Genomic DNA, 72,089 nt, shown 5'->3' on the forward strand with positions numbered 1-72,089 from the left:
TTTTGGAGTGCACTGATGACTATGGTTAAAAAAGAGATATCTTCAGACAAAAACTGCAAAGAAGCTTTTTGTTAAACTGTTTTGTGATATATGCATTCACCTCACTGAGTTAAACTTTTCTTTTGACTGAGTAGTTTGGAAACCCTGTTTTTGTATAATCTGCCAAGCAATGTTTGGTAGCACAAAAAGGTCTTTGGTAAACAAGGAAATATCTTCCAATAAAAACTGGGAAGATGTGTTATGAGAAACTGCCTTCTGATGTGTGCATTCATCTCACAGAGTTAAATCCTTCCTTTAATGGAACAGTTCTGAAACACTGTTGTTATAAAATATTTGAAAGGATATTTGGGAGTGCATTGAGGCCTAAGGTGGAAAAGGAAATATCTTCAGAGAAGGAATAGACAGCAGCTAGCTGAGAAACTGCTTTGTGATGTGCACACTCATCTCACAAAGTTAAACCTTTATGTTGATTGGGCACTATGGAAACACAGTTTTTGTAGAATCTGAGAAGCCATATATTGGATCGCATTGAAGCCTATGGTGAAAAAGGAATTATATTCAGTAAATACTAGAGAAAATCCTATTGAGAAACTGCTTTGTGATGTCTGCCCTCATCTCTCAGAGTTAAACCTCTCTTTTGATTGAGCCCTTTGGAAAACCTGTTTTTGAAGAATCTTCAAAGGTATATTTGGGAGCACACTGAGGACTATGGTGAAAAAGGAAATATCTTTGGACAAAAACTAGAAGAAATTTTTTGAGAAACTACTTTGTGATGGGTGAGTTTGACTCACAGAGATAAACTTTTCTTTCAACTGAGCAGTTTGGAAACACTGTGTTTGCAAAATCTGTGAAGTGATATTAGCTAGCACAAAAAAGCCTGTGGTGAAAAAGGAAATATCTTCAGATAAAAACTGGAAAGGACCATTTTGAGAAACTGCTTTCTGATGTGTGCATTCATCTCACAGAGTTAAGTATTTCTTTTGATGGAATATTTTGGAAACACTGATTCCGTATAATCTGCGAAGTGAAGTTTTGTAGCACAAAAAGGCCTTCGGTGAACAAGGCAATAACTACTGATATAGACTGGAAGGAACTGTTGTGAGAAACTGTTTTCTGATGTGTGTATTCATCTCACAGAGTTAAATCATTCTTTTGCTGGAACAGTTTGGAAACACTGTCATTATAGAATCTGTGAAGGGATATTTGGGAGTGCATTGAGACTTACGGTGGAAAGGGAATATCTTCTGAGAAGAACTAGACAGAAGCTATGTGAGAAACTGCCTTGTGATGTGTGCATTCATCTCACAGAGTTAAACCTTTTGATTGAGCATTTCAGAAACACTGTTTTTGTAGGATCTGCGATGGGATATTTCAGAGGGCATTGAAACCTATAGTGATACATTAAATGTCTTCAGATAAAAACAAGAAAGAATCTTTCTAAGAGACTGCTTCCTGATATGTGCCTTCATCTCATAGTGCTAAAACTTTATTTGACTGGGCAGCTTGGAAGCCCTGTTTTTGCAAAATCTACAAGAAGACATTAGGTAGTACAAAAACCCTATGGTGAAAAAGGAAATATCCTCAGATAAAAACTGGAAACAAGCGTTAAGAGAAACTGCTTTCCAATGTGTGCATTCATTACACAGAGTTATGTCATCCTTTTGATGGAACAGTTTGGAAACACTGTTTTGTAGAATCTGCAAAGGGATATTTGGGAGTGCATGAGGCATATGGTGAAAAAGGAAATATCTTTGGATAAAAACTGGAAGGAAGCTTTCAGAGAAACTGCTTTGTGATGTGTGCATTCATCTCACAGAGTTAAATCATTCTTTTGGCAGAACAGTTTGGAAACAGTGTTTTTATAGTATCTGCGAATGGACATTTGGGAGTGCCTTGAGGCCTATAGTTGAAAAGGAAATATCTCCAGATAAAAACTAGAAAGAAGCTTTATGAGAAACTTCTTTGTGAAGTGTGCATTAATTTACCAGAGTTAAAGCTTTCTTTTTATTGATCAGTTCAGAAACACTGGTTTTGTAGTATCTGCGAAGGGATATTCATGAGTGCATGTGGCCTATAGTGAAAAAGTAAAAGTTTTCAGATAAAAACTAGAAGGAAGATTTCTGAGAAACTGCTCTGTGATGTGGGCATTCAAATCACAGAGTTAAAGATTTCTTTCGATTTAGTAGTTTGGAAACACTGTTGTTTTAGAATCTGCAGTGGGATATTTGGAAGGTCATGGAAGCCTATGGTGATAAGCGAAATATCTTTAGATGAAAACTAGAAAGAAGTTTAAGAGAAACTCTTTGTGATGTGCACATTCATCTCACAGAATTAAACTTTCTTTTGACTGAACAGTTTGGAAACACTGTTTTTGCCAAATTTGTGAAGTGTTATAAGTTATCACAGAAAAGCCAATGGTGAACTAGGAAATATATTCAGATAAAAAATGGAAAGAAGCATGGTGAGAAACTGATTTCTGAAGTGTGCTCATCTCACAGAGTTAAGTTCTTTTTTGGAACAGTTTGGAAACACTGTTTTTGTAGAATCTGAGAAGGGATATTTGGGAATGCATTGAGGCCTATGGGGGAAAAAGAAATAAGTTCACAGAAGAACTAGACAGAATCTTTCTGAGAAACAGCTTTCTGATGTTTACATTCAGCTAACAGAGTTAAACCTTTCTTTTGATTGAGCATTTTGGAAACACTGTTTTGTACAATCTGAGAAGAGATACTTGAGAGCACATTGAAGCCTATGGAGAAAAAGCAACTGTCTTTGGATAAAAAGTAGAAAGAAAGTTTTTGAGAAACTGCTTTGTGATGTGCACATTCATCTCACAGATTTAAAATTTTCTATTGATTGATCAGTTTGAAAACACTGTTTTTGTAGAATCTGTGGAGAGATATTTGGGAGCGCACGAGGCCTATGGTGGAAAAGGAAATAACTTCTAAGAAAAACTAGAAAGAACCTTTCTGAGAAACCACTTTGTGATGTATGCATTCTTCTCACAGAGTTAAATCTTTCTTTTTCTTAGGCAGTTTGGACACTGTCTTTGCATAATCTGTGAAGCAAATTTAGATAGCAAAAAATGTCCTATAGTGAAGAAGGAAATAACTTCAGAGAAGCAATAGAGACAATGTATCTGAGAAACTGCTTTGTGATGTGTGCATTCATCTCACAGAGTTAAAACTTTCTTTGATTGAGCAGTTTGGAAAAAATATCATTGTAGAATCTTCAAAGGGATATTTGGGAGTGCATTGAAGCTTATGGTGAAAAAGAAAATATCTTTGGACAAAAACAGGGAATAACTGTTATGAGAAAGTTGTTTCTGATGTGTGTGTTCATCTCAAAGAGTTAAGTCCTTCTTTTGATCTAACAGTTTGGAAACACTGTTATTGTAGAATATGTAAAGAGATATTTGGGAGTGCATGGAGGCCTATGTTGGAAAATGAAATATCTTCAGAAAAGAAAGGGACAGATTCTTTTGAGAAAGTGCTGGGTGAAGTGTACATTTATCTCACAGAGTTAAAACTTTCTTTTGGTTGACCAGTTTGGAAACACTGTTTTATATAATCTGTGAAGGGATAATTGGGAGCACATGAGGCCTATGTTGAAAAAGGAAATGATGTCAGATAAAAACTAGAAAGAAGCTTTCTGAGAAACTGCTTTGTGATGTGTGCATTCTCCTCACAGAATTAAACCTTTCTTTTGATTGAGGAGCTTGGAAACATTGCTTTTTTTAGAATTTGCAAAAGGATATTTGGGAGCACAGTGATGTTTATGGTGAAAAAGGGAATGTCTTCAGACAAAAACTAGAAAGAAGGTTCTTGAGAAACTGCTTTATGATGTATGCATTCATCTCACAGGGTTAAACCTGTCTTTTGACTGAGCAGTTTGTAAACACTGTTTTTGTAGAATCTGCAAAAGGATATTTGGGAGCACGTTGAATCCTATGGTGAAAAAGGGAATACCTTCGGATAAAAACTAGAAAGACCCTTTTTGTGAAACTGCTTTGTGATGTGTGCATTCGTCTCACAGAGTTAAACCTTACTTTGATTGAGCAGTTTTGAAACACTGTTTTTGTAGAATCTGAAAAGGTATATTTAGGAGCTCCCAAAAGACTATGGTGAAAAAGGAAATATATTCGGGTAAAAACCATAAATAAAATTTTTGAGAAACTGTTTTGTGATGTGTGCATTCAACTCACAGAGTTAAAGTTGTTTTTTGATCGAGCTGTTTGGAAACACAGTTTTTGTAGAACCTGCAAAGGGATATTCGGGAGCACATTGACACCTATGGTTTAAAAAGAAATATCTTCACAGAAGAACTAGACAGAAGCTGGCTGAGAAACTGCTTGTGATGTGTGCATTCCTCTCACAGAGTTAAAACTTTCTTTTGATTGAGCTGTTTGGAAACACTGTTTTTGTAGAATCTGCAAAGGGATATTTGTGAGCTCTTTGAAGCCTATGATGAAAAAGGAAATAGCTTCGGATAAAAACTAGAAAGAAGCTTTTTGAGAAACTGCCTTCTAATGTGTGCATTCATCTCAAACAGTTAAATGTTACTTTTGAGTTAGCATGTTGGAAACACTGTTTTTGCAAAATCTGTGAAGGTATACTAGGTAGCATAAAAAGCCTATGTTGAAAAAGGAAATATGTTCATATAAAAACTAGAAAGAAGTGTTAGGAAGAACTGCTTTCTGATGTGTGTGCTCATCACACAGAGTTAAATCCTTCTGTTGATGGAACAATTTGGAAACAGTGTTTTTGTAGAATCAGTGAAGGGATATTTTGGAGTGCATTGTTGCCTATGGTGGAAATGGAAATATCTTCAGAGAAGGACGATACAGAATCTTTCAGAGAAATTGCTTTGTCATGTGTACATTCAACTAACAGAGTTAAAACTTTCATTTGATAGACCAGTTTGGAAACACTATTTTGTAGAATTTGCAAAGGGATATTTGGGAATGCATTGAAGCCTAGGTTGAAAAAAGAAATATCTTCAGATAAAAAGTAGAAAGAAGCTTTTTGAGAAACTGCTTTGTGATGTGTGCATTCATCTCACAGAGTTACAACACTCTTTTGATTAATGAGTTTGGAAAAACTATTTTGTAGAAACTGCGAAGTTGGGAGTATTCGAGGCCTAAGATGAAAAAGGAAATAACTTCAGATAAAACTAGAAAGAAGCATTCTGAGAAACTGCTTTGTGATGTGTGCATTCCTCTTACAGAGTTAAACTTTTTTTTTTTGATTGAGCACTTTGGACACACTGTTTTTGCACAATCTGCAAAGGCATACTTGGCAGTGCAGTGATGCCTATGGTGAAAAAGGAAATATATTCTGTTAAAAAATAGAAAGATGATTTTTGAGAAATGGCTTTGTGACGTCTGCATTCATCTCACAGAGTTAAACCTGATTTTTGACTGATCACTTTGGAAACACTGCTTTTGTGGAATCTGCAAAGGGATATTTGGGAGTGCATGAGGCCTATTGTGAAAAAGTAAATAACATCAGATAAAAACTAGAAAGAAGTTATCTGAGAAACTGCCTTGTGGTGTGTGCATTCATCTTACAGAGTTAAATCTTTTGAATGAGAAGTTTGAGAACACTGTTTTTCTAGAATCTACAAAGGTATATTTGGGAGCCACAGAGGCCTATGGTGAAAAAGAAAATATCTTCGGAAAAAATAGAGAAAAGCTTTTTATAAACTGCTTTGTGATGTGGGCCTTCAACAGATGACGTTAAACCTGTTTTTTGATTGAGCAGTTAGACACCCTTTTTCTGTAGAATCACGATGGGATATTTGGGAGTGCATTGAAGCCTATGGTGACAAAGGAAATATCTTGGGATAAAAACTAGAAAGAAGCTTTTGAGAAACTGCTTTGTGATGTGTGGATTCATCTCACAGAGTTAAACCTTTCTTTTGACTAAGCGTTTTGGAAACAATGTTTTTTTCAAAATCTGTGATGCAATATTTGGTAGCACAAAAAAGCTTATGGTGAACAAGGAAATATCTTCACATAAAAACGGGAAAGAAGCGTTATGGGAAACAGCTTTCTGATGTGTGCATTCATCTCAGAGTTAAATCACTCTTTTGATGGAACAGTTCAGAAACACTGTTTTTATAGAATCTGCAAAAGCATATTTGCGAGTGCATTGAAGTCTATTTTGGAAAAGGAAATATTGTCAGAGGATAACTAGATAGAAGCTATCTGAGAAACTGCATTATGAAGTGTGCATTCATCTCACAGAGTTAAACATTTCTCTTGATAGATCAGTATAGATACACTGTTTTTGAGAATCTGCGAAGGTATATTTGGGAGAGCATGTGGCCTAGGGTGAAAAAGGAAATAACTTCAGATAAAAAATAGAAAGAAGCTTTCTTACAAGCTGCTTTGTGATGTGTGCATTCTTCTCATGGAGATAAACGTTTCTTTTGATTGAGCAGTTTGGAAACACTGTTTTTACAGAATCTGCAATTGGCTATTTGGGAGCACACTGATGCCTATAGTGAAAAAGGAAATATCTTTATATAAAAAGTAGCATTCAGTTTTTTGAGAAACTGCTTTGATGTATGCATTCATCTCACAGAGTTAAACATTTCTTTTGACTGAGCAGTTTAGAAACACTGTTTTTGTATAATCTGCGAAGCAATGCTAGGTAGCGTGAAAAGGCCTATGGTGAACAAGGAAATATATTCGGATAAAAACTGGAAAGATGCATTATGAGAAACTACTTTATGATGTCTGCGTTCATCTCACAGAGTTAAGTCCTTCTTTTGATGGAACAGCTTGGAAACACTGTTTTTGTAGAATCTGCAAAGGGATATTTGGGAGTGCATTGAGGCCTGTGGTGGACAATGAAGTATCTTCAGAGAAGAATGAGACAGAAACTTTCTTACAAGCTGCTTTGTGATGTGTGCATTCATCTCACAGAGCTAAAAATTTCTTTTGATTGAGCAGATTGGAAACACTGTTTTGGTAGAATCTGTGAAGGCATATGTGGGAGTGCATTGCATCATAAATTGAAAAAGAAAACATCTTTGGGTAAAATCTAGAAAGACACTTTTTAAGAAACTGTTTTGTGATGTGTACATTCATCTCACAGAGTTAAACTTTCTTTTGATTGAGCAGTTTGGAAACACTGTTTTCATAGAATCTGTGAAGCATACTTCAGAGCGCATTGAAGCATACTTCAGAGCGCATTGAAGCCTATGGTGAAAAAGGAAATATCTTCAGATAAAAACTAGAAAGAAGCTTTTTGAGAAACTGTTTTGTGATGTGTGGATTCATCTGACAGAGTTAAAACTTTCTTTTGATTGATCAGTTTCAAATACACATACAAGCTGTGAAGGGATATTTGGGTTCACACGACTTCTATGCTGAATAAGAAAATAACTTCAGATAAAAATTAGAAATAATCTTTGTGAGAAACTGCTTTGTGAGTGTTCATTCATCTCACAGAGTTAAAACTTTCTTTAGATTGTGCAGTTTGGAAACACTGTTTCTGTACAATCTGCAAAGGGATATTTAGGAGCAAATGAGGACTATGGTGAAAAAGGAAATAGCTTCAGATAAAAAATTGAAAGAAGCTTTCTGAGAAACGTCTTTGTGATGTGTGCTTTCTTCTCACAGAGTTAAGTCCTTCTTTTGATGGAACAGTTTGGAAACATTTTTTTAGAATCTGTGAAGGGATATTTGAGTGTATAGATCCCTACTTTGGAAAAGGAAATATCTTCAGAGAAGAACTAGACAGAAGCTATCTGTGAAACTGCTTTGTGATGTGTGCATTCATCGCACAGAGTTAAACCTTTCTGTTGATTGAGCAGTTTTGAAACACTGTTTCTGTAGAATCTGCTATGGTATATTTGGGAGTGCACTGTGGTTTATGGTGAAAAACGAAATATCTTCAGATAAAAACAGGAAAGAAGGTTTTTGGGAAATTGTTTTTTGATATGTGCATTCAACTCAGAGAGCTAAACTTGTTTTTTGATTGAGCAGTTTGGAAACACTGCTTTGTAGAATCAATGACAGGATATTTGGGAATGCTTTGAAGTCTACAGTGATAAAGGAAATATCTTAGGATAAAAAACAGAAAGAAACTTTTTGAGAAAGTGCTGTGTGATGTGTGCATTCATCTTCCAGAGTTAAACCTTCCTTTTGATGGTGCAGTTTGGAAAAACTGTTTTTGCAAAATCTGCGAAGCAACATCAGGTAATGCAGAAAACACTATGGTGAAAAAAGAAATATCTTCAGATAAAAACTGGAAAGAAGTGTTATGATAAACTGCTTTTTTGATATGTGCATTCATCTCACAGAGCTAAGTCCCACTTTTAATGGAACAGTTTGGAAACACTGTTTTTGAGGAATCTGTGTAGGGATACTTGGGAGTGCATTGAGGCCTATGTTGTAAAACGAAATATCTTCAGAGAAAATTAGACAGAAGCTTTCTGAGAAACTGGTTTGTGCAATCTGAATACCTCTCACTGAGTTAAAGCTTTCTTTTGATTGAGCACTTTGGAAACACTGCTTTTTTAGAATCCACGAAGGCATATTTGGGAGCATATTGAAGCCTATGGTGAAAAAGGAAATATCTTTGGATAAAAAGTAGAAAGAATCTTTTTCAGAAACTACTTTGTGATATGTGCATTCATCTCACAGAGTTAATACTCTCTTTTGGTGATCATTTTGGAAACAGTATTTGTAGACTATATGAAGGGATATTTGGGAGCACAAGAAGCCTATGGAGAAAAAGGAAATATCTTTGAATAAAAACCAGAAAGAAGCGTTTTAAGAGACTGCTCTGTGATGTGTGCATTCAACTCACAGAGATAATCTTTTTTTTTTCATTGAGCAGTTTGGAGTCACTGTTTTTTTAGAATCTAGAATGGGATATTTTGGCTCACATGGAAGCCTATGATGACAAACGAATTATCTTTGGATAAAAACTACGAAGAATCTTTTTGAGAAACTGCTTTGTGTGTGTGCACTCTTCTCATACTGTTAAATCTTTTTGTGATTGAGCTGTTTGAAACAATGTTTTGGCAAAATAGGTGAAGTGATCTTATGTAGCACCTAAAAGCCTATTGTGAAAAAGGAAATATCTTCAGATAAAAACTGGAAAGAAACTTTATGAGAAACTGCTTTCTGATGTGTGCATTCATCTCACAGAGTTAAGTCCTTCTTTTGATGGAAGAGTTTGGAAACACTGTGTTTGTACAATCTGCGAAGGGATACTTTGGAGTGCATTGAGGCCTAAGGTGGAATAGGAAATATCTTCAGAGAAGAACTAGACAGAAGCTTTGTGAGAAACTCCTATTGATGTGTGCATTCATCTAGAAGAGTTGAACCTTTCTTTTGATAGACCACTTTGGAAACACTGTTTTTGTAAAATCTGTGAAGGCATATTTGGGAGCGCATTGAAGCCTAAGGTGAAAAAGGAAATAATTTCGGATTAAAAATTAGAAAGAAGATTTTTGAGAAACTGCTTTGTGATGTGTGGATTCATCTGACAGAGATAAACCATTGGTTTTGATTGATCAATTTCAAAATACTTGTAGAATTGGCGATGGGATATTTGGGAGCAAACGTGGCCTCTGGTGAAAAAGATTAACTTCCAATAAAAACAAGAAAGAAGCTTTCTGAGAAAATGCTTCATGATGTGTGCATTCATCTCACAGTATTAAGCCTTTCTTTCAATAGAGCAGATGGGTAAAACTGTTTTTGTACAAACTATGTAGGGATATTTTGGAGCACATGAGGCCTATGATGAAAAAGGTAATATCTTCAGATAAAAACTAGGAAGAAGCTTTTTGAGAAACTGCCCGGTGATGTGTGAATTCATCTCACAGAGTTAAACCTTTCTTTTGATTGATCAGTTTGGAATCACGGTTTTGGAAATTCTGCGATGGGATATTAGGGAGCATATGATACCTATAGTGAAAAAGGAAATAACTTCAGATAAAAACTAGAAAGAATCATTCTGTGAAACTGCTTTGTGATGTGTGCATTCATCTCACAGAGTTAAACCTTTCTTTTGATTGCGAAGTTTGGAAACACAGTTTTTGTACAATCTGTGAAGGGATATTTGGGAGTCCATTGAAGCCTATGGTGAAAAAGGAAATATCTTCAGATGAAAACTAGAAAGAAGCTTTTTGAGAAACTTCTTGGTGATGAGTGCATTCATCTCACAGAGTTAAACCTTTCTTTTGATTGAGCACTTTGGAAACGCAGTGTTTGTAGAATCTGCGAAGTGATATTTTTTAGCTCATGGGGAGTATCGTGAAAAACGAAATAGCTTCAGACAAAAAGTAGAAAGAAGCTTTTTGAGAAACGGCTTTATGATGTGTGCATTCATCTCACAGAGTTAAAATTTCTTTTGTCTGAGCAGTTTTTAAATACTCTTTTTGTATAATTTGCAAATTGATTTTCAGTAGTGCAAAAAGGCCTATGGTGAACAAGGAAGTATCTTCAGATTAAAACTGGAAAGAAGGGATATGAGAAACTGCTTTGTGATGTCTGCATTCATCTCATAGGGTTAAATGCTTCTTTTGATGGAACAGTATGGAAACACTGATTTATATAATCTGCAAAGGGATATTTTTGAGTGCATTGAAGCCTATGGTGGAAAAGGAAATACCTTAAGAGAAGAAATAGACAGAAACTATGTGAGATACTGCTTTGTGATGTGTGAATTCATCTGACAGAGTTCAACCTTTCTTTTGATTGAGCAGTTTGGAAACACTGTTTTTGTAGTATCTGAGAAGGGATAATTGGGAGCACATGAGGCCTATGGTGAAAAAGGGAACAACTTCAGATAAAAACAAGAAAGATGCTTTATGAGGAACTGCTTTGTGATATGTGCATTCTTCTCACAGAATTAAAAGTTTATTTTGATTGAGCAGTTTGAGAACACTGTTTTTGTAGAATCTCTGAAGGGATACTTGGGAGTGCATGAGGTCTATGGTGAAAAAGGAAACAACTTCAGAAAAAAACAAGAAAGAAGATTTATCAGAAACTGCTTTGTGATGTGTGCATTATTCTTACAGAGATAAACGTTTCTTTTGATTGAGAAGCTTGGAAACACTGTTTTTGTAGAATCTGCAAAGGGATATTTTGGAGTGCATGAGGTCTATGGTGGAAAAGGAAATATCTTTGGATTAAAAACTAGAAAGAAGCTCTTTGAGAAACTGCTGTGTGATGTATGCACTCATCTCACAGAGTTAAAATTTTCTTTTGACTGAGCAGTTTGGAAACATTGTTTCTGTATAATCTGTAAAGTGATCTTCAGTGGTGCTAAAAGGCCTATGGTGAACAAGAAATTATCTTAAGATAAATACTGGAAGTAAGCATAATGAGAAACTGCTTTCTGATGTGTTCATTCATCTCACAGAGTTACATACTTCTTTTGATGGAACAGTTGGGGAACTCTGTTTTTGTAGAATTTGGGAAGGGATATTTGGGAGTGCATAGAGGCCTATGGAAAGGAAATATCTTCAGAGAAGAACAAGATGGAAGCTTTCCAAGAATCTGCTTTGTGATGTGTGCATTCATCTCACAGTGTTCAACCTCTCTTTTGATTGAGCAGTTTGGAAACTCTGTTTTTGTAGAATCTGCAATGGGATACTTTGAGCACATTAATGCCTTTGGTGAAAAAGGAAATATCTTCACATAAAAACTAGAAAGAAGCCTTTAGAGAAACTGCTTCGGGATGTGTGTATTCATCTCACTGATTTAAAACTTTCTTTTCATTGAGAAGCGTGGAAACACTGTTTTTGTAGCATCTGAGAACGGATATTTTGGAGTGTATGTGGCCTTTGGTGAAAAAGGAAATATCTTCCGATAAAAGCTACAAAGATTTTTCAGAAACTGCTTTGTGATTTTTGCATTCAACTCACAGAGTTAAACTTGTTTTTTGATTGAGCAGTTTGGAGACACTGTTTTTGTAGAATCTGTGAAGTGATATTTGGGAGCACATTGACGCCTATGGTGATAAAAGAAATATCTTTTGATTAAAACTAGAAAGAAGGCTTTTGAAAAACTGCTTTGTGATGTCTGCATTCTTGTCACAGAGTTAAACCTTTCCTTTGACTGAGCAGTTAGGAATCACAGTTTTTGAAAAATCTGTGAAGTGATACTAGGTAGCACAAAAAAGCCTAAGGTCAAAAAGGAAATATCTTCAGATAAAAACTGGAAAGGAGCATTATGATAAACTGCTTTCTAATGTGTGCATTCATCTCACAGAATTACATCCTTCTTTCAACAGAAACAGTTTGGAAACACTGTATTTGTAGAGTCTGTGAAGGAATATTTGGGATTGAAGTGAGGCTTATGAAGGAAAAGGAAATAATTTCAGAGAATAACTAGACAGAATCTTTCTGAGAAACTGCTTTGTGACATGTGCACTCATGTCACATAGTTAAACATTTGTTTTGACTGAGCAGTTTGGAAACACGGTTTTTGCAAAATCTGTGAAGTGATATTTGGTAGTGTAAAAAAACCTAAGGTGAAAAAGAACATATCTTCATATAAAAACTAGAAAGAGACTTTTCTTCAAACCACTCTGTGATGTGTGGATTCACCTTACAGAGTTAAAACTTTCTTTTGATTGATTAGATTGGAAGCACTGTTTTTGTAGAATCTGTGAAAGGATATTTGGGAGTGCATGAAGCCTATCATGAAAAAGGAAATAACTTCAGATTAAAAACTAGAAAGAATGTTTCTGAGGAACCACCGTGTGATGAGTGCATTCTTATCACAGAATTAAACGTTTCTTTTGATTGAGCAGTTTGGAAACACTCTTTTTATAGATCTGCAAAAGGATATTTTGGAGCACACAGATTCCTATGCTGAAAAAGGAAATATCTTCAAATAAGAACTAGAAAGAAGCTTTTTGAGAAACTGATTTGTGATGTACGCATTCATATCAGAGTTAAACTTCAATTTTTACTGAACCAATTCAAAACACTGTTTTTGTATAATCTGCGAAGTGATGTTAGGTAGCACAAAAATCTTATGGTCATCAAGGAAATATCTTCAGATAAAAACAGGAAAGATGCATTATGAGAAACTGCTTTTAAAAGTGTGTGTTCATCTCACAGAGTTAAATCCTTGTTTTGATGGAAAATTTGCAAACACTGTTTTTACAGAATCTGTGAAGAGATATTTGGGAGAGCATTGAGGCCTATGATGGCAAAGGAAATATCTTTAGAGAAAAACAATGCAGAAGCTATCTGAGAAACTGCTTTGTGATGTGTGCATTCGTCTCACAGAGATAAAACTTTCTTTTGATTGAGTAGTTTGTAAACACTGTTTTTGTAGTATCTGCAAAGCTATATTTGGGAGTGCACTTAGGCCTATTCCAAAAAAAGAAACATCTTTGGATAAAAACTAGAAATAAACTTTTAAGAAACATCTTTGTGATGGGTGTGTTAAATTCAGAGTTAAACCTGTTTTTTGAATGAGGAGCTTGGAAACCCTCTTTTTGTAGAATCTGCGATGGGATATTTGGAAGCACATTGAAGCTAAAAGTGAAAAGGGAAATATCTTCAGATAAAAAATGGAAAAAAACTTTTTGAGAAACTGCATTGTGATGAGGGCATTCATCTCACAGAGTTAAATCTTTCTTTTGGTTGATTAGTTTGTAAACACTGTTTTTGTAGAATCTGTGAAGGGATATTTCAGAAAGCACTGACGCTTATGGTGAAAAAGCAAATAACTTCGTATAAAGTCTAGAAATTAGCTCTTTGAGAAACTGCTTTGACATGTATGCATTCATCTCACAGAGGTAAACTTTCCTTTATACTGAGCAGTTTGGAAACATTGTTTTTATATAGTCTGTGAAGCAATGTCAGGCAGCACAAAAAGGCCTATGGTAAACAAGGAAATATTCTCAAACACAGGAAAGAAGTGTAATGACAAACTGCTTTCTGATGAGTGCGTTTCATTACTAGGTTAAATCCTTCTTTTGATGGAACAGTTCAGAATCACTGCTTTTATAGAATCTGCAAAGTGATATTTTGGAGCACATTGAGGCCTATGGTGGAAAAGGGAATATCTTCAGAGAAGAACAACAAATACATTATTAGAGAAAATTCTTTGTGTCATGTATATTCATCTCACTGAGTTAAAGCTTTCTTTTGTTTGAGCAGTTTTGAAACACTGTTTTCGTAGTGTCTGCAATGGCATCCTTGGGAGCAAATTGAGGTATATGGTGGAAAAGGAAGTATCTTCAGATAAAAACTACAAAGAAATTTTTGAGAATCTGCTGTGTGATGTGTGTGTTTAAATCACATATTGAAATATTTCTTTTGATTGAGCAGTTTCTAAACATTGTTTTTGTAGAATCTGTGAAGGGATATTTGTGATCCAATTGAGGCCTATTTTTAAAGAAGAAATAACAACAGAGAAGAAGTAGAAAGAAGATTTCTGAGAAACTTCTTTGTGATGCTTGATTCATCTCACAGAGGTAAAGCTTTCTTTTGATTAATCAGTTTGCAAACACTGTTTTTGTAGAATTTGTGAAGGGATATTCGGGAGCACGTTGCAACCTATGGTGAAAAAGGAATTATCTCCAGATAAAAAAAAATAAGTAGCTTTCTGTGAACAGATTTGTGATGTGTGCAGTCATCTCTGAGAGTTAAAGATTTCTTATGATTGAGCAATTTGGAAACACTGTTGTTGTAGGATCTACATCACAATACTTGGGAGCGGATTGAGACCTATGGTGGAAAAGGAAATATCTTTTGATAAAAACAAGAAATAAGCTTTCTGAGAAACTGCTTTGTGATGAGTTCACTCAACTCACTGAGTGAAATCTTCCTTTTCATTGAGAAGTTTGAAAACAGTGTTTTTGTAGAATATCTGAAAATATTTTTTGGAGTTCAGGGATAATTTTGAAATCATTGAGGTCTATGTTGAAGTAGGAAATATATTCTGATAAAAAATACAGAGAGTCTTTCTGAGAAATAGCTTAGTGATGTGTGCATTCTTCTCACACAGTTAAAACTTTCATTTCATTGATCTGTTTGGAAACACCGTTTCTGAAGTATCTGCAAAGGTATTTTTGGTAGTGCATTGAGTTCTATGGTGGAAAAGGATATAAATTCAGAGAAGAACTATACAGCAGCAATATGAGAAAATGCTTTGTGATGTTTGCATTCATCTCACAGAGTTAAACCATTCGATTGTTTGAGTAGCTTGGAAACACAGTTTTTATAGACTCTGTGAAGGGATATTTGGAAGCGCACTTGGTCTATAGTGAAAAAGGGTATAACTTCAGATAAAAACTACAAAGAAGATTTCTGAGGTACCACTTTGTGGTGTGTGTATTCTTCTCACAGAGTTAAACGGGTTTTTTAATTGAGCAGTTTGTAAATACTGTTTCTGTAGAATCTACAAAGGTATATTGGGGAGCACAAGGAGGCCTATGTTGAAAAAGTAAATATCTTCGGATAAAAACTAGAAAGAAACTTTTTGAGAAACTGCTTTATGATATGTGCATTGAACTCACAGAGCAAAACCTATTTTTTGATTGAGTAGTTTGGAAACACTGTTTTTATAGAATCTGCAGTGGTATATTTGGGAGCACACTGAGGCCTCTGGTGTAAAAGGAAATAACTTCAGATAAAAACTAGAAAGAAACTTTTTGAGAAACTCCTTTGTGATGTGTGCATTCAATTCTCAGAGTTAACCCTTTGTTTTGATTGAACAGTTTGGAAATACTGTTTTTGTAGTATCTGTGAAGTGATGTTAGGAAGTGCAAAAAGGCCTATGGTGAACAAGGAAATATCTTCAGTTAAAAACTCGAAAGAAGCATTATGAAAAACTGGTTCTGATGTGTGTGTTCATCTCACAGAGTTACATCCTTCTTTTGATGGAACAGTTCCTAAACACTGTTTTATAGAACCTGCAAAGGGATATTTTGTAGCACACTGAGGCGTACGCTGAAAAAGGAAATATCTTCACATAAAAACTAGACAGAAGCTTTCTGAGAAACTTCTTTGTGATGTGTGTATTCATCTCATGGAGTTGAAACTTTCTTTTGATTGAGCAGTTTGGAAACACTGTTTTGTAGAAACTGCAATGGGATATTTGAGAGCGCAATGAATCCTATGGTGGAAAAGGAAATATCTTTGGATAAAAACTAGAAGGAAGTTTTTGAGAAACTGCTTTGTGATGAGTGCATTCACCTCACAGAATTAAACATGGCTTTTTGATTGAGCAGTTTGGAAACACTGTTTCTTTGTAATCTGCGAAGTGATGCTAGGTAGCACAAAAAGGACTGTGCTGAAAATGGAAATATCTTCAGATAGAAACTGGAAAGAAGTGTTATGAGAAACTGCTTTCTAATGTATGTGTTCATTTCACAGAGTTAAGTCCTTCTTTTGATGAAACAGTTTGGAAACACTGTTTTTATAGAATCTGTGAAGGGAAAATTGGGAGCGCATTGAGGCATACAGGGAAAAAGGAAATATATTCGGATAAAAAATACAAAAAGCTTACTGGCAACCCACTTTGTTATGTGTGCATTCTTGTCACAGATTTATACATTTCTTTTGATTGAGCAGTTTTGAAACATTTGTTTCATAGAATCTGCAATCTGATATTTGAAAGTACTGTTAGGCCTATGTTGGAAAAGGAAATATCATTGGAAAAAAACTAGAAAGTAGCTTTTTGACAAACTTCTTTGTGATGTGTGCATTCATCTCATATAGTTAAACATTTCATTTGTCTAAGCAGTTTGGAAACACTGTTTTTGTGTATTCTGTGAAGCAATATTAGGTAGCTCCAAAAGCAATGATGAAAAAGCAAATATCTTCAGACAAAAAATGGAAAGAAGTGTGATGAGATACTGCTTTCTCATGTTTGCATTCATCTCACAGAGTTAAGTCATTCTCCTAATGGAACAATTTTGAAACACTGTTTTTGTAAAATATGTGAAAGGATATTTGGCAGAGCTTTGACGCCTGTGGTGGAAAAGGAAATATCATCAGAGAAGAAGTAGAGAGAAGCTTTCTGATACACTGCTTTGTTATGTCAGCATTCATCTCACAAAGTTAAACTTTCTTTTGGTTGGGCCTTTTGGAAACACTGTTTTTGTAGAATCTGCGAAGGGATATTTGGGAGCTCTCTGAAGCCTATGGAGAAAAAGGAAATATCTTCAGATAAAAACTAGAAAGAGGTTTCTTGATAAACTGCTTTGTGATGTGTGCATTCATCTCACAGAGCTAAACCTTTCTTTTGATAGAGCAGTTTGGAAACACTGTTATTTTATAATCTGCAAATTTATATTTTGTAGCACAAAGTGGCCTATGGTGAAAAAGGAAATATCTTCAGATTAAAACTGGAAAGAAGCTTTCTGAGAAACTCCTTTGTGATTTGTGTATTCTTCTCACAGAGTTAAACATATCTATTGATTGACTGTTTTTGTAGAATCACTGGAAACACTGTTTTTGTAGAATCAGAAAAGGTATATTTGGGAGCACTTTGAAGCCCAGGGTGAAAACGGAAATATATTTGCATAATAATAAGAAAAGCTTTTTGAGAAACTGCTTGCAATGAGTGCATTCATCTCACAAGTTTAACTTGTTTTTTATTGACCAATTTGCAAAAACAGTTTTTGTAGAATCTGAGATGGAGTATTTGGGAGTATATTGAAGCCTACGATGAAAAAGAAAATAACTTCTGATAAAAACTAGAAAGAAGGTTTTTGAGAAACTGCTTTGTGATGCGTGCATTCATCTGACAGAGTTAAAATTTTCTTTTGATGGAGTACTTTGGAAACACTGTTTTTGTATAATCTGTGAAGTGATATTAAGTAGCACAAAGAGGTCTATGGTGAAAAAGGAAATATCTTCAGATAAAAACTGGAAAGAAGCTTTCTGAGACACTGCATTGTGATGTGTGCATTCATTAAACAGTGCTAAGTTTTTCGTTTGATGGAGCCATTTGAAAAACCAGAAAGAAACTTTTTGAGAATATCTACATTCATCTCACAGAGCTTAAACATTCTTTTCATTGAGACTTTTCGAAACACTTTTTTTGTAGAATCTGTGAAGGGATATTTGGGAGTGCATTGAAACCTACAGTGAAAAAGGAAATAACTCCTGATAAAAACAAGAAGGAAAGTTTCTGAGAAATGGCTTTGTGATGTGTGCATTCATCTCAGAGATTTAAATGTTTCTTTTGATTGAGCACTTTGGAAACACCGTTTTTGTAGAACCTGCAAAGGGATATTTAGTCATGGACTATGTCTATGGTGAAAAACAAATATCTTCAGAAGAAAAGTAGAAAGAAGGTTTTTGAGAAACTGCTTTGTGATGTATGCCTTCATCTCACAGGGTTAAACTTTTCCTTTGACTGATCCATTTAGAAACACTGTTTTTGTATAATATGAGAAGTGATGTTAGTGCAAAAAGGCCTGTGGTGAACAAGGAAATATCTTCAGAAAAAAATCTAGAAAGAAGCGTCATGAGGAACTGCTTTCTGATGTGTGTGCTCACATCACAGAGTTAAAACCTTCTTTTGATGGAACAGTTAGGAAACCGTGTTTTTATAGGATCTGTGAAGGGATATTTGGGAGCACATTGTGGCTTATGGTGGAAAAGGAAATGTCTTCAGAGAGGAATTAGAAAGAGACAATCTGAGAAACTGCTTTGTGATGTGCACATTCATGTCACACAGTTAAACCATTCTTTTGATTGAGCATTTTGGAAACACTGTTTTTGCAGAATCTGCAAAGGGATATTTGGGAGTGCACTGAGGCCTATGGTGAAAAAGGAAATATCTTTGGGTAAAAACTAGAAAAAAGCATTTTGAGAAATTGCTTTGTGAGGTGTGCATTCAACTCACAGAGTTAAACCTATTTTTTGATTGAGAAGCTTCAAAACACTGTTTTTGTAGAATCTGTGAGGTAATATTAAGTAGCACAAAGAGGCTTATGGTGAAAAAGTAAATATCTTCAAATAAAAACTGGAAAGAAGCTTTCTGAGAAACTACATTGTGATGTGTGCATTCTCCTCACAGAGTTAGATTTTTCTTTTGATTGAGGAGTTTAGAAACACTGTTTTTGTAGAATCTGCAAATGGGAGCACAATGACACATAGGATGAAAAAGGAAATATCTTCAGATAAACATAAGAAAGAAGATTTTTGAGGAACATTCTGCTATGTGTGCATTCATCTCACAGAGTTAAACTTGCTTTTTACTGAACAGTTTGCAAACACTGTTTTTGTGGAATCTGCGATGGTGTATTTGGGAGCACTTTGAAGCCTATGGTGAAAAAGGAAATATCTTTGGATAAAAACTACAAGGATGCTTTCTGAGAAACAGCTTTGTGATATGTGCATTCTTCTTACAGAGTTAATGTTTCTTTTGATTGAGAAGTTTGGAAAAACTGTTTTTGTAGAATCTGCTAAGGCATATTTGGGAGCACACTGAGGAGTATGGCGAAAAAGGACTTATCTTCGGATTAAAACTAGAAAGAAGGTTTTGGTAAACTGCGTTGTGATATATGCATTCATATCATTGAATTAAAGTTTTCTTTTGACTGAGGAGTTTGGAAACACTGATTTGTATAATCTGTGAAGCAATGTTTAGTAGTGCTAAAAGGCCTATGATGAACAAGGAAATATCTTATGAAAACTGGAAAGAAGCATTATAACAAGCTGCATTCTGAAGTGTGTGTTCATTTCACAGAGTTAAATCCTTCTGTTGGAACAGCTCAGAAACAGTGTTTTTATAGAATATGTGAAGGTATATATGAGAGCGCTTTGAGGCCTATGGTGGAAAAGGAAATATCTTCAAAGAAGAACTAGACAGAAGCTATCTCAGAAACTAGTTTTTGATGAGTGCATTCATCTCACAGAGGTAAACCTTTCTTTTGATTGATCACTTTGAAAACACTGTTTTTGTAGAATCTGCAAAGGGATATTTGGAGTGCATTGAAGCCTAGGGTGAAAAGGGAAATATTTTCAGATAAAAACTAGAAAGAAGCTTTTTGAGAAATGGCTTTGTGATGTGTGCATTCATCTCACAGGGTCAAACCTGTTTTCTGATTGAGCAGTTTAGAAACACTGTTTTTTTAAGAAACTGCCAAGTGATATTTGGGAGTATATGAGGCCTATGGTGAAAAAGGAAATAACTTCAGATGAAAACTAGAAAGAAGCTTTCTGAGAAACTGCTTTCTGATGTGTGTCATCTTCTCTCAGAGTTAAACCCGTTTTTGTATTGAGCAGTTTGGAAACACTGTTTTTGTAGAATCTGCAAAGGGATATCTGGGAGTGAATTGAAGCCTAAGTTGAAAAAGGAAATATCTTAGGATAAAAACTAGAAAGAAGATTTCTGAGAAACTGCTATGTTATGAGTGCATTCATCTCACAGAGTTAAACCAGTTTTTTTATTGAGCAGTTTTGAAACACTAATTTTGTAGAATCTGTGAAGGGATATTTTGGAGCACATTAACGTCTATGGTGGAATAGGAAATATCTTCAGAGAAGAACTAGGCAGAAGCTTTCTGAGATACTGCTTTGTGAAGCGTGAATTCAACTCACTGTGTTAAACCTTTCTTTTCATTTAATGGTGTAAACACTGTTTTTGTAGAATCTGTGAAGGGAGGTATAGAAGTGCATTGAAGTCTATTGGGAAAAAGGTATACTTTGGAGAAAAACAAGAAAGGAGCTTTTTGAGAAACTGCTTTGTGATGTATGCATTCATCTCGCAGAGTTAAACTTTCCTTTGACTGAGCAGTTTGGAATCACTGTTCTTGTATAATCTGTGAATCGATGATATGTAGTGCAAAAAGGTGAAAAAGGAAAAATCTTCAGATAAAAACTGGAAAGAAGCATTATGAGAATCTGCGTTCCAATCTGTGCGTTCATCTCACAGAGTTAAATGCTTCCTTTGATGGAAGAGTTTGGAAACACTGATTTTAGAGAATCTGTGAAAGGATATTTGGGAGTGCATTGAGGCCTATAGTAGAAAAGGAAATAACTTCATAGAAGAACTAGACAGAAACTATCTGAGAAACTGCTTTGTGATACAGGCATTCATCTCACAGAGTTAAACCTTCCTTTTGTTTGAGATGTTTGGAAACACTGTTTTTGTAGTATCTGCAAAGGTATATTTGGGAGCACACTGAGGCCTATGGTCAAAAAGTAAATATCTTCAGATAAAAAGTAGAAAGAAGATTTTTGAGAAAGTACTATGTGATGTGTGCATACAACTCACAGAGTCAAACCTGTTTCTTGATTGAGCGTATTGAACCACTGTTTTTGTAGAATCTGTGAAGGGATATGTGGGAGCGCATTGAGGCCTACTGTGGAAAAGGAAATATCTTCAGAGAAGAACTAGACTGAATCTTTCTGAGAAACTTCTTTGGGATGTGTGCCTTCATCTCACAGAGTTAAAACTTTCTTTTGATTGCTCAGTTTGGAAACAATGTTTTTCCAGAATCTGTGAAGGGATATTTGGGAGCACATTGAAGTCTATTGTGAAAAAGGAAATATCTTCAGATAAAAACGAGAAAGAAGCTTTTTTTCAGAAATTGTTTTGTAATGTGTGCATTCATCTCACAGATTTAAAACTTTCTTTTGATGGAACAGTATAGAAACATTTTTTTTCCAAAATTTGTGAAGCAATATTAGGTAGTGTGAAAAAGCCTATGGTGTAAAAGGAACTATTGTCGGATAAAAACTAGAAATAAGATTTTTGAGAAACTGCTCTGTGATGTGTGCATTCAACTGGCAGAGTTAAACCTGTTTTTTGATTGAGAAGTTTTTAAACAATGTTTTTTCTAGAATCTTTCAAAAGATATTTGGGAGGGCATTGAAGTCTATATTGGAAAGGAAATCTCTTCAGAGAAGAACTAGACAGAAGCTTTCTGTGAAACTTATTTGTGATGTGTGCTTTCAGCTAACTGAGTTAGACTTTTCTTTTGATTTAGCAGTTTGAATACACTGTTTTTGTAGAATCTGCAAAGGGATGTTTTGGAGCGCATTGAACCCTAGGGTGAAAAAGAAAATATCTTGTGATTAAAACTAGACGAAGCATTTTGAAAAAGTGCTTTGTGATGTGTGCATTCATCTCACAGAGTTAAAACTTTCTTTTGATTAATCAGTTTAGAAATACAGTTTTTGTAGAATCTGCTAAGGAATACTTGGCAGTGCACGTAGCCTATGGTGAAAAAGGAAATAACTTCAGATAAAAACTAGAAAGAATCTTTCTGAGAAACAATTTTGTGATGTGTGCATTCTTCTCACAGAGTTAAAGGTTTCTTTCAATTGAGCAGTTTGGACACACTGTTTTTGTAGAATCTGCAAAGGGATATTTGTGAGTGCAGAGAGGCCTATGTTGAAAAAGTAAATATCTTCAGATAAAAACTAGACAGAAGCTTTTTTAGAAACTATTTTGTAATGTATGCATTCATGTCAGAGAATTAAACTTTTCTTTTGAATGAGCAGTTTGGAAACATTGTTTTTGTATAAACTCTGAAGCGATGTTAGGAAGCACAATAAGGCCTATGGTGAACAAGGAAATATCTTCAGATAAAAACTGGAAAGAAGCATTATGAGAAACTGATTTCTGATGTCTGCATTTGTCTCACAGAGTTAAATCCTTCTTTTGATGGAGCAGTTCAGAAACACTGTTTTTATAGAATCTGCGAAGGAATATTTGGGAGCGCATTGAGGCCTAGGGTGAAAAAGGAAATATCTTCAGATAAAAACTGGAAAGAAGCTTTCTGAGACACTGATTTGTGATGTGTGCCTTCATTTCACAGTTTTAATCTTTCCTTTGATGGAGTCATTTGGAAATACCCTTTTGGACGGGGCTGTGAAGAATTATTTTGGAATGTGTCGAGGCTTATGGTGAAAAAGGAAATATCTCCAGATTAAAAACTAGAAAGAATCTTTCTGAGACACTGCTTTTTGATGTGTGCATTCATCTCAAAGAGGTAAATATTTCTTTCATTGAGCAGTTTGGAAACACTCTTTTTATAGTATCTGCAGAGATATTTTGTAACACACTGAGGCCTATTGTGAAAAAGGAAATAACTCTGTTTGTAGAATCTGCAATGGGATATTTGAAAGTGCAATTAACCCTATGGTGAAAAAGGAAATATCTTCTGTTAAAAACTAGAAAGAAGCTCTTTGAGAAATTGCTTTGTGATATGTGCATTTATCTCACAGAGATAAAACTTTCTTTTGATTGATCAGTTTGGGAACACTGTTTTTGAAGAATGTGCGAAGGGATATTTGGGAGTGCATGAAGCCTACGGTGAAAAAGGAAATAACTGAGACAAAAACTAGAAACAAGAGGGTCACTCTCATTTCAGACTCAGCCTGCCGGCACCCATGTGAAATAAACAGCCTTGTTACTCATACAAAGACTGGTGGTCTCTTCACATGGATGTGAGTGAAATTTTAGTGCCATGACTTGGAACAGGAGACCTCCTTTGGGAGGTCAGTCCCCCTGTCCTCCAGCTATTTGCTACATGAGAAAGATCCACCTATGACATCGGGTCCTCAGATGGACTACCCCAAGGAACACCTCACCAATTTTATGTTGGGACTCTACTGAAAATCGGACTGTTCATCTAACCTGGCAGCCACTTCTAGATTAACTGGAACTCTGGCCCAAGGCTCTCTGACTGACTCTTTCCCAGATCTTCTTGGTTTAGTGGCTGAAGACTGATGCTGCCTGTTTGCCTCAGAAGCCCTCTAGACTATCACAAATGCTGATCTTCAGAGGGCTGAATAGGAACAGGTCTAGTCCACAGCTCCCAGTGTGAGCAATGCAGAAGATGGGTGATTTCTGCATTTCCAACTGAGGTACCAGCTTCATCTCACTGGGGAGTGTCAGATGGTGCATGCAGGGTAGTAGGTGTAGTGCACTGAGCATAAGCCAAAGCAGAGCGAGGCATCACCTCACCTGGGAAGCACAAGGGGTCAGGGAATTCCCTTTCCTAGTCAAAGAAAGGGGTAAGAGATGGCAACTGGAAAATCCGGTCACTCCCACCCTAATACTGTGCTTTTCCAATGGTTTTAGGAAATGGCACACCAGGAGATTATATCCCATGCATGGCTCAGAGGGCCCTATGCCCATGGAGCCTCGCTCATTGCTAGCGCAGCAGACTGAGACCAAACTTCAAGGTGGCAGGGTGGCTGGGGGAGCGGCACTCACAATTGCTGAGGCTTGAGTAAGTAAACAAAGCGGCTGGGAAGGTTGAACTAGTGGGGAGTGCACTACAGCTCAAGAAGGCCTGCCTGTCTCTGTAGACTCTACCTCTGGGGGCAAGGCATAGCCAAACAAAAGGCAGTAGAAACCTCTGCAGACTTAAATGTCCATGTCTGACAGCTTTGAAGATAGTAGTCATTCTCCCAGCATGCAGCTGGAGATCTGAGAACGGACAGACTGCCTCCTCAAGTTGGTCCCTGACCCCAGAGTAGCCAAACTGGGAGGCAACTCCCAGTAGGAGCAGACTGACACCTCACATGGCCGGGTACAACTCTGAGACAAAACTTCCAGAGGAAAGATCAGGCAGCAACATTTGCTGTTCACCAATATCCGCTGTTCTGCAGCCTCTGCTGCTGACACCCAGGAAAACAGAGTCTGGAGTGGATCTCCAGCAGACTCCAACAGACCTTCAGCTGAAGGACCCGACTGATAGAAGGAAAACTAACAAACAGAACGGACACCCATACCAAAACCCTAGCTGTACATCACCATCATCAAAGACCAAAGGTAGATAAAACCACAAAGATGGGGAAAAAACAGAGCAGAAGAACTGGAAAAACTCTACAAATCAGAGTGCCTCTCCTCCTCCAAACGAATGGAGCTCCTCACCAGCAACGGAACAAAGCTGGATGGAGAATGACTTTGACGAGTTGAGAGAAGAAGTCTTCATACGATCAAACTACTCCAAGCTAAAGAAGGAAGTTCAAACCCATGGCAAAGAAGTTAAAAACATTGAAAAAAAATTAGATGAATGGCTAACTAGAATAACCAGTGCAGAGCAGTCCCTAAACGACTTGATGGAGCTGAAAACCAAGGCATGAGAACTATGTGATGAATGCACAAGCCTCAGTAGCCAATTCGATCTACTGGAAGAAAGGGTATCAGTGATGGAAGATCAAATGAATGAAATGAAGTGAAAAGAGAAGTTTAGAGAAAAAAGAATAAAAAGAAACCAAAAAAAGCCTCCAAGAAATATGGGACTATGTGAAAAGACTGAATCTACGTCTGACTGGTGTACCGGAAAGTGACGGGGAGAATGGAGTGAAGTTGGAAAATATTCTGCAGGATATTATCCAGGAGAACTTCCCCAATCTAGCAAGGCAGGCCAACATTAAAATTCAGGAAATACAGAGAAAACCACAAAGATACTCCTCAAGAAGAGCAACTCCAGGAAACATAATTGTCAGATTCACCAAAGCTGAAATGAAGGAAAAAATATTAAGGGCAGCCAGAGACAAAGGTCGGGTTACCCACAAAGAGAAGCCCATCAGACTAACAGCTGTTCTCTCGGCAGAAACTCTACAAGCCAGAAGAGTCTGGGGGTCAATAGTCAACATTCTTAAAGAAAAGAATTTTCAACCCAGAATTTGACATCCAGGCAAACTAAGCTTCATAAGTGAAGGAGAAATAAAATACTTTACAGACAAGCAAGTGCTGAGAGATTTTTTCACCACCAGGCCTGCCCTAAAGGAGCTCCTGAAGGAAACGCTAAACATGGAAAGGAACAATCGGTACCAACTACTGCAAAAACATGCCAAATTGTAAAGACCATCAAGGCTAGGAAGAAACTGCATCAACTAACGAGCAAAACAACCACCTAATATCATAATGACAGGATCAAATTCACACATAACAATATTAACCTTAAATGCAAATGGGCTAAATGCTCCAATTAAGACACAGACTGCCAAATTGGATAAAGACTCAAGACCCATCAGTGTGCTGTATTCAGGAAACCCATCTCGTGTGCAGAGACACACATAGGCTCAAAATAAAGGGATGTAGGAAGACCTACGAAGCAAATGGAAAACAAAAAAGGCAGGGGTTGCAATCCTAGTCTCTGATAAAACAGACTTTAAACCAACAAAGATCAAAAGAGACAAAGAAGGCCATTACATAATGATAGAGGGATCAATTCAACAAGAAGAGCTAACTGTCCTAAACATATATGAACCCAATACAGGAGCACCCAGATACATAAAGCAACTCCTTAGAGACCTAGAAGGAGACTTAGACTCCCACACAATAATAATGGGAGACTTTAACATCTCACTGTCAACATTAGACTGATCAACGAGACAGAAAGTTAACAAGGATACCCAGGAATTGAACTCAGCTCAGCACCAAGAGGACCTAATAGACATCTACAGAACTCTCCACCCCAAATCAACAGAATATACATTCTTTTCAGCACCACACCACACATATTCCCAAATTGACCACATAGTTGGAGGTAAAGTACTCCTCAGCAAATGTAAAAGAATAGAAATCATAACAAACTGTCTCTCAGACCACAGTGCAGTCAAACTACAACTCAGGATTAAGAAACTCACTGAAAACCGCTAAACTACATGGAAACTGAACAACCTGCTCCTGAATGACTACTGGGTACATAACGAAATGAAGGCAGAAATAAAGATGTTCTTTGAAACTAATGAAAACAAAGACAAAGCATACCAGAATCTCTGGGACACATTCAAACCAGTGTGTAGAGAGAAATTTATAACACTAAATGCCCACAAGAGAAAGCAGGAAAGATGTAAAATTGACACCCTAACATCACAATTAAAAGAACTTGAGAAGCAAGAGCAAACACATTCAAAAGCTAGCAGAAGGCAAGAAATAACTAAGATCAGAGTAGAACTGAAGGAAATAGAGATGCCAGAAACACATGAACAAAATCAATGAATACAGGAGCGGGCTTTTTGAAAAGATTATAAAAATTGATAGACTGCTAGCAAGACTAATAAAGAAGAAAAGACAGAAGAATCAAAAAGATGCAATAAAAAATGATAAAGGGGATATCACCACCGATCCCACAGAAATACAAACTACAATCAGAGAATACTATGAACACCTCTATGAAAATAAACTAGAAAATCTAGAAGAAATGGATAAATTCCTCGACACATACACCCTCCCAAGACTAAACCAGGAAGAAGTTGAATCTCTGAATAGACCAATAACAGGCTCTGAAATTGAGAAAATAATTAATAGCTTACCAACCAAAAAAAGTTCTGGACCAGACAGAGTCACAGCCGAATTCTACCAGAGGTACAACGAGGAGCTGGTACCATTCCTTCTGAAACTATTCCAAATGATAGAAAACGAAGGAATGCTTCCTAACCCATTTTATGAGGCCAGCATCATCCTGATACCAAAGCCACACAGAGACACAACCAAAAAAGAGTATTTTAGACCAATATTCCTGATGAACATCAATGCAAAAATCCTCAATAAAATACTGGCAAACCGAATCCAGCAACACATCAAAAAGCTTATCCACCATGATCAAGTGGGCTTCATCCCTGGGATGCAAGACTGGTTCAACATTTGCAAATCAATGAATGTAATCCAGCATATAAACAGAACCAAAGACAAAAACGACATGATTTCCTCAATAGATGTAGAAAAGGCCTTTGACAAAATTCAACAGCCCTTCATGTTAAAAACTCTCAATTAATTAGGTATTGATGGGACGTATCTCAAAATAATAAGAGCTATTTATGACAAACCCACAGCCAATATCATGCTGAATGGGCAAAAACCGGAAGCATTCCTTTTGAAAACTGGTACAAGAGAGGGATGCCCTCTCTCACCACTCCTATTCAACATAATGTTGGAAGTTCTGGCCAGGGCAATCAGGCAAGAGAAGGAAATAAAGCGTATTCAATTAGGAAAAGAGGAAGTCAAATTGTCCCTGTTTGCAGATGACATGATTGTATATCTAGAAAATCCCATTGTCTCAGCCCAAAAATCTCCTCAAGCTGATAAGCAATTTCAGCAAAGTCTCAGGATACAAAATCAATGTACAAAAATCACAAGCATTCTTATACACCAATAACAGACAAACAGAGAGCCAAATCATGAGTGAAATTCCATTCACAATTGCTTCAAAGAGAATAAAATACCTAGGAATCCAACTGACAAGGGATGTGAAGGACCTCTTCAAGGAGAACTACAAACCACTGCTCAATGAAATAAAAGAGGATACAAAAAAATAGAAGAACATTCCATGCTCATGGGTAGGAATAATCAATATCATGAAAATGGCCATGCTGCCCAAGGCAATTTATAGAGTCAATGTTATCCCCATCGATCTACCAATGACTTTCTTCACAGAATTGGAAAAAACTACCTTAAAGTTCATATAGAACCAAAAAAGAGCCCTCAACACCAAGTCAATCCTAAGCCAAAAGAACAAAGCCGGAGGTATCACACTACCTGACCTCAAACTAAACTACAAGGCTACAGTAACCAAAACAGCATGGTACTGGTACCAAAACAGGGATATAGATCAATGGAACAGAAGAGAGCCCTCAGAAATAATGCCGCATATCTACAACTATCTGATCTTTGACAAACCTGACAAAAACAAGCAATGGGGAAAGGATTCCCTATTTAACAAATGGTGCTGGGAAAACAGGCTAGCCATATGTAGAAAGCTGGAATTTGATCCCTTCCTTACACCTTATAAAAAAATTAATTCAAGATGAATTAAAGACTTAAATGTTAGACCGAAAACCATAAAAACCCTAGAAGAAAACCTAAGCAATACCATTCAAGACATAGGCATGGGAAAGAACTTCATTTCTAAAACACCAAAAGCAATGGCAACAAAAGCCACAATTGACAAATGGGATCTAATTAAACTCAAGAGCTTCTGCACAGCAAAAGAAACTACCATCAGAGTGAACAGGCAACCTACAGAATGGGAGAAAATTTTTGCAATCTACTCATCTGACTAAGGGCTAATATCCAGAGTCTACAATGAACTCCAACAAATTTACAAGAAAAAAACAAACAACCCCATCAGAAAGTGGGTGAAGGAAATGAACACACACTTCTCAAAAGAAGACATTTATACAGCCAAAAAACACGTGAAAAAATGCTCATCATCACAGGCCATCAGAGAAATACAAATCAAAACCACAATGAGATACCATCTCACACCAGTTAGAATGGCGATCATTAAAAAGTCAGGAAACAACAGCTGCTGGAGAGGATGTGGAGAAATAGAAACACTTTTACACTGTGGGTGAGACTAGTTCAGTCATTCTGGAAGTTCGTGTGGCGATTCCTCAGCAATCTAGAGCTAATAGTACCATTTGACCCAGCCATCCCATTACTGGATGTATACCCAAAGGATTATAAATCATGCTTCTATAAAGACACATGAACACGTATGTTTACTGCAGCACTATTCACAATAGCAAAGACTTGGAACGAACCCAAAATGTCCAAAAATGACAGACTGGATTAAGAAAATGTCGCACATATACACCACGGAGCACTATGCAGCCATAAAAAATGGTGAGTTCATGTCTTCATAGGAACATGGATGAAAATGGAAACCATCATTCTCAGCAAACTATCTCTAGGACAAAAAATGAAACACCACATGTTCTCACTCATAGGTGGGAATTGAACAATGAGAACACATGGACACAGGAAGGGGAACATCACACACTGGGGATGGTTGTAGGGTGGGATTAGAGGGGAAGGGATAGCAATAGGAGATAAACCTAATGTTAAATGACGAGGTAAAGGGTGTAGCACACCAACATGGCACATGTATACATATGTAACAAACCTGCACACTGTGCACATGTACCCAAAAACTTAAAATATAATAATGATAAAATTAAAAAAAATAAAACAAATTAGACAGAAGCTTTCTGAGAAACTTATTTCTGATGTGAGCATTTATCTCACTGAGTTGAAAATTTCTTTTGATTGAGCAGTTTGGAACAGTCTTTTTGTAGCATCCACAAAGGAATATTTGTGGGCACTTTGAGGCCTATAGTGAAAAATAAAATATCTTAACATAAAAACTAGAGAGAAAGTTTCTGAGAAACTGCTTTCAGATGTGTACATTCATCTCACAGCGTTGAACATTTCTTTTCAATAAGCAGTTCAGAAACAGTCTTTTTCTAGAATCTGCACAGGGATATTTGTAGCACTTTGAGGCATATGGTGAAAAAGGAAATACCTTCACACAAATACCACACAGAAGCTTTCTGAGAAACTCCTTTGTGATGTGTGCATTCATCTCACAGAGGTAAACGGTTGTTTTCATTAAGCAGCTTGTAAACCCTGTTCTTGTAGGGTCTGAAAAGGGATATTTGAGAGCGCTTTGAGGCCTATGGTGAAACAGGAAATATCTTCACATAAAAACTAGACAAAAGCTGTCTGAGAAACTTCTTTGTGATGTGTGCACTCATCTCCCAGAGTTGAAACTTTCTTTTGATTGAGCAGTTTGGAAATAATATTTTTGTAGTAACTGCAAAGGGATAATTTTCAGTGGTTAGAGGCCAATGGTGAAAGAAAAATATCTTCCCAGAAAAACTAGACAGAAGCTTTCTGAGAAACTTCCTTGTGATTTGTGCATTCATCTCACAGAGTTGAACCTTTCTTTTGATTGATCAGTTTGCAAACAGTCTTTTTGTAGAATCTGCAAAGGGATATTTTTTGAGCGGTTTGAGGCCTACGGTGAAAAGGAAAACATCTTGACATCAAATCTAGACAGAAGCATTCTGGGAAATTTCTTTTTGATGTGTGCATTCATCTCACAGAGGTAAACGTTTCTTGTCATTGAGCAGATTGGGATCTTTGTTCTTGTAGAATATGCAAAGGGATATTTGTGATCTCTTTGAGGCCTATGGTGGGAAATGAAATATCTTCACATAAAAACTAGACAGAAGGTTTCTGAGAAACTGCTTTGTGATATGTGCATTCCTCTCACAGAGTTAAACCTTTCTTTTGATTGAGCAGTTTCGAAGCAGTCTTTTTGCAGAATCTGCAAAGGGTTATTTGTGAGCCCTTGGAGGCCTATGGTGAAAAAAGTTATATCTTCACATAAAAACTAGACAGAAAGTTTCTGGGAAAATGATTTGTGATGTAGGCATTCATCTCACAGAGGTAAACATTCCTTTTCATTGAACAGATTGGTAACTCTGTTCTTGTAGAGTCTGCCAAGGGATGTTTGTGAGCGCTTTGTGGCCAATGGTTAGGAAGGAATTATCTTCACATAAAAAATAAACAGAAGCTTTCTGAGAAACTTCTTTGTGATGTGTTCATTCATCTCACAGAATTGTATCTTTCTTTTGATTGTGCAGATTGGAAACACTATTTTTGTATAATCTGCAAACGGATATTTGCGAGGAGTTTGAGGCCTATGGTAAAAAGGAAATATCTTCACATCAAAACTAGACAGAAGCATTCTAAGAAACTTGTTTGTAATGTGTGCGTTCATCTCACAGAGTTGAACATTTCTTATCATTGAGCTGTCTGGAAACAGTCTTTTTGTAGAATCTGCAAAGAGATATTTGTGAGCCCTTTGAGGAATATGGTAAAGAAGGAAATATCTTCACATAAAATCTATATATAATGTTTCTGAGAAACTGCTTTGTGATGTGTGCATTCATCTCACAGAGGTAAATGTTTCTTTTCATTGAGCAGATTGGAAACTCTGTTCTTGTAGAATCTTCAAAGGGATACTTGTGAGGGCTTTGAGGCCTATGGTGAAAAAGGAAATATCTTCAAACAAAAACCAGAAAGAATCTTTCTGACAAACTTCTTCATGATGTGTGATTCAACTCACAGATTAGAACCTTTCTTCTGATTGAGCAGTTTGGAAACAGTCCTTTTGTAGTACCAACAATAGGATATTTTGGAGCCCTTTGAGGCCTACTGTGAAAAACGAAGTATCTTAACATAAAAACCAGACAGAAGGTTTCTGAGAAACTCCTTTGTGATGTGTGCATGCATCTCACAGCATCGAACCTTACTTTTGATTGAGCAGTTCGGAAACTGTCTTTTTGTAGAATCTGCACAGGGATATTTTTAGCCCTTTGAGGCATATGGAGAAAAAGGAAATATCATCACACACAAACCAGGCAGAAGCTTTCTGAGAAACTACTTTGAGATGTGTGCATTCATCTCACAGAGGTAAACGGTTGTGTTCATTGAGCAGATTGTAAACTCTGTTCTTGTAGAGTCTGAAAAGAGATATTTCTCAGCGCTTGGAGGCCTATGGTGATAAAGGAAATATCTGTGCATAAAAACTAGACAGAAGCTGTCTGAGAAACTTCTTTGTAATGTGTGCATTCATCTCCAAGAATTGAACTTTTCTTTTCATTGAGCAATTACAAAAAAGTATTTTTGTAGAATATGCAAGTGGATATTTTTAAGTCGTTTCAGGCCTATATTGAAAAACGAAACATCTTCACATAAAAACTAAACAGAAAGTTTCTGAGGAACTGCTTTAGGTTGTGTGCATTCATCTGACAGAGTTGAAACTTTCTTTTGTTGAGCAGTTTGGATGCAGTCTTTTTGTAGAATCTGCAAAGTGATATTTGTCAGTGGATAGAGGCCTATTTTGAAAAAAGAATTATCTTCACATAAAAACTAGATAGAAGATTTCTGAGAAACGTCTTTGTGATGTGTACATTCATCTCACAGAGTTGAAACTTTCTTTTGATTGAGCACTTTGGAAACAGTCTTTTTTAGTATCTGCAAAAGGATATTGGTGAGCCATTTGAGGCCTATGGTGAAAAAGCAAATACCTTTATGTAAAAACTAGACAGAAGCTTTCTAAGAAACTTCTTTGTGATGTGTGCACTCATCTCAAAGAGTTGAACCTTTCATTTGATTGAGCAGTTTGGAAACAGTCTTTTTGTAGAATCTGCTAAGGGATATTTTTATACGGGTTGAGGCCTATGGTGATAGAGAAAATATCTTCACATAAAAACTAGACAGAGTTTTCTGTGAAACTTCTTTTTGTTGTGTGCAATTATCTCACAGAGTTTGACCTTTCTTTTTATTGAACAGTTTGGAAACAGTCTTTTTATAGACTCTGCAAAGGGATATTTGTGAGCCCTTTGAGGCCTATGGTGAAAAAGGAAATATCTTCTCATAAAAACCAGACAGAAGGTTGCTGAGAACCTGCTTTGTGATGGGTGCATTCATCTCACAGAGGTAAATGTTTCCTTTAATTGAGCAGATTACAAACTCTGTTCTTGTAGAATCTGCAAAGGGATATTTGTGAGCAGTTTGAGGCCTATGCTGAAGAAGGAAATAACTTCACATAAAAACTGGACAGAAACTTTCTGAGAAAGTTCTTGTGATGTGTGTGTTCATCTCACAGAGTTTAACCTTTCTTTTGATCGAGCTGTTTGGAGATAGTCTTTTTGTAGAATCTGCAAAAGGATATTTTTGAGCCCTTTGAAGCCTATGTTGAATAAGGAAATACCTTCATATAAAAACTAGACAGAATGTTTCTCAGAAACTGCTTTGTATTGTGTGCTTTCATTTCACAGATTTGAAACTCTTTTGACTGAGTAGTTTGGAAATAGTCTTTTTGTAGAATCTGCCAAGGGATATTTGGAGCGCTTTGGGGCCTACGGTGAAAAAGGAAATATCTTCACGTAACAACTAGACAGAAGGTTTCTGAGAATCTGATTTGTGATGTCTGCATTCATCTCACAGAGGTAAACGTTTCTTTTCATTCAGCAGATTGGAAACTGTTCCTGTAGAATCTGCAAAGTGATATCTCTGAGTACTTTGAGGCCTATGGTGAAAAAGGAAATATCTACAAATCAAAACTAAACAGAAGATTTCTGAGAAACTGCTTTGATTTGTTTATTCATCTCAAAGAGATGAACCTTCCTTTTGATTGAGCCTTTTGAAAACAGTCTTTCTTTGGAATTGGCAAAGGGATATTTGTGAGCCCTTTGAGGCCTATGGCGAAAAAGTAAGTATCTTCACATAAATCCTAGACAGAAGGTTTCTGAGAAACTACCTTGTGATGTGTGTACTCATTTCACAGAGATGAACATTACTTTTGATTGAGCAGTTTGGAAACAGTCTCTTTGTAGAATCTGCAAAGGGATATCTGTGAGACCTTTGAGGCCTAAGGTGAAAAAGGAAATATCTTCACATAAAAACTAGATGGCAGGTTTCTGAGAAATTGATTTGTGATGTGTCAATTCATCTCACAGAGATAAACGTTTCTTTTCAGTCAGAAGATTGGAAACTCTGTTCTTTAAGAATCTGCAAAGGGACATTTGCGAGCACTTTGAGGCCTACGGTGAAAAAGGAAATATCTTCACACAAAACTAGACAGAAGCTTTCTGAGGAAATGCTTTCTGATGTCTACATTCATCTCACAGAGTTGAAAATTTCCTTTGATTGAAGAGTTGGGAAACAGTCTTTTTGTAGAATCTGCAAAGGGATATTTGTGAGTGCTTTGAGGCATTCATTGAAAAAGTAAATATCTTCACATAAAAACTAGAAAGAAGGTTTCCGAGAAACATTTTGTGATCTGGGCATTCTTCTCACAGAGTTGAACATTTCTTTTGATTGAGTAGTTCAAAAACAGTCTTTTTGTAGAATCTACACAGGGATATTTGGAGCACCTTGAGGCCTATGGTGAAAAAGGAAATATCTTCACACATAAACCACACAGAAGCATTCTGAGAAAATATTTTGTGATGTGTGCATTCATGTCACAGAGGTAAACGTTTGTTTTCATTGAGAAGATTGTAAAATCAGTTCTTGTAGAGTCTGAAAAGGGATATTTGTGAGCAATTGGAGGCCTATGGAGAAAACAGAAATATCTTCACATAAAAGCTAGACAGAAGCTGTCTGAGAAACTTCTTTGTGATGTGTGCATTCATCTCCCAAAGTTGAACATTTCTTTTTCTTGATCAGTTTGGAAACAGTATTTTTGTAGAATCTGCAAAGGGATATTCTTGAGTGCTTTGAGGCCAATGGTGAAAAAGGAAATATCTTCACATAAAACTAGACAGAAGCTTTCCGAGAAACTTCATTGTGATATGTACATTCATCTCACAGAGTTGAAACTTTCTTTTGATTGTGCAGATTGGAAGCCGTCTTTTTTCTAGAATCTGCAAAGGGAAATTTGTGAAAAGTTAGAGGCCTATGGTGAAAAACGAAATATCTTCACATCAAAACTAGACAGAAGCTTTCTGAGAAACTTGTTTGTAATATATGAATTCATCTCACAGAGCTGAAACCTCCTTTTCATTGAGAAGTTTGGAAACAGTGTTTTTGTAGAATCTGCAAAGGGATATTTGTGAGCCCTTTGAGGAATATGGTGAAAAAGCAAATATCTTAACATAAAAACTAGACAGAATGTTTCTGAGAAACTGCTTTGGGATGTGAGCATTCATTTCACAGAGGTAAACGTTTCTTTTCATTGAGAAGACAGGAAAATTTGTTCTAGTAGAATCTGTAAAGGAATATTTGTGAGTGCTTTGTGGCCTATGGTGAAAAAGGAAATATTTTCACACCAAAACCAGACAGAAGCTTTCTGAGAAACATCTTTGTGATGTGTGCATTCATCTCACAGAGGTAAACAGTTGTTTTCATTGAGCAGATTGTAAACTCTGTTCTTCTATAGTATGAAAAGGGATATTTGAGAGCACTTTGAGGCCTATGGTGCAAAAGGAAATATCTTCACATAAAAATTAGACAGAAGCTGTTGGACAAACTTCTTTGGTAAGTGTGAATTAATTTCTCAGAGTTGAACCTTGCTTTTGATTGAGCAATTTTGAAACAGTATTTTTGTAGAATCTGCAGAGGGATAATTTTGAGTGGGTTGAGGCCTACAGTGAAAAAGGAAACATCTTCACATAAAAACTAGACAGAAGGTTTCTGAGAAACTGCTTTGTGTTGTGTGCATTCATCTCACAGAGTTGAAATTTTTTTGATTTAACAGTTTGGATTCAGTTTTTTTGTATGATCTGCAAAGGGATATTTGTCAGCGGTTTGAGGCCTATGGTGAAAAATGAATTATCTTAACATAAAAAGTAGACTGAAGCTTTCTGAGAAACTTCTTTGGGATGTGTGCATTCATTTCACAGAGTTGAAACTTTCTTTTGATATAGCACTTTGGAAACAGTCTTTTTGCAGTATCCGCAAAAGGATATTTGTGAGGTTTTTGAGGCCTACGTTGAAAAAGCAAATACCTTTATATAAAAACTAGACAGAAGTTTTCTGAGAAACTTTTTTGTGATGTGTGCACTCATCTCACAGAGTTGAAACTTTCATTTGATTGAGCAGTTTGGAAACAGTCTTTTTGTGGAATCTGCAAAGGGATATGTGGAAGTACTTTGAGGCCTATGATGAAAAAGAGAATATCTTCACATAATATCTAGACAGAAAGTTTTTGAGAAACTCCTTTGTGATGTGTGCATTCATCTCACAGGGGTAAATATTTCTTTTCATTGAGCAGATAGGAAACTCTGTTCTTATAGAATCTGCAAAGGGATATTTTTGAGGGCTTTGTGGTTTGTGGTGAAAAATGAAATATCTTCACAGTAAAACAAGACAGAAGCTTTCTGAGCAATTTCTTTGTTGCATGTGCATTCATCTGACAGAGGCAAACCTTTCTATTGCCTGAGCAGTTTGCAAACAGTCTTTTTGAGGAATCTGCAAAGGGATATTTGTGAGCCCTGTGAGGCCAATGCTGAAAAAGGAAATATCTTCACCTAAAAACCAGATAGGTTTCTGAGAAACTGCTTTGTGATGTATGCTTTCATCTAACAGAGTTGAACCTTTCTTTTGATTGAACAGTTTGGAAAGAGTCTTTTTGTAGAATCTGCCAAGGGATACTTGGAGCACTTTGAAGCTTACGGTGAAAAATGAAATATCTAAAGAGAAAACCTAGACAGAAGCTTTCTGAGAAATTTCTTGGTGATGTGTGCATTCGATTCACACAGTTGAACCTTTCTTTTCATTGAGCAGCTTTGATACAGTCTTTTTATAGAATGTGCAAAAGTGATATTTGTCAGCAGTTTGAGGTCTCTGGTGAAAAAGGCAATATCTTCACATAGAACTATACAGAAGCTTTCTGAGAAACTTCTTTGTGCTACATGCATTCATCTCAAAGAGATGAAACAGTCTTTTGATTGAGCAGTTTGGAAACAGTCTTTTTGTAGAATCTGAAAAGGGATATTTGTGAGCCATTTGAGACCCATGATGAAAAAGGAAATATCTTCACATAAAAACTAGATAGAATCTTTCTGAGAAACGTCTTTCTGATATGTCCATTCATCTCACAGAGGTGAACCTTTCTTTTGATTGAGCAGTTTGGAAAGAGTCTTTTTGTAGATTCTGCAAAGGGATATTTGTGAGCCTTTTGAGGCCTATGGTGAAAAATGAAATATCATCACATGAAATCTAGAGAGAAGGTTTCTGAGAAACTCCTTTGTGATGTGTGCATTCATCTCACAGAGTTGAATCTTTCTTTTGCTTGAGCAGTTTGGAAACAGTCTTTTTGTAGAATCTGCAAGGGGATATATGTGAGCGATTTGAGGCCTATGGTGAAAAAGGAAGTATCTTCATATAAAAACTGGACAGAAGCTTTTTGAGAAACTTCTTTGAGATGTGTTCATTCATCTCAGAGAGTTGAACCTTTCCTTTGATTGAGCAGTTTGGAAACAGTGTTTTTGTAGAAACTGCAAAGGGATATTTTTGAGTGCTTTGAGGCCTGTGGTGAAAAAAGAAATATCTTCACAGAAAAACTAGAAAGAAGCTTTCTGAGAAACTTTTTGAGATGTGTGCATTCATCTCACACAGTTGAAAGTTTCTTTTGATTGAGCAGTTGGAAACAGTCTTTTTGTAGAATCTGCAATGGATATTTGTGAGCACTTTGAGCCCTATGGTGAAAAAGGCTATATCTTCACATAAAAACAAGACAGAAGCTTTCTGGGAAACTCTTTTTTGATGTGTGCATTCACCTAATAGAGTTGAACCTGTCTTTGGATTGAGTAGTTTGAAACAGTTTTTTGTAGAATCTGCAAAGTGATATTTGTTAGCCCATTGAGGACTATGATGAAACAGGAAACATCTTCACATAAAAACTAGACAGAGGCATTCTGAGAAACTTCTTTCTTAAGTGTGCATTCATCTCACACAGTTGAACCTTTCTTTTGATTGAGCAATTTGGAAACAGTCTTTTTGTAGGATCTTTAAAGGATTATTTGCGAGCTCTTTGAGGCCTATGGTAAACCAGGAAATATCTTCACAAAAACTAGGCTGGAGCAATCTGAAAAACTGCTTTGTGATGTGTGCTTTCATCTCAGATAGTTGAAACTTTCTTTTGATTGAGCAGCTCGGAAACAGTCTTTTAGTAGAATATGGAAATGGATATTCGGAGTGCTTTGAGGTCTATGGTGAAAAAGGAAATAACTTCACATAAAAAGTAAACAAAGTTTCTGGGAAACTTCTTTGTGATGTGTGCATTCATCTCACAGAGTTGAACCTTTCTTTTGATTGAGTAGTTTGGAAACAGTCTTTTTGTAAAATCTGCAAAGGTATATTTGTGAGTGGTTTGAGGCCTATGGTGTCAAAGGAAATACATTCACATAAAAACTAGACAGAAGCATTTTGAGAAACTTCTTTGAGATGTGTTCATTCATCTCAGAGAGTTGAAACTTTCCTTTGAGCAGTTTGGAAACAGTCTTTTTGTAGAATCTGCCAAAGGATATTTTTAAGCGCTTTGAGGCCTATTGGGACAAAAGGAATTATCTTCAAATGAAAACTAGACAGAAGCTTTCTGATAAACTTCTTTGTGATGTGTGCTTTCATCTCACAGAGTTGAAGCTTTCCTTTGATTGAACAGTTTGGAAACAGTCTTTTTGTAGAATAACTAAATAGATATTTGGAATGCTTTGAGGCCTATGGAGAAAAAGGAAATATTGTCATATAAAAACTAGACAGAAGCTTTCTGAGAAACATCTTTGTGATGTGTACATTCATCTCACAGAGTTGAACCTTTCTTTTGATTGAGCATTTTGGAAACAGTCTTTTGTAGTATCTGCAGAGGGATATTTTTGAGTGGTTTAAGGCCTATGTTGAAAGAGTAAATATCTTTACATAAAAACTAGACAGACGCTTTCTGAGAAACCTCTTTGTGATGTATGCATTCATCTCACAAATTTGAGCCTTTCTTTTTATTGAGCAGTTTTGTAGCAGTCTTTTTGTGTCATCTGCCAATGGATATCTGTAGCATTTTGATGCCTAGGGTGAAAGGAATTATCTTCACATAAAAACTGTATAGAAGCTTTCTGTGTAACTTATTTCTCATGTGTGCATTCAACTCATGGAGTTGAACCATTCTATTGATTGAGCAGTTTGGAAACAGTCTGTTTGTAGAATCTGCAAACGGATATTTGTGAGCAGTTTGTGGACTATGGTGAAAAAGGAAATACCTTCACATAAAAACTAGACAGAAACATTCTGAGGAACTTCTTTGTGATGTACGCATTCATCTCACAGAGTGGAAGCTTTCTTTTGATTGAGCAGTTTGGAAACAGTCTTTTTGTAGAATCTGCAAAGGGATATTTTTCAGCAGTTTGAGGCCTATGGTGGAAAAGGAAATATCTTCACATGAAAACTAGACAGAAGCATTCTGAGAAACTTCCTTTTGAAGCAGGCTTTCACCTCACAATGTTGAACCTTTCTTTTGATTGTGCAGTTTGGAAACAGTCTTTTTGTGGAATCTGCAAAAGGTTAGTTGTGAGCACTTTGAGGCCTATGTTAAAAAAGGAAATATCTTCACATAGAAACTAGACAAAAGCTTTCCTAGAAACTTCTTTGTGATGTGTGCATTCATCTCAAAGAGTTGAATATTTCTTTTGATTGATCAGCTTGGAAACAGTCTTTTTGTAGAATCTGCAAAGGTATAATTGTGACAGCTTTGAGGTCTATGGTGAAAAAGGAAATATCTTCACATAAAAACTAGAGAGAAGGCTTCTGAGAAACTTCTTTGTGATGTGTGCATTCATCTCACTGAGCTGAACCTTTCTTTTCATTTAGCAGTTTGGAAAGAGTCTTTTTGTATTATCTGCAAAGGGATATTTGTGAGTGTTTTGAGGCCTATGGTGAAAAAGGAAATAGCTTCACATCAAAACTGGCCAGAATCTTTCTTAGAAGCTTCTTTGTGATATGTGCATTCATCTCACAGAGTTGAGCATTTCTTTTGATTGAGGAGTTTGCAAACATTCTTTTTGTGGAATATGCAAAGGGATATTTGCTTGCCCTTTGAGACTTCTGGTGAAAAAGGTAATATCTTCACATGAAAATAAGACAGAAGATTTCTGAAAAACTGATTTGTGATGTGTGCATTCATCTCACAAATATCAACCTTTCCTTTCTTTGAGCAGATTGGAAAATCTGTTCTTGCTGAATCTGCTGAGGGATATCTGGATTGCTTTGAGGCCTATGGTGAAAAAGGAAATATCTTCACATAAAATGTAGAGAGAAGCTTTCTGAGAAACCTCTTTGTGATGTGTGCATTCTTCTCACAGAATTGAACCTTTCTTTTGATTGGCAAGTTTGGAAACAGTCTTTTTGTATCATCTGCCAAGGGATATTTGGAGGTTTTTGAGGTCTATGTTGAAAAAGGAAATAACTTCACATAAAAAACAGACAGAAGCTTTCTGACAACCTTCTTTGGATGTGTGCTTTCATCGCAGAGAGTTGAAATTTTCTTTTGATTGAACAGTTTGGAAACAGTCTTTTTGCAGAATCTGCATAGGGATATTTGTGAGTGGTTTGAGGCCAATGGTGAAAAAGGAAATATCTTCACATAAAAACTAGCAGAACGTTTCTGAGAAACTTCTTTGTGATGTGTGCATTCATCTCAGAGAGTTAAAACTTTCTTTTGGTTGAGCAGTTTGAAAACAGTCTTTTTGTAGCCTCTGCAAAGGGATATTTGTGACTACTTTGACGCCTATGGTGAAAAAGGAAGTATCTTCACATGAAAACTGGACATAAGCTTTCAGGGAAACTTCTTTGTGATGCGTGCTTTCGTCTCATGGAGTTGAGCCATTCTTTTGTTTGAGCAATTTGGAAACAGTCCTTTTATAGAATCTTCAAATGTATATTTTTGAGCAGTTTGAGGCCAATGGTGAAAAAGGAAATATACTCACATAAAAATTAGGCAGAAGGTTTCTGAGAAACTGCCTTGAGATATGTGTATTCATATCACAGAGGTAAAGGTTTATTTTCATTGAGCAGATTGGGAACTCTGTTTTTTGTAGAATCTGCAGAGGGATATTTGTGAGAGCTTTGAGGCCTGTGGAGGAAAAGGAAATTTCCTCACAGAAAATTTAGACAGAAGCTTTCTGAGAAATTTCTTTTTGATGTGTGCATTCATCTCACAGAATTGAACCATTCTATTGATTGAGCAGTTTCAAAACAGTCTTTTCGTGGAATCTGCAACAGTATATTTGTGACCACTTTGTAGCCTGTGTTGAAAAAGGAAATATTATCACAGAAAAACTAGACAGAAGAGTTTTGAAAAACTTTTTTGTGATGTGTGCATTCATCTCACAGAGTTGAACCTTTCTTTTGATTGAGCACTTTAGAAAGAGTCTTTTTGTAAAATCTGCAAAGGGACATTTTTGAGCCCTTTTAAGGTCTATGGTGAAAAAGGAAATATTTTCACATAAGAATTACACAGAAGCTTTATGAGAAACTTCTTTGTGATGTGTGCATTCATCTCACAGAGTTGAATATTTCTTTTGACTGAGCAGTTTGGAAACAGTCTTTATGTAGAATCCTCAGAGGGATATTTGTGAGTACTTTGAGGCCTATGTTAAAAAAGGAAATATCTTCACATAGAAACTAGACAAAAGCTTTCCTAGAAACTTCTTTATGATGTGTGCATTCATCTCAGAGTTTAACTTTTCTTTTGAATGAGCAGTTTGGAAACAGTCTTTTGTACAATCTGCAAAGGAATATTTGTGAGCAGTTTGAGGCCTATGGTGAAAAAGGAAGCATCTTCACGTTAAAATTAGAAGCTTTCTGAGCAATTCCTTTGTTATCATTCATCTCACAGAGTTGAATCTTTCTTTTGATTGAGCAGTTTGGACAGTCTTTTTGTAGAATCTGCAGTGGGAAACTTGTGAGCACTTTTAGCCCCATGGTGAAAAAGGAAATATCTTCACACAAATATTAGATAGAAACGTTTTGAGAAACTTCTTTGTGATGTGTGTATACATCACACAGAATTGAATGTTTCTTTGGATTTAGCAGTTTGGAAACAGTCTTTTTATAGAATCTGCAAAGGATATTTCTGAGCCCTTTGTAGCCTATGGTGAAAAGAAAATAACTTCACGTAAAAACTGTACAAAAGGTTTCTGGAAAACTGCTTTGGGAAACGTGCATTCATCTCACAGAGGTAAACGTTTCTTTTCATTGAGCAGATTGGAAACTCTGTTCTTCTATTATCTGCAAAGGGATATTTGTGAGCACTTTGAGACATATAGTAAAAAAGGAAATATCTTCATGTAAAAACTAGATAGAAGCTGTCTGAGAAACTTCTTTGTTTTAAGTGCCTTCATCTGACAGAGTTGAACCTGACTTTTGATTGAGCAGTTGGGAAACAGTCTTTTTGTAGAATCTGCAAGGGATACTTGTGAGCCCTTTGAGGTTTATGGTGAAAAGGAAAATATCTTCACATAAAAACTAAACAGAATCTTTCTCAGAAACTTCTTTGTGAAGTGTGCATTCATCTCACAGAGTTGAACATTTTGTTTGATTGAGCAGTTTGGAAAAAGTCTTTTTGTAGAATCTCCAAAGGGATATTTGTGATCCCTTTCAGGAATATGGTGAAAAAGAAAATTCTTCACATAAAAACTAGACAGAAGTTTTCTGAGGAACCACTGTCTGATTGCTGCATTCATTGTACAGATGTAAACGTTTCTTTTCATTGAGCAGATTCGAAAATCTGTTCTTGTAGAATCTGCAAAGGGGTATTTTTGAGCCCTTTGGGAAGTATCTTCACATAAAAACTAGACAGAAGATTTCTGAGAGACTGCATTGTGAAGTGTGCATTCATCTCATAGAGTTAAACGTTTTATTTCACTGAGCAGATTGGAAACCCTGCTCTTGTAGATTCTGCAAAGGGATATTTGTGAGCACTTTGAGGTCTATGATAAGAAATATCCTCATATAAAAATTAGACAGAAACATTCTGATAAACTTCTTTGTGATGTGTGCATTCACCTAACAGAGTTGCACCATTCCTTTGATTAAGCAGTTTGGAAACCGTGTTTTCATAGAATCTGCAAAGGGATATTTGTGAGCAGATTGAGGCCTATTGTGAAAAAGGAAACATCCTCACATAAAAACTACACAGAAACTTCCTGAGAAACTTCTCTGTGATGTGTGCATTCATCTCACAGAACTGAATCTCTCTTTTGATGGAGCAGTTTGGAAACAGTCTTTTTGTAGAAATTGCAATGGGATGTTTGTGAGCCCTTTGAGGCCTATGGTGAAAAACGATATATCTTCACATTAAAACTAGACAGAAGGTTTCTGAGAAACTTCTTTGTGGTATGTGCATTCATCTCACAGAGGGAAAGGATTCTCTTCATTTAGCAGATTGGACACTCTTTTCTTGTAGAATATACAAAGGGATATTTCTGGGTGTTTTGAGGCCTATGGTTAAAAAGGTATATCTTCACAAAGAAACTAGAAAGGAGGTTTCTGAGAAACTTCGTTGAGATGTGGGCAATCAGCTCATGGAGTTGAACCTTTCTTTTGATTGAGCAGTTTGGAAACAGTGTTTTTGTAGAATTTGCAATGGATAATATAAGCAGTTTGAAGCCTATGGTGAAAAAGGAAATATCTTCACATTGAAACTAGACAGAAGTTTTCAGAGAAACTTCTTTGTGATATGCACATTCATCTCACAGAGTTGAAACTTTCCTTTGATTGAGCAGTTTCAAAACTGTCGTTTTGTGGAATCTGCAAAGGGATACTTGAGAGCACTTTAGAGACTATGGTGAAAAAGGAAATATGTTCACATAAAAATTAGACAGATGCTTTCTGAGAAACTTCTTTGTGATGTATGCATTCACCTCAGAGTTGAACCTTTCTTTTGATTGAGCAGTTTGGAAACAGTCTTTTTGGAGAATCTGCAAAGGGATATTTGTGAGATGTTTGAGGCCTATGGTGAAAAAGGAAATATCTTCACACAACCACTAGACAGAAGCTTTCTAAGAAACTTCTTTGTGATGTGTGCATTCATCTCAAGGAGGTAAAGGTTTATTTTCATTGAGCAGGTTGGAAACTGTGTTCTTGTAGAATCTGTAATGGGATATTTCTGAACACTTTGAGGCCTATGGTGAAAAAGCAAATATCTTTACATAAAAACCAGACAGAAGCTTTCTGAGAAACTTCTTTGTGATGTGTGCATTCATCTCACAGAGTTCATCGTTTCTTTTGGTTGAGCAGTTTGGAAACAATCTTTTTGTAGAATCTGCAGAGGGATATTTGTTAGCCCTTTGACACCTATGGTGAAAAGGAAATAACTTCAAATAAAAACTAGAAAGAATTATTCTGAGAAACTGCTTTGTGATGTGCACATTCAGCTCAAAGAGGTAAACGTTTCTTTTCATTGAGCAGATTGGAAACTCTGTTCTTCTGTAATCTGCAAAAGGATATTTGTGATCACTTTGAGGCATATGGTGAACAAGGAAATATCTTCACATAAAAACTAGACAGAAGAATTCTGAGAAACTTCTCTGTGATGTGTACATTCATCTCACAGGGTTGAACCTTTCTTTTGATAGAGCAGTTTAGAAACAGTCTTTTTGTAGAATCTACAAGGGGATATTTTTGATCCCTTTTAAGGTCTATGTTGTAAAAGGAAATATCTTCACATCAGAATTACACAGAATCTTTCTGAGAAACTTCTTTGTGATGTGTTCATTCATCTCACAGAGTTAAATATTTATTTTGATTGAGAATTTTGGAAACAGTCTTTTTGGAATATCTGCAGAGGGATATTTGTGAGTGCTCTAAGGCCTATGTTGAAAAAGGAAACATCTTGACATAGAAACTAGAGAGAAGCTTTCCTAGCAACTTCTTTGTGATGTGTGAATTCATCTCACAGAGTTGAACCTTTCTTTTGATTGAGCAGTTTGCAAACAGTCTTTTGTAGAATCAGCAAAGGGATATTTGTGAGTGCTTTTTGGTCTACGGTGAAAAAGGAAATATCTTCACATTAAAACTAGTCTGAAGCTTTCTGAGAAACTTCTTTTTTATATGTGCATTTATCTCACAGCGTTGAAACTTTCTTTTAATTGAGCAGTTTGGAAACAGTCCTTATTTAGAATCTGCAAAGGGATATTTCTTCTTAGCCCTTTCACGACTATGGTGAAAAAGGATATATACTCACATAACTACCAGCCAGAAGCTTTCTGAGAAAATTCTTTGTGATGTGTGCATTCATCTAACAGAGGAAAGCTTTCTTTTAATTGAGCAGATTGGAAACTCTGTTCTTGGAGAATCTGCAAAGGGATATTTCTGAGCCCTTTGAGGCCTATGGTGAAAAAGGAAATATCTTCACATAAAAACTAGACAGAAGCTTTCTGAGAAACTTCTTTGTGATGTGTGCCTTCATCTCACAGAGTTATACCTTTGTTTTGATTAAGCACTTTGGAAAGAGTCTTTTTGTAGAATCTGCAGTGGGATATTTGTGATATTTTATAGAATCTGCAGTGGGATATTTGTGAGTGTTTTTAGGCCTATAGTGAAAAAGGAAATATCCTCACATAAAAATTAGACAGAAAATTTCTAAGAAACTTTTTGTGATGTGTGCATTCATCTGACAGAGTTGACCCTTTCTTTTGATTGAGTAGTTTGTAAACAGTCTTTTTGTAGAATATGAAAGGGATATCTGTGAACACTTTGAGGCCAATGGTGAAAAATGAAATATATTCAAATTAAAACTAGGAAGAAGCTTTCTGAGAAACTTCTTTGTGATGTGGGCTTTATCTCAGAGACTTGAATCTTTCTTTGGATTGAGCAGTTTGGAAAAGGACATTTTGTAGAATCTGCAAATGGATATTTGGAGCACTTTGAGGCATGTGATGAAAAACAAAATAGCTTCAAATAAAAACTAGACAGAAGCTTTCTGACAAACTGCTCTGTGATGTGTGATGTGTGCATTCACCTCACAGGGTTGAAACTTTCTTTTGATTTAGAAGTTTGGAAATGGTCCTTTTGTAAAATCTCCAAAGGGATATTTGTGAGCTGTTTGAGGCCTGTGGTGAAAAAGGCAATATCATCCCATAAAAACTAGACAGAATGTTTCTGAGAAACTACTTTGTGATGTGTGATTTCATCTTACAGAATTGAACCTTTCTTTTGAATGAGCAGTTTGGGAAAAGGCTTTTTGTAGATTCTGCAAAGGGATATTTGTGAGCCCGTTGAGGCCTATGGTGAAAAAGGAGATATCTTCACATAAAAACCAGACAGGAGTTTTCTGAGGATATACTTTGGGATGTTTTCATTCATCTCACAGGGTTGAACCTTTCTTTTGATTGAGCAGTTTGGAAGCAGTCGTTTTGTAGAAACTGCAAAGGGATATTAGCGAGCCATTGGAGGCCTATGGTGAAAAAGGATATATATTCACATAAAAACTAGAGAGGTTTCTGAGAAACTGACTTGTGATGTGTGCATTTATCTCACAGAGGTAAATGCTTCTTTTCATTGAGCAGATTGGAAACTCTGTTCTTGTAGAATTTGCAAGGGGATATCTGTGAGTGTTGGGACCTATTGTGAAAAACGAAATAACTTCACATAAAAACTACAAAGAACATTTCTAAGAAACTTCTTTCTGATGTGTGCATTCATCTCACAGAGGTAGACACTTCTTTTCATTGAGCAGATTGCAAACTCTGTTCTTGGAGAATCTGCAAAGGGATATTTGTGAGTGCTTTGAGGCCTAAGGTGAAAAAGGAAATACCTTCACATAAAAAGTATACTGAACGTTTCTCAGAAACTACTTTGTGATGTGTGTATTCATCTCTCAAACTTGAACCTTTCTTTTAATTGAGCTGTTTGGAAACAGTGTTTTTGTAGAATCTGCAAAGGGATATTTTTGAGCCCTTTGAGGCCTACGGTGAAACAGGAAATATCTTCACAAAAAAACTAGACAGAAGCTGTCCGAGAAACTTCTTTGTGAGGTGTGCATTCATCTCACCGAGATGAAAGTTAATTTTTATTGAGCAGTTTGGAAACAGTATTTTTGTAGAATCTGGAAATGGATATTCGGAGTACTTTGAGGGCCATGGTGTCGAAGGAAATATATTCACATAAAAACTAGAGAGAAGCTTTTAGAGAAACTTCTTTGTGACATGTGCATTCATCTCACCGAGTTTGAAACTTTCTTTTGATTGAGCAGTTTGGAAACAGTCCTTTTGTAGAATCCACAAAGGGATATTTTTGAGTGTGTTGAGACCTATGGTTAAAAAGGAAATATCTTCACATAAAAACTAGACAGAAGCTTTCTGAGGAATTTCTTTGTGATGCGTGCATTCATCTCACAGAATTGAACCTTCCTTTTGATGGAGCAGTTTGGAAAAAGTCTTTTTGTAGAATCTGCAAACGGATATTTGTGAGCTCTTGGAGGACTATGGTGAAAAAGGATATATATTCACATAAAAAGTAGCCAGAAGGTTTCTGAGAAACTGATTGGTGATGTGTGAATTAATCTCACAGAAGTAAACCCTTCTTTTCATTGAGCAGATTGGAAATGCTTTTCTTGTAGAATCTGCAAAGGGATATTTTTGAGCACTTCTAGACCTATGGTGAAAAAGGAAATATCTTCACATGAAAATTAGACAGAAGCATTCTGAGTCACTTCTTTGTGATGTGTGCTTTCATCTCACAGAATTGAACCTTTCTTTTGATTTAGAAGTTTGTAAACAGTCTTTTTGTAGAATCTGTAAAGGGATATTTTTGAGTCCTCTGAAGCCTATGCTGAAAAAGGAAATATCTTCACATTCAAACTAGACAAAAGCTTCTTAGAAACTTATTTGTGACGTGTGCATTCTTCTCACAGAGATCAACCTTCCTTTTGATTGAGCAGTTTGGAAACAGTCTTTTTTGTAGAATCTGCAAGGGGATATATGTGAGCATTTCCAGTCCTATGGTGAAAAAAGAAATATCTTCACATAAAAACTAGACAGAAGCTTTTTCAGAAACTTCTTTGTGATGTTGGCATTCATCTCACAGAGTTGAACTTTTCCTTTGATTGAGCAGTTTGGAAACACACTTTTGTAGAATCTCCAAAGGAATATTATTGAGAGGTTCGAGGCCTATGGTGAAAAGGAAATATCTTCAAGTGAAAACTAGACAAATGCTTTGTGAGAAACTTCTTTGTGATGTGTCCATTCATCTCACAGAGTTGAACCTTTCTTTCATTGAGCAGTTTGGAAATAGTCTTTTATATAATCTGCCAAGGGATATTTGGAGTGCTTAAAGTCTATAGTAAAAAAGGAAATATCTTCACATAAAATCTGGACAGTCCTTGCCATGCCTATGTCCTGAATGGTAATGCCTAGGTTTTCTTCTAGTATTTTTATGATATTAGGTCTAACTTTTAAGTCTTTAATCCATCTTGAATTTATTTTTGTATAAGGTGTAAGGAAGGGATCCAATTTCAGCTTTCTACATGTGGCTAGCCAGTTTTCCCAGCACGATTTATTAAATAGGGAATCCTTTCCCCATTGCTTATTTTTGTCAGGTTTGTCAAAGATCAGATAGTTGTAGATGTATGGCATTATTTCTGACGGCTCTGTTCTGTTCCATTTATCTATATCTCTGTTTTGGTACCAGCACCATGCTGTTTTGGTTACTGTAGCCTTGTAGCATAGTTTGAAGTCAGGTAGTGTGATGCCTCCAGCTTTGTTCTTTTGGCTTAGGATTGACTTGGCGATGCGGGCTCTTTTGGTTCCATATGAAATTTAAAGTAGTTTTTTCCAAATCTGTGAAGAAAGTCATTGGTAGCCTGATGGGGATGGCATTGAATCTATAAATTACCTTGGACTGTGTGGCCATTTTCACGATATTAATTCTTCCTACCCATGAGCATGGAATGTTCTTCCATTTGTTTGTATCTTCTTTTATTTCCTTGAGCAGTGGTTTATACTTCTCCTTGAAGAGGTCCTTCACGTCCCTTGTAAGTTGGATTCCTCAGTATTTTGTTCTCTTTGAAGCAATTGTGAATGGGAGTACTCTCAGTTTGTCTGTTATTGGTTTATAAGAATGCTTGTGATTCTTGTACATTGATTTTGTATCCTGAGACTTTGCTGAAGTTGCTTATCAGCTTAAGGAGATTTTGGGCTGAAACAATGGGGTTTTCTAGATATACAGTCATGTCATCTGCAAACAGGGTCAATTTGACTTCGTTTTTTTCTAATTGAATACTGTTTATTTCCTTCCCCTGCCTAATTGCCCTGGCCAGAACTTCCAACACTATGTTGAATAGGAGTGGTGAGGGAGGGCATCCCTGTCTTCTGCCAGTTTTAAAAGGGAATGCTTCCAGTTTTTGCCCATTCAGTATGATATTGGCTGTGGGTTTGTCATAGATAGCTCTTATTATTTGGAGATACGTCCCATCAATACCTAATTTATTGAGAGTTTTTAGCATGAAGGGTTGTTGAATTTTGTCAAAGGCCTTTTCTGTGTCTATTGAGATAATCATGTGGTTTTGTCTTTGGTTCTGTTTATATACTGGATTACATTTATTGATTTGCATATATTGAACCAGCCTTGCATCCCAGGGATGAAGCCCACTTGATCATGGTGGATAAGCTTTTTGATGTGCTGCTGGATTCGGTTTGCCAGTATTTTATTGAGGATTTTTGCATCAATGTTCATCAAGGATATTGGTCTAAAATTCTCTTTTTTGGTTGTGTCTCTTCCCAGCTTTGGTATCAGGATGATGCTGGCCTCATAAAATGAGTTAGGGAGGATTCCCTCTTTTTCTATTGATTGGAATCATTTCAGAAAGAATGGTACCAGTTCCTCCTTGTACCTCTGGTAGAATTCAGCTGTGAATCCATCTCGTCTTGGACTCTTTGGTTGGTAAGCTATTGATTATTGCCTCAATTTCAGAGCTTGTTATTGGTCTATTCAGAGATTCAACTTCTTCCTTGTTTAGTCTTGGGAGGGTGTATGTGTTGAGGAATTTATCCATTTCTTCTAGATTTTCTAGTTTATTTCTGTAGAGGTGTTTATAGTATTCTCTTATGGTAGTTTGTATTTCTGTTGGATCAGTGGTGATATCCCTTTATCATTTTTTATTGTGTCTATTTGATTCTTCTCTCTTTTCTTCTTTATTATTCTTGCTAGCGGTCTATCAATTTTGTTGATCCTTTCAAAAAACCAGCTCCTGGATTCATTAATTTTTGAAGGGTTTTTTTGTGTCTCTATTTCCTTCAGTTTTGCTCTGACTTTAGTTATTTCTAGCCTTCTGCCATCTTTTGAATGTTTTTGCTCTTGCTTTTCTAGTTCTTTTAATTGTGATGTTAGGATGTAAATTTTAACAACAGGTGTGGAGAGGATGTGGAGAAATGGGAACACTTTTTCATGGTTGGTGGGACTGTAAACTAATTCAACCATTGTGGAAGTCAGTGTGGTGATTCCTCAGGGATCTAGAACTAGAAATACCATTTGACTCAGGTATCCCATTACTGCGTATATACCCAAAGGATTATAAATCATGCTGCTATAAAGACACATGCACACATATATTTATTATGGCACTATTCACAATAGCAAAGACTTGGAACCAACCGAAATGTCCAACAATGATAGACTGGATTAAGAAAATGTGTCACATATACACCATGGAATACTATGCATCCATAAAAAATGAAGAGTTCATGTCCTTTGTAGGGACATGGATGAAATTGGAAATCATCATTCTCAGTAAACTATCACAAGAGCAAAAAAACCAAACACTGCATATTCTCACTCATAGGAGGGAATTGAACAATGAGAACACAAGGACACAGGAAGGGGAACATCACATTCTGGGGACTGTTGTGGGGTGTGGGGATGGGGGAGGGATAGCATTAGGAGATATACCTAATACTAAATGACGAGTTAATGGGTGCAGCACACCATCATGGCACAAGTATTCATATGTAACTAACCTGTACATTGTGCACATGTACCTAAAAACTTAAAGTATAATAATAATAAAATTAAAAAAAAGAAAAAAAAATTTAGACAGAAGCTTTCTGAGAAGCTTCTTTCTGATGTGCATTTTTCTCACTGAGTTGAACTTTTTCTTTGATTGAGCAGTTTGGAAATATTCTTTTTGTAGAAACTTCAAGGGAATATTTTTGAGCACTCTGAGGTCTATGCTGAAAAAGGAAGTATCTTCACATAAAAACTAGACAGAAGCATTCTGAGAAACTTCTTGGTGATGTGTGCTTTCACCTCACAGAGTTGAAACTCTCTTTTGATTGAGCAGTTTGAAAACAGTCTTTTTGCAGAATCTGCAAATGGATAGTGGGAACACTTTGGGGCCTATGGTGAAAAAGGAAATATCTTCACAAAAAACCAGACAGAAGCTTTCCAAAGAGCTTTTTTGGGATGTGTCCAATCATTGCCCAGAGGTGAAGCTTTCTTTTGATTGAGCAGTTTGGAAACAGTCTTTTTGTAGTATGTGCAAGAGGATATTGGTGAGCAATTTGTGGCCTATAGTGAAAAAGGAAATAAATTCACATAAAAACTACGCAGAAGCTTTTTGAGAAAATTCTTTGTGATGTGTGCTTTCATCTCACAGATGAAACATTCTTTTTATTGAGCATTATGGAAACAGTCCTTTTGTAGAGTCTGCAAAGCAATATTTGGAGTGCTTTGAGGCCTATTGTGAAAAAGGAAATATCTTCACGTAAAAACTTGACAGAAGCTTTCTGAGACACTTCTTTGTGATGTGTGCTTTCATCTAACAGAGTTTAACCTTTCTTTTGATTGAACGATTTGGAAAGTCTTTTTCTAGAATATGCCAAGAGATATTTGGAGGTCTTTGGGGCCTATGTTTAAAAAGGATATATCTTCACATAAAAACTGGACAGATGCTTTGTGAGAAACTTTTTGTGATGTGTCCATTCATCTCACAGAGCTGAACTTTTCTTTTCGTTGAGCAGTTTGGAAACAGTCTTTTTGTATACTCTTCCAAGGGATATTTGGTGTGCTTTGAAGTCTATGGTGAAAAAGGATATATCTTCGTATAAACTCTAGACAGAAGCTTTATGAAAAACTTGTTTCTGATGTGTATTCTTCTCATAGAGATGAACTTTTTCTTTGATTGAGCAGTTTGGAAATATTCTTTTTGTAGAATCTGCAAAGAGATATTTTTGAGCACTCTGAGGCCTATGGTGAAAAAGGAAATATCTTCACATAAAAAATAGAAAGAAGCTTTCTGAGAAACTCCTTTGGGGTTGTGCATTCATCTCACAGAGTTGAGCATTTCTTTTGATTGAGCTTTTTGAAAAGAGTGTTTTTGTAGCATCTCTAAAGAGATATTTGTAAGCGATTGGAAGCCTAAATTGAAAAAGGAAATATCTTCACATAAAAACGAGGCAGAAGCATTTTGATAAAGGTCTTTTTGATGTATGCATTCATCTCACACAGTTGAACCTTCCTTTTGATTCAGGAGCTTGGCAACAGTCTTTCTCTGGAATCTGCAAAGGGATATTTGTGAACACTTTGAGGCCTATGGTGAAAAAGGAAATGTCTTCCCATAAAAACTGTACAGGAGCATTTTGATAAACCCTTTTCTGATGTGTGCATTCATCTCACAGAGGTGAACCTTTCTTTTGGTTGAGCAGTTTGGAAGCAGTCTTTTTGTATCATCTGGAAAGGGATATTTTTGAGCCATATTTGGCCTATGGTGAAAAAGGAAACAACTTCAAATAAAATCTAGACAGAAGCTTTCTGAGACACTACTTTGTGATGTGTGCTTACATCTCACAGAGTTGAATCTTTCTTTTGATTGAACAGTTTGGAAACAGTCTTTTTTTAGAATCTGTCAAGGGATATTTGGAGGGCTTTGGGTCCTATGGTTAAAAAGGAAATATCTTCACATAAAAACTAGATGGAAGCTTTGTCAGAAATTTCTTTGTGATATGTCCATTCACCTCTAAGAGTTGAACTTTCCTTTTGATTGAGCAGTTTGGAAATAGTCTTTTGTATAATATGCCAAGGGATATTTGGAGTTCTTTGAAGTCAATGGTGAAAAAAGAAATATCTTCATATAAAATCTACACAGAAGCTTTCTGAGAAACTTCTTTCTGATCTGCATTCTTCTCACAGAATTGAACTTTTCCTCTGATTGAGCATTTTGGAAATATTCTTTTTGTAGAATCCTCAAAGGCATGTTTTTGAGCACTTTGAGTCCTATGGTGAAAAATGAAATATCTTTACATAAAAACTAGACAGAAGCTTTCTGAGATAGTTCTTTGGGATGTGTGCATTCATCCCACAGAGTTGAACCTGTTCTTTGAGCAGTTTGGACATAGTACTTTTGTAGAATCTGCAAAGGGATATTTGTGAGCCCTTTGAGGCCTGTGGTGAAAAAGGAAATATCTTCAAATAAAAACTAGACATAAGCTTTCTGAGAAACTCCTTTTCGATGCGTGCTTTCATTTCACAGAGTTGAAACTTTCTTTTGATTGAACAGTGTGAAAACAGTCTTTTTGCAGAATCTGCAAGTGGATAGTGAGAATGCTTTTGGGTCTATGGTGAAAAGGGAAATATCTTCACATAAAAACCAGACAGAAGCTTTCTGAGAAGCTTCTTTGTGATGTGCCCATTCATCTCACAGAGTTGAAGCTTGCTTTTGATTGAGCAGTTTAGAAACAGTCTTTTTGTAGAATCTGCAAGGGGCTATATGTGAGCGGTTTGAGTCCTATGGTGAAAAAGGAAATATCTTCACATGAAAACTAGACAGAAGCTTTTTCAGAAACTTCTTTGTGATATTTGCATTCATCTCACAGAGGTGAACCTTTCCTTTGATTGAGCACTTTGGAATATTCTTAGTGTAGAATCTCCAAAGGAATATTTGTGAGAGGTTTGAGGCCTATGGGGAAAAGGAAATATCTTCAAATGAAAACTAGACAGAAGCTTTCTGAGTAACTGCTTTGTGACTTGTGCATTCATCTCAGAGAGTTGAACCTTTCTTTTTTTTGAGTAGTTTGGAAACAGTCTTTCTGTAGAATCTGTACAGGGATATTTGTGAGTGCTTGGAAGCCTATGGTGAAAAAGGAAATATCTTCATGTAAAAATTAGACAGAAGCATTCCGAGAAACATCTTTTTGATATGTGCATTCATTTCACAGAGTTCAACCTTTCTTTTGATTCAGGAGTTTGGAAACAGTCTTTCTGTAGAATCTGAAAAAGGATGTTTGTGAGCGCTTTGAGGCCTACAGTGAAAAAGGAAATATTTTCATATAAAAGGTAGACAGAAGCCTTCTGGGAAACTTGTTTGTGATCTGGGCATTTATCTCAGACAGTTGAAACTTTCCTTTGAATGAGCAGTTTGGAAACGTCTTTTTGTAGTATCTGCAAAAGGCTATTTGTGAGGCCTTTGAGGCCTAAGTTGAAAAAGGAAATATCTTCAAATTAAAACTAGATAAAAGCATTCTGAGACACTACTTTGTGATTTGTGCTTTCATCTCACAGAGTTGAACCTTTATTTTGATTGAACGGTTTTTAAACGTCTTTTTTGTAGTGTCTGCGAAGGGATATTTGGAGCAATTTTGGGCCTTTGGTGAAAAAGGAAATATCTTCAAATAAAAACGAGACAGAACCTTTCTGACAAAGTTGTTTGTGATGTGTCCATTCATCTCACAGTGTTGAAACTTTCCTTTGATTGAGCAGTATGGGAACAGTCTTTTTGTGGTATCTGCAAAAGTATATTTGGAGCAGTTTAGGCCTATGTTGAAAAAGGAAATACATTCACATAAAAACTAGACAAAAGCTTTCTGAGAAACTTCTTTGTGATGTGTGCATTCATCCCACAGAGTTGGACCTAGCTTTTTATTGAGTAATTAGGAAACAGTCTTTTGTAGAATCTGCAAAGGGATATTTGGAGCACTTTGAGGCATATGGTGAAAAAGGAAATATCCTCAAATAAAAATCAGGCAGAACCTTTCTCAGAAGCTACTTTTCAATGTGTGCATTCATCTCACAGAGTTGAACCTTTCTTTTGATTGAGCAGTGTGGAAACACACTTTTTGTAAGATCTGCAAAGCAATATTTGTGGGAGGTTTGAGGCCTATGGAGAAAAAGCAAATATCTTCACATAAAAACTAGACGGAAGCATTCTGAGAAACTTGTTTGTGACATTTGCTTTCATCTCACAGAGTTGAACCTTTCTTTTGATTGAGCAGTTTGGATACAATCCTTTTATAGAATCTGTAAAGGGATATTTGTGAACCCTTTGAGGCCTGTGGTGAAAAAGGAAATACCTTCAGATGAAAACTTGATAGAAGCTTTCTGAGAAACTTCGTTGTAATGTGTGCATTCATCTCAAACAGCTGAAACTTTCTTTTGATTTGGGCAGTTTGGAAATAGTCTTTTTGTAGAATCTGCAAAGGGCTGTTTCTGAGCCCTTTGTGGCCTATGGTGAAAAAGGAAATATCTTCACATAAAAACTAGAAAGAAGCTTTTTCAGAAACTTTTTTGTGATTTTTGCATTCATGTCACAGAGTTGAAACTTTCTTTTGATTGAGCAGTTTGTAAACCATCTTTTTGTAGGATCGGCAAAGGGAAATTTGTGAGCACTTTGAAGCCTATGGTGATAAAGGAAATATATTCACATAAAAAGTAGACAGAACTTTTCTGAGAAACTTCTTTGTGATGTGTGTTTTCATCTCACAGAGTTGAACCTTTCTTTTGATTGAGAAGTTTGGAAACCGTCTTTTTGTGGCATATGTAAAGGGATATTTGTGAGCCCTTTGAGGCATATGGTGAAAAAGGAAATATCTTCAAATAAAAACTAGACAGAAGATTTCTGAGAAACTTCTTTGTGATGCTTGCATTCATCTCCCAGAGTTGAAACATTATTCTCATTGAGCAGTTTGGAAAGAGTCCTTTTGTAGAATCTGCAGATGGATATTTGGAGCGCTTTGAGGCCTATGGTGAAAAATGATATATCTTCACATAAAAACTAGACAGAAGCTTTCTGAGAACCTTCTTTGTGATGTGTGCATTCATCTCACAGTGTCGAACCTTTGTTTTGACTGAGGAGTTTGGAAACAGTCTTTTTGTAGAACCTCCCAGGTTATATTTGTGAGTGGATTGAGGCCTATGGGAAAAAGGAAATATCTTCACATAAAAACTAGACAGAACATTTCCGAGAAACTTCTTTGGGATGTGTGCACTCATCTCACAGAGTTGAGCATTTCTTTGATTGAGCAGTTTGGACACAGTCTTTCTGTAGGATCTGAAAAGGTATGTTTGTGAACTGTTTGAGGACTATGGTGAAAAAGGAAATATCTTCACATAAAAATTAGACAGAAGGTTTCTGAGAAACTGATTTCTGCTGTGTGTATTCATCTCACATTAGTGTAGATTGGAACCTCTGTTCCTGTAGAATCTGCGAGGGGATATTTGTGAGCAATTTGAGGCCTATCATCAAAAAAGGAAATATCTTCACATAAAAACTAGACAGATGGTTTCTGAGAAACTTCTTTGTGATGGGTGCATTCATCTCACAGTGTTGAACCTTTGTTTTGAATACGCAGTTTGGAAAGAGTCTTTTTGTAGAATCTGCAAAGTGATAATTCTGAGCCCTTTTGAGGTCTATGGTGCAAAAGGAAATAACTTCACATTAAAACTAGACATAAGTTTCTGAGAAAATTCTCTTTGATGTGTTCATTCATCTCACAATGTTGAACTTTTCTTTTGATTGAGCAGTTTGGGAAAAGACTTTTTGTAGAAATTGCAAAGGAATATTTGTTACCACTTTGAGACTATGTTGAAAATGGAAATATCTTCACATAAAAATGAGACAGAGGCTGTCTGAGAAACTTCCTTGTGATGTGTGCATTCATCTCAAAGAGTTGAATCTTTCTTTTGATTGAGCAGTTTGGTAACAGTCTTTTTTCACAATCTGCAAAGGGATATTTGTGAGCACTTTGATGTCTATAGTGAAAATGAAAATATCTTCACATAAAAATTAGATAGAAGCTGTCTGAGAAACTTCTTTGTGATGTGTGCATTCATCTCACAGAGATGAAACTTTCTTTTTATTGAGCAGTTTGGGACCATTCTTTTTTTAGAATCTTAAAAGGAATACTTTTGAGTACTTTGCAGCCTATGTTGAAAGCGGAAATATCTTCACATAAAAACGAGACAGAAGCATTCTGAGAAAATTCTTTGTGATGTGTGCATTCTTCTCTCAGAGTTGAACCTTTCTTTTGATTGAACAGTTTTGAATCCGTCTTTCTGTAGAATCCAAAAAGCGATATTTGTGCAGTTTGAGGCCTATGGTGAAATAAGAAACATCCTCAAATAAAAACTAAACAGAAGATTTCTGAGAAAAATATTTGTTATGTGTGCAATCATCTCACACAGTTGAACCTGTATTTTGATTGTGAGGTTTGGAGACAGTCTTTTTCTTGGTTCTACAAACGGATCTTTGTGAGTGCTTGAAGGCCTATGTTAAAATATGAAGTATAATAATATAAAAACTAGGCAGAAGATTTCTGAAGAATTTCCTTGTGATGTGTGCATTCATCTCACAGAGATAAACGTTTCTTTTCATTTAGCTGATTGGAGACTCTGTTCTGTAGAAGCTTCAAAGGAAAATTTTTGAGCTCTTTGAAGCCTATGTTGAAAATGGAAGTATCTTCACATAAAAACTAGACAGAAGGTTTCAAAGAAAAGTCTTTGTGATGTGGGCATTCATCTCAGAGGTTTGAACCTTTCTTTTGAATGAGCAGTTTGGAAAGAGTATTTGTGTAGAATCTGCAAAGAGATATTTGTGAGCCCTTTGATGCCTATGGTGAAAAAGGAAATATATTCATATAAAAACTATACAGAAGTTATCTGAGAAACTGATTTGTGATGTGTGCATTCAACTCACAGAAGTAGACGTTTCTTTTTGTTGAGTATATTGGAATCTGTGTTCTTGAAGAATGTGAAAAAAGATATATGGGAATGATTTGAGGCCCATTGTGACAAAGGAAATATCTTCACATAAAAACTAGACAGAAGGATTCTGAGAAACATCTTTGTGATGTGTGCATTCATCTCAAAGAGTTGAATATTACTTTTGATTGAGCAGTTTGCAAACAGCCTTTTTGTACAATCTGCAAAGGGATATTTTTGAGCGATTTGAGGCCTATGTTGAAAAAGGAAATATCTTCACATAAAAACTAGGCAGAAGCTTTCCAAGAAACATTTATGAGATGTGCACATTCATCTCACAGAGTTGAACCTTTCTTTTGATTGAGCAGTTTGGAAACAGTCTTTTTGTAGGATCTGCAAAGGGATATTTGTGATCTCTTTGAGGCCTATGTTGAAAAAGGAAATATCTTCACATAAACTAGAGAGATGGTTTCGGAGAGACTGATCTGTGATGTGTATTCATCTCACAGAGGTAAAAGTTTATTTTCATTGAGCAGATTGAAGCCTCTGTTCTTGTAGAAACTGCAAAGGGTTATCTGTGAGTGCTTTGAGGCCTATGGTGTAAAAGGAAATATCTTCACATAAAAGGTAGACAGAAGCTTTCTGAGAAAGTTGTTTGTGATGTGCCAATCATCTCAGAGAGTTGAAAATTTCTTTTGAATGAGCAGTTTGGAAACAGTCTTTTTGTAGTATCTGCAAAAGATTATTTGTGAGGCCTTTGAGGTCAAAGGTGAAAAAGGAAATGTCTTGATATAAAAACTAGACAGAAGGATTCTGAGAAACTGACTTGTGATGTGTGCATTCATCTCACAGAGGTAAACATTTCTTTTCACTGAGCATATTGGAAACTGTATTCTTGTAGAATCAGCAAAGGGATATTTGTGAGCACTTTGAGGCATATGGTGAATTAGGAAATATCTTTACATAAAAAGTAGACAGAAGGATTCTGAGAATTTTTTTTGTGATGTGTGCATTCATCTCACAGAGTTGAACATTTTTTTTGATGGAGCAGTTTGGAAATGGCCTTTTTGTAGGATCTGCAAGGGGATATTTATGAGCCCTTTGAGGCTTGTGGTGAAAAAGGAAATATCTTCACTTTAAAACTAGACAGAAGGTTTCTGAGAAACTTATTTGTGATGTGTGCATTCATCTCACAGAGCTGAACCTTTCTTTGAGTGGTTTGGCGACACTCTTTTTGTAGAATCTGCAAAGGAATATTTGTGAGCGCTTTGAGGCTTATATGGAAAACGGAAATAACTTCACATAAAAACCAGACAGAAGCTTTCTTAGAAACTTTTTTGTGATGTGTGCATTCATCTCAAAGAGTTGAAAGTTACTTTTGGTTGAACAATTTAGAGACAATATTTTTGTAGAATCTGCAAAGGGATGTTTGTGAGAGGTTTGAGGCCTATGGTGAAAAAGGAAATATCTTCACATAAAAACTAGACAGAAGATTTCTGAGAAACATCTTTGTGATGTGTGCTTTCATCTCACAGAGTAGAACTTTTCTTTTGACTGAGCAGTTTTGAAACCGACCTTTTTGTAGAATCTGCCAAGAGAAATATGGAGCATTTTGAGGCCTATGGTGAAAAAAGAAATACCTTCACATAAAAACTAGACAGAAGTTTTCTTAGAAATTGCTTTGTGATGTGTGCATTCCTCTCACAGAGGTAATAGTTGCTGTTCATTGAGCAGATTGGAAACCCTGTTCTTACAGAATCTGCAATGGGATATTTGTGAGAGGTTTGGGGCCTGTTGTGAAAAACGAAATATCTTCACATAAAAACTGAACAGAAGGTTTCTGAGAAATTTATTTGTGATGTGTACAATCATCTCACAGATTTGAACCTTCCTTTTGGATGAGCAGATTGGAAACATTCTTTTTCAAGGATCTGCAAAGCTATATTTGTGAGTGCTTTGAGGCCTATGGTGGAAAACAAATATCTTAACATAAAAACTAAACAGAATATTTCTGAGAAACTTCATTGTGATGTGTGCATTCATCTCACAGAGTTGAAACTTGCTTTTGATTGAGCAGTTTGGAAACAGTCTTTCTGTAGAATCTGCAAAGGGATATTTGTAGTGCTTTGAGGACTATGGTGAAAAAGGAAATATCTTCACATAATAACTAGACAGAAGATTTCTGTGAAACTGATTTCTGATGAGTGTATTCATCTCACAGAGGTAAATGTTTATTTTCATTGAGCAGATTGTAACATCTGTTCTTGTAGAATCCTCAAAGGGATATTTGTGAGCGCTTTGAGGCCTATGGTGAAAAAGGAAATTTCTTCACATAATAACTAGACAGAAGCATTCTCAGAAACTTCTCTGGAATGTGAGCATTCATTTCACAGAGTTGAAACTTCCTCTTGATAGAGCAGTTTTAAACCACTCTTTTTGTGGATTCTGCAAGTGGATATTTGGAGCGCTTTGAGGCCTATGCTGGAAAAGGAAATATATTCACATAACAACTAAACAGAAGCATTTGCAGAAACTAATTTGTGATCTGTGCGTTCAACTCACAGAGTTGAACCCTCCTTTTGATAGAGCAGTTTCAAACACTCTGTTTGTAGAATCTCCAAGTGGATATTTAGAGCGCTTTGAGACTTATGCTGGAAAAGGAAATATCTTCACGTAAAAACTATGCAGAAGGATTCTCAGAAACTTCTTTGTGATGAATGCATTCATCTCACAGAGTTGACCTTCATTTTGATAGATCAGTTTTGAAGCACTCTTTTTATAAAGTATGCAAGTGGATATTATGAGCGCTGTGAGGCCTACACTGTAAAAGGAAATATCTTCATAGAAAAAGTAGACAGAAGCATTCTCAGAAGCTTCTTTGTGATGTGTGCATTCAACTCATAAAGTTCAATAATCCTTTCATTAGAGTAGTTTTGAAACACTCTTTTTGTAGAATCTGAAAGTGGATATTTGCAGCTCTTTGAGGCGTATGCTGGAAAAGGAAATATCTTCACAAAAAAACTAGACAGAAGCGTTCTCAGAAACAACTTTTTGATGTGTGCATTCAACTCATAGAGTTGAACCTTCCTTTTGATAGAGCAGTTTTGAAACACTCTTTTTGTATAATCTAGAAGAGGATATTTGGAGTGGTTTGAGGCCTATGCTGGAAAAGGAAATACATTCACATAAAAACCTGACTGAAGCATTCTCAGAAACTACTATGTGATGAGGGCATTCAACTCACAGGGCTGAACCTTCCTTTTCATATAGCAGTTTTGAAACACTCTTTTTGTAGAATCTGCAAGTGGATATTTGGAGCATTTTGAGGCCTGGGGTGGAAAAGGAAACACCTTAAAATAAAAACTAGACAGAAATGTTCTCAGAAACTACATTGTGATGTGTGCATTCACCTTATACAGTTGAACTTTCCTTTTGATACAGCAGTTTGAAACACTCTTTTTGTCAAATCTGCAAGTGAGTATTTGGAGCGCTTTGTGTCCTATGCTGGAAAAGGAAATATCTTCACATAAAAACTAGACAGAATCATTTTCAGAAACTTTTTGTGATATGTGTATTCAACACACAGAGTGGAACTTTCCTTTTCATAGAGCAGTTTTGAAACAATCTTTTTGTACAATCTGCAAGTGGATATTTGGAGCGCTTTGAGGCCTATGCTGGAGAAGGAAATATCTTCACATAAAAATTTGACAGAAGCATTCTCAGAAACATCATTTGTGATGTGTGCATTCAACACATAGAAGTGAACCTTCCTTTTGAGAGAGCAGTTTTAAACACTCTTTTTGTAGAATCTTCCAGTGGATATTTGGATCGCTTTCCATCCTATGCAGGAAAAGGAAATATCTTCACATAAAAACTAGACAGAAGCATTCTCAGAAACTTCTTTTTGATGTGGGCATTCAACTCACCGAGTTGAACATTGCTTTTCATAAAGCAGTTTTGATACAATCTTTTTGTAGAATCTGCAAGTAGATATTTGGAGAGATTTGTGGCCTATGCTGGAAAAGGAAATATCTTCACAGAAAAACTAAACAGAAGCGTTCTCAGAAACTTGTTTGTGATGTGTACATTCAACTCACAAAGTTGAGCTTTCCTTTGTTAGAGCAGTTTTGAAACACTCTTTTTGTAAAACCTGCAAGTGGATATTTGGAGATCTTTGAGGCGTATGCTGGTAAAGGAAATATCTTCACACAAAAAGAAGACAGAAGCATTCTCAGAAACCTCTTTGTCATGTGTGCATTCAACTCATAAAGTTCAATCATCCTTTTGATAGAGCAGTTTTGAAATACTCATTCTGTAGAATCTGCAAGTGCATATTTGGGGCGCTTTGTGGCCTATGCTGAAAAAGGAAATATCTTCACAGAAAAACTACTTTGTGATGTGTGCATTCAACTCGCAGATTTCAACATTCCATTTGTAGAGCATTTTTGAAACACTCTTTTTGTAGAATCTACAGGTGGATATGTAGAGCGCTTTCAGGCCAGTGCTGCAAAACGAAATACCTTCACATAAAAAGCAGACAGAAACATTCTCAGAAACTATACTGTGATGTGTGCATTCAACTCATAGAATTGAACCTTCCTTTTGATAGGGCAGTTGTGACACACTCTTTTTGTAGAATCTGCAAGTTGATATTTGGAGTGCTTTGAGGCCTGTGCTGGTAAAGGAAATATCTTCAAATAAAAACTAAACAGAAGCCTTCTCACAAACTACTTTGTAATGTGTGCATTCAACTCACAGAGTTGAACTTTCCTTTTGATATAGCAGTTTTGAAACTCTAGTTTTGTCGAATCTGCATGTGAATATTTGGAGTGCTTTGTGTCCTATGCCCGAAAAGGAAATATCTTCACATTAAAAATACACAGAAGCGTTGTGAGAAACTTGCCTGCAATGTGTGTGTGTTCATCTCACAGAGTTGAACCTTTCCCTTGGTTGAGCTGTTTTGAAACACCCTTTTCATAGAATCCCCTAGTGGATATTTGGAGCACTTTGAGACCTATAGTGGAAAAGGAAATATCTTCACATAAAAATTTCCCAGAAGCATTCTGAGAATCTTCTTTGTGATGTGTGTATTCATCTCACAGAGTTGAATTGGAAACAGTCTTTTTGTAGAATCTGCAATTGGATATTTGGAGCACGTTGAGGCCTACGGTGGAATAGGAAATATCTTCATATAAAAACTACACAGAAACATCCTCAGAAAGTTCTTTGTTTTGTGTGCATTCATCTCACAGAGTTGAACCTATCTTTTGATAGAGCAGTTTTGAAACACTCTTTTAGTACAATCTGTAAGTGGATATTTGGAGCCATTGGGGGCCTGTTGCGGAGAAGGAAATAGCTTCACATAAAAACTACCCAGAAGAATTCTTAGAAACTTCTTTGTGTGTATGCACTCAACTCGCAGAGCTCAAATTATCTTTTGATAGAGCAGTTTTGAACGTCTCTTTTTGTAGAATCTGCAAGGCCCTTTGTGGCCCATTGTGGAAAAGGAAATATCTTAACGTAAAAACTACACAGAAGCATTTTGAGAAAATTCTTTGTGATGTGTGCATTCACCTCACAGAGTTGAACACAACTTTTGATAGAGCAGTTTGGAAACTCTCTTTTTTTAGAATATGGAAGTGGACATTTGAAGCCCTTTGCGGCCTATGATGGAAAAGGAAATGTGTTCATATAAAAACTACACAGAAGAATTCTGAGAAACTTCTTTGTGATGTGTGCATTTATCTCACAAATTTGATCTTTTCGTTTTACTGAGGAGTTTTGAAACACACTTTTTGTAGTATCTGCATGTGGATATTTGCAATGCTTTAAAGCCTATTGTGGAAATGGAAATATCTTCAAATAAAAACTTAACAGAAACATTCTCAGAAACATCTTTATGATGAGTTCATTCATCTCACAGAGTTGAACCATTCTTTTAATTTAGCAGTTTGGAAACAATCCTTTAGAAATATCTGCAAGTGCATATTTGGAGCCCTTGGAGGCCTATTGCGGAAAAGAAAATATCTTCATATAAAAACTACACAGAAGCATTCTGAGAAACTTATTTGTGATGTGTGCATTCAACTCACTGAGTTGAACCTATCTTTTCATAGAGCAGTTTTGAAACTCTCTTTTTGTAAAATATGCAAGTGGATATTAGGAGACCTTTGCTGCCTATGGCAGAAAAGGAAATATCTTCACATAAAAACTGTGCATAAGCATTTTGAGAAACTTCTTTGTAACGTGTGCATTCATCTCACAGGGTTGAACTTTTCGTTTGATTGAGCAGTTTTCAAACACTCTTCTCTGTAGAATCTGCAGGTAGATATTTTGAGTGGTTTGTGGCCTATTGTGGAAAACGAAATATCTTCACATAAAAACTACACAGAAGCACTCTCAGAAACTGCTTTTGGATGTGTGCATCCATCTCACAGAGTTGAAAGTTTCTTTTGATTAAACAGTTTGGAAACACTCTTTTAGTAGAGTCTGCAAGTGAATATTTGGAGGGCTTAGAGACCTATTGTGGAAAAGGAAATATCTTCACATAAAAACTGCACAGAAGCATTCTCAGGAACTTTTTTGTGATGTGTGCATTCATCTCACAGTGTTGAACTTGTCTTTTGATTAAGCAATTGGGAAAAACTCTTTTAGTAGAATCTGCACGTGGACATTTGGAGCCCTTGGAAACTTATTGAGGAAAAGGAAATATCTACAAGTAAAAACTGCACGGAACCATTCTGAGAAACTTCTTTGTTATGTGTGCACTCATCTCATAGATTTGAACCTCTCTTTTGATTCAGCAGTTTGGAAACACTCTTTTTGTAGAATGTGCAATTGGATATATGGAGTGCTTTGAAGCCTGTTGTGGAAAAGGATATATCTTCACATAAAAACTACACAGAAGCATTCTCAGAAACTTTCTTTTGTGTGTGCATTCATCTCACAGTGTGGAAACTTTGCTTTGATTGAGCACTTTGGAATAACCGTTTTAGTACAATCTGCAAGTGAATATTTGGAGCCCTTGGAGACCTACAGTGGAAAAGGAAAGGTTTTCACATAAAAACTACACAGAAGCATTATGGGAAACGTGTTTGTGATGTGTGCATTCCCCTAACGGATTTGAAATTTCTTTTGATTGAGCAGTTTGAAACATTCTTTTTGTAGTATCTGCAAGTGGATATTTGGAGCTCTTTGAGGCCTATGGTGGAAAAGGTAAAGTCTTCAAATAAAAACTACACAGAAAAACTCTGAGAAACATCATTGTGATGTGTATATTCATCTCACAGTGTTGAACCTTTCATTTGATTGAGCATTTTTCAATCACCCTTGTTGTGGTGTCTTCAAAAGGATATTTGGACCACTTTGGATCCTATGGTGTAAAAGGAAATATCTTCCCATAAAAACTACACAGAAGAATTCTGAGAAACTGGTTTGTGATGTGTGCATTTATCTCACAGAGTTGAACCTTTCATTTGAGTGAGCAGTTTTGAAATACTGTTTTTGTAGAATCTGCTAGTGGATATTTCAAGCACTTTGAGGCCTATGTTGGAAAATGAAATATCTTCACAAAAAAACTGGACAGTAGCATTCTCAGAAACTACTTTGGGATGTGTGTATTCAATTCACAGAGTTGAACCCTCATTTCGATAGCGCAGTTTTGAAACACTCTTTTTGTAGAATCTGCAAGTGGATATTTGCAGTGTTTTGAGGCCTATGATGGAAAAGGAAATATCTTCACATAAAAACTAGACAGAAGCACTCTCAGAAACGCCTCTGTAATGTGTGCATTCAACTCACAGAGTTGAACTTTCCTTTTGATAGGGCAGTTTTGAAAAACTCTTTTTGTAGAATCTGCAAGTGGATATTTGGAGGGCTTTGAGGCCTATGACGGAAAAGGAAATAACTTCACATGAAAACTAGACAGAAGCATTCTCAGAAACTTCTTTTTGATGTGTGCATTGAACTCACGGATTTGAACCTTCCTTATGATAGAACAGTTTTGAAACACTCTTTTGGTATAATCTGCAAGTGGGTATTTGGAGGGCTTTGAGGCCTATGATGGAAAAGGATATATCTTCACATAAAAACTAGACAGAAGCATTCTCGGAAACTTTTTTGCAATGTGTGCATTCAACTCACAGAGTTGAGCCTTCCTTTTGATAGAGCAGGTTTGAAACACTCTTTTTGTAGAAGCTGCAAATTGATATTGGGAGAGCTTTGAGGCCTATGCTGGAAAAGGAAATATCTTCACATAAAAACTAGACAGAAGCATTCTGACAACATTCTCTGTGATGTGTGCATTCAACCCACAGAGTTGAACCTTCCTTTCATAGGGCAGTTTTGAAACACTGTTTTTGTAGAATTTGCAAGTGACTGTTTGGAGCTCTTTGAGGCCTATGCTCGAAAAGGAAATATCTTCAAATAAAAACTAGACAATACCATTCTCAGAAACTTCTTTGTGATGTGTGCATTCAACTCACATAGTTGAATCTCACTTTTGATAGAGAAGTTTTGAAACCCTCTTTTTGGAGAATCTGCAAGTGGATGTTTGGAGTACTTTAAGGTCTATCCTGGAAAAGTAATTATCTTCAAATAAAAACTAGACTGTAACATTCGCAGAAATTACTTTGTCATGTGTGCATTCAATTCACATAGTTGAACCTTCCTTTTGATAGAGAAGTTTTGAAACTGTCTTTTTGTAGAATGTGCAAGTGAATATTTGGAGCGCTTTCAGGCCTATGCTGTAAAAGGAAATATCTTCATATAAAAACTAGACGAAAGCATCCTCAGAAACTTCTCTGTGATGTGTGCATTTACTCACGGAGTTGAAACTTCCTTTCATAGAGCAGTTTTGAAACACAGTTTTTGTAGAATCTGCAAGTGGATATTTGGAGCGCTTTGAGGCCTAAGCTGGAAAAGGAAATATCTTCAAATAAAAACTAGACAGAAACATTCTCAGAAATTTCTTTGTGATGTGAGCTTTCAACTCAAAGTGTTCAACCTTTCTTTTGATAGAGCACTTTTGAAACACTCATTTTTTAGAATCTGCAAGTGGATATTTCGAGCAGTTTGAGGCCTAGACTGGAAAAGAAAATATCTTCAAAAAAAAAAAAAAAAGACAGTAGCATTCTCAGAAACTACTTTGTTATGTGCGTATTTATTTCCTAGAGTTGAACCTTCTTTTATATGGAGAAGTTTTAATACACTCTTTTTATGGAATCTGCAAGTTCATATATCCAGTGCTTTGAGGACTTTGCTGGAAAAGGAAATATCTTCACATAAAAACTAGACGGAAGTGTTATCAGAAACCTCTTGTTTATGTGTGCATTTAACTCACAGAGTTGAACATTCCTTTTAATAGAGCAGTTTTGAAACACTCTTTTTATAGAATCTGCAAGTGGATATTTGGAGCACTTTGAGGCCTATGCTGGAAAAGGAAATATCTTCCAATAAAAACTAGACAGAAACATTCTCAGAAATTTCTTTGTGATGTGAGCTTTCAACTCAAAGAGTTCAACCTTTCTTTTGATACAGCACTTTTGAAACACTCATTTTTTAGAATCTGCAAGTGGATATTTCGAGCAGTTTGAGGCCTAGACTGTAAAAGAAAATATCTTCAAAAAAAAAAAAAAAAAAGACAGCAGCATTCTCAGAAACTACTTTGTTATGTGTGTATTTAATTCCTAGAGTTGAACCTTCTTTTATATGGAGAAGTTTTGATAAACTCTTTTTATGGAATCTGCAAGTTCATATATCCAGGGCTTTGAGGACTTTGCTGGAAAAGGAAACATCTTCACATAAAAACTAGACAGAAGTATTCTCAGAAACCTCTTATTTATGTGTACATTTAACTCACAGAGTTGAACATTCCTTTTAATAGAGCAGTTTTGAAACACTCTTGTTGTAGAATCTGCAAGTGGATATTTGGAGCGCTTTCAGGCCTATGCTGGAAAAATGAAACATCTTCTCATGAAAACTACACAGAAGCATTCTCAGAATCTCCTTTGTGATGTGTGCATTCAATTCACAGAGTTGAAACTTTCTTTCATAGAGCAGTTTTGAAACACTCTTTTTGTAGAATCTGCAAGTGTATCTTTGGAGTTCTCTGAGGCCTATGATGGAAAAGGATACACCTTCACATGAAAACTACGCAGAAGCATTCTCAGAAACTACTTTGTTATGTGTGCATTCAATTCACCGAGTTGAACCTTCATTTTGGTAGAGCAGGTTAGAAATACTCTTTTTGTAAAATCTGCAACTGGAAAATTGGAGTACTTTGTGGCCTATTCTGGAAAAGGAATTATCTTCAAATAAAACTAGACATAAGCATTCTCAGAAAATTCTCTGTAATTCGTGCATTCAACTCACAGAGTTGAAACTTCGTTTCATAGAGCATTTTTGAAACACTGTTTTTGTAGAATCTGCAAGTGGATATTTGTAGCTCTTTGAGGCCTATGCTGGAAAAGTAAATATCTTCAAATAAAAACTAGACAGAAGCATTCTCAGAAATTCCTTCATGCTGTATGCATTCAACTCACAGGCTTGGAACTTCCTTTTGATAGAGCAGTTTTGAAACACTGTTTTTGTAGAATCTGCAAGTGGATATATGGAGCGCTTTGAGGCCTGTGATGGAAAAGGAAATATCTTCACATGAAAACTAGACAGAAGCATTCTCAGAAACATCTTTGCAATCTGTGAATTCAACTCATAGAGTTGAACCTTCCTTTTGATAGAGCAGTTTTGAAACCCTCTTTTTGTAGAATCTGCAAATGGATTTGGAGTTCTTTGAGGCCTATGCTGCAAAAGGAAATATCTTCAAAGAAAAACTAGACATAAGCATTCTCAGAAGCTTCTTTGTGATGTGTGCATTCAACACACAGGGAGGAACATTCGTTTTGATAGAGCTGTTTTGAGACTCTATTTTGTAGAATCTGCTAGTAGATATTTAGAGCTCTTTGATGCCTATGACGGAAAAGGAAATTCCTTTACATGAAAACTATACACAAGCATTCTCAGAAACATCTTTGTGATGTGTGCATTCAAATCACAGAGTTGAATCTTCCTTTTGGTAGATAAGTTTGGAAACAGTCTTTTTGTAGAATCTGCAAGTGGTTATTTGAAGCACTGTGAGGTTTATCCAGGAAAAGGTAGTATCTTCAAATAAAAACCAGAAAGAATAATTCTGAGAAATTTCTTTGTGATGTGTGCATTCAACTCACAGAATTGAACCTTCCTTTTGATAGAGCAGTTTTGAAACATTCTATTTGTAGAATCTGCAAGTGGATATTTGGAGCGTTCAGAGGCCTATGATGGAAAAGGATATATCTTCATATGAAAACTAGACAAATGCATTCTCAGGAACTTCTTTTTAATATGTGCATTCAAGTCACAGAGTTGAACATTCCTTTTGATAGAGCAGTTTTGAAACACTCTTTTTGTAGAATCTGCAAGTGGATATTTGGAGCACTTAGAGGCCTAAGCTGGAAAAGGAAATACATTCAGTCAAAAAGTAGACAGAAGTATTTCAGAAAAATCTTTGTGATGTATGAATTCAAATAACAGGGTTGAACTTTTGTTTTGATAGAGCAATATTGAAACACTCTTTTTGCAGAATAGCAAGTGGATATTTGGAGTGCTTAGAGGCCTAAGCTGGAAAAGGAAATACCTTTACACAGAAAGTAATGAGAAGAATTACATAAACTTCTTAGTGATGTGTGCATTCAAATCACAGAGTTGAAACTTCCTTTTGATAAAGCAGTTTTGAAACACTCTTTTTGTCGAATCTGCAAGTTGATATTTGGAGCGCTTTGTGGCCTATGATGGAAAAGGAAATATCTCCACATGAAAAACAGGCAGAAGCATTCTCACAAGCTTCTTTGTGATGTGTGCATTCAACTCACAGAGTTTAACCTTCCTTTTCATAGAGCAGTTTTGAAACACTCTTTTTGTAGAATCTGGAAGTGGATATTTGCAACGCTACGAGGACTATGCTGTAAAAGGAAATATCTTCATATAACATCCAGATAGAAGCATTCTCAGAAACTTCTTTCTGATGTGTGCATTAAACTCACAGAACGAAACAATCCTTTTGATAGAGCAGTTTTGAAACACTCTTTTTGTAGAAACCGCAAGTGGATATTTGGAGCACTTTGAGGCCTATGCTGGAAAAGGAAATATCTTCACATAAAAAATATACAGAAGCATTCTCAGAAACTTCTCCATGATGTGTGCATTCAAATCAAAGAGTTGAATCTTCCTTTGATAGAGCAGTTTGGAAACACTCCTTTTGTAGAATCTTCAAGTGGATAAATGGAGCGCTTTGTGGCCTATGATGGAAAAGTAAATAGTTTCACATAAAAAATAGACAGAAGCATTCTAAGAAACGTCTTTGAGATGTGTGCATTCAACTCAAAGAGGTGAAACTTCCTTTTGATAGAACAAACAGTTTTGAAGCACTCATATTGCAGTATCTGAAAGTGAATATTTGGAGTGCTTTGAGGCCTATGATGTGAAAGGAAATATCTTCACATGAAAATTTGACAGAAGCACTCTCAGAAACTTATTTCTGATGTGTGCATTCACCTCACATGATTCAACCTTCCTTTTGATAGAGCAGTTTTGAAACACTCTTTTTGTAGAATCTGCAAATGGATATTTAGAGCGCTATTAGGCCTATGATGGAAAAGGAATTATCTTCACATGAAAACTAGACAGAAGAATCCTCAGAAACTTCTTTTTGATGTGTGCATTCAACACGCAGAGTTAAACCTTGCTCTTGATAGAGCAGTTTTGAATCTCTATTTTTGTAGTGTCTGCAAGTGGATATTTGAAGCACTTTGAGGCCTGTGATGGAAAAGGAAATATCTTCACATGAAAGCTAGACAGAAGCATTCTCCGAAACTTTTTTATGATGTGTGCATTCAAGTTACAGAGATGAAACTTCCTTTTGATGGACCAGTTTTGAAACACTCTTTTTGTAGAATCTGCCAGTGGATATTTGGAGCGCTTTGAGGCCTATGCCAGTGGAGGAAATGTCTTCACATAAAAACTAGACAAAATCATTCTCAGAAACTTCTTTGTGATATATGCATTCAACTCACTGAGTTGAACCTTCCTTTTGATAGTGCAGTTTTTAAACACTCTTTTTTCAGAATTGGAATGTGGCTATTTAGAGCGCTTTGAGGCCTATGATGGAAAAGGTAATATTTTCACACAAATACTAGAGAGAAACATTCTCAGAAACACTTTGTGATGTGTGCATTCAACTCACTGAGTTTAACATTGATTTTGATAGAGCAATTTTGAAACACTGTTTTTGTAGAATCTTCTATTGGATACATGGAGCTCTTTGAGGCCTATGATGGAAAAGGAACTATCTTCACATGAAAACTAGACAGAAGCATTCTCAGAAACTTCTTTACGATGTGTGCATTCAACTCACAGAGTTGAATCTTCCTTTTATAGAGCAGCTTTGAAACACTTTTTTTGTAGGGTCTGCAATTGGATATTTGGAGTGCTTTCAGGCCTATGCTGGAAAAGGAAATACCTTCACATAAAAACTAGACAGAAGCATTCTCAGAAACTCCTTTGTGATGTATGCATTCAAGTCACAGAGATGAACTTTGCTTTTGATAGAGGAGTTTTGAAACACTCTTTTTCTAGTATCTGAAAGTGGATACTTGCAATGCTTTGAGGTCTATGCTGGAAATGCAAATATCTTCAGATAAATACTACACAGAAGCATTCTGAGGAACTTCTTTGTGATTTGTGCATTCAACTCAGAGACTTGAACCTTTTTTGATAGAACAATGTTGAAACACACTTTTTGTAAAATCTGTAAGTGGATATTTGAAATGCTTTGAGCAATATGCCGGAAAAGGAAATATCTTTATTTAAAAACTAGTCAGAAGCATTC

This window comes from Pongo abelii, chromosome 17 (genome assembly GCF_028885655.2).
Source record: "Pongo abelii isolate AG06213 chromosome 17, NHGRI_mPonAbe1-v2.0_pri, whole genome shotgun sequence".
In the NCBI taxonomy this organism is placed as follows: domain Eukaryota; kingdom Metazoa; phylum Chordata; class Mammalia; order Primates; family Hominidae; genus Pongo; species Pongo abelii.